The sequence below is a fragment of the Lepisma saccharinum genome, chromosome 28, assembly GCF_977018435.1.
Source record: "Lepisma saccharinum chromosome 28, izLepSacc3.1, whole genome shotgun sequence".
Classification (NCBI taxonomy): Eukaryota; Metazoa; Arthropoda; class Insecta; order Zygentoma; family Lepismatidae; genus Lepisma; species Lepisma saccharinum.
The window spans coordinates 20,379,280-20,451,368 of NC_139256.1; the positions used below are offsets into that span (position 1 = coordinate 20,379,280).

The 72,089-nt window shown below is 36.5% G+C and overlaps 5 long non-coding RNA genes and 2 pseudogenes across 5 annotated transcripts; 1 reads left to right on the forward strand and 6 right to left on the reverse strand.

The window, feature by feature from the left end:
* The first annotated feature begins 6,845 nt into the window (after nucleotides 1-6,845).
* Nucleotides 6,846-9,329, forward strand: LOC145980968 (uncharacterized). The gene is made up of 3 exons (XR_014440904.1): nucleotides 6,846-6,995; nucleotides 8,132-8,348; nucleotides 9,181-9,329. It is a non-coding gene; the product is annotated as an uncharacterized LOC145980968 (long non-coding RNA).
* Nucleotides 9,330-14,457: 5,128 nt separating this feature from the next.
* On the reverse strand, nucleotides 14,458-16,748 carry LOC145980949 (uncharacterized). Its single transcript, XR_014440899.1, has 2 exons — nucleotides 16,670-16,748; nucleotides 14,458-14,740 (listed from the first exon to the last, which is right to left on the reverse strand). It is a non-coding gene; the product is annotated as an uncharacterized LOC145980949 (long non-coding RNA).
* A 9,090-nt stretch (nucleotides 16,749-25,838) lies between these two features.
* LOC145980763 (uncharacterized) lies at nucleotides 25,839-28,101 on the reverse strand. Its single transcript, XR_014440883.1, has 3 exons — nucleotides 28,046-28,101; nucleotides 26,073-26,300; nucleotides 25,839-25,976 (listed from the first exon to the last, which is right to left on the reverse strand). It is a non-coding gene; the product is annotated as an uncharacterized LOC145980763 (long non-coding RNA).
* Nucleotides 28,102-33,302: 5,201 nt separating this feature from the next.
* LOC145980700 (uncharacterized) lies at nucleotides 33,303-35,362 on the reverse strand. Its single transcript, XR_014440871.1, has 3 exons — nucleotides 35,269-35,362; nucleotides 33,533-33,748; nucleotides 33,303-33,413 (listed from the first exon to the last, which is right to left on the reverse strand). It is a non-coding gene; the product is annotated as an uncharacterized LOC145980700 (long non-coding RNA).
* Nucleotides 35,363-36,879: 1,517 nt separating this feature from the next.
* Nucleotides 36,880-38,948, reverse strand: LOC145980837 (glucose dehydrogenase [FAD, quinone] pseudogene; annotated as a pseudogene).
* Nucleotides 38,949-51,276: 12,328 nt separating this feature from the next.
* On the reverse strand, nucleotides 51,277-53,193 carry LOC145980699 (uncharacterized). Its single transcript, XR_014440870.1, has 2 exons — nucleotides 53,155-53,193; nucleotides 51,277-51,552 (listed from the first exon to the last, which is right to left on the reverse strand). It is a non-coding gene; the product is annotated as an uncharacterized LOC145980699 (long non-coding RNA).
* Nucleotides 53,194-63,338: 10,145 nt separating this feature from the next.
* LOC145980838 (glucose dehydrogenase [FAD, quinone] pseudogene) lies at nucleotides 63,339-65,281 on the reverse strand (annotated as a pseudogene).
* Nucleotides 65,282-72,089: the final 6,808 nt, after the last annotated feature.

Genomic DNA, 72,089 nt, shown 5'->3' on the forward strand with positions numbered 1-72,089 from the left:
TACTTACAGCGACCAGTTTTGATTACTGAGACGATTATACCTGCTATTCGTTAGTGAGTTAAGCTTAATGAAGCTAAATAGGTTAGCTCAGATCAACTTTATGAAATGAAACGAAAATATAATATGAATTTAGAGTAAGCGTGGAGGTATATACTTAGGTAGTTTAGAGTTACATTTGGAAATGGGATGTTTCGTGGATATATGTTATTCTACTTTATTTTTCATATAATAGTTGTATATTTAGTTGAAGCAAATCCTAGGTGTTAATATTTTCTTGCGATGATCATACTGTATATTTAGGTACATCTACGTAGAAACAAAGTTTAATGTCATGCTGAATTTCGATTTTGTTGAAGATATTATTTTTTGTTTCAGATTCAACGAACTTACCCTTACCGATGTCACTAGAACTATTCTTGACGTGAACGATAAATAATTATTTCTGTTGTACGAAATGTGAAACATGTTTTTGGACAATTCTGTGTAAGAAAAACCTGTCTTTCAATAAATTTCTTCAAAAACGATAAATTGTGGTTCTTATTCTTTATACTAATTGATTTGCGACAGCTCTATCATGTTGATAGAGGTGAAAAAGATGGTCAATAATGGTATTTAAAAATAGTTTGTTTTTTTCGTTTTGGTCTGTAATTGTATTTTTAAAAAATGGCCAGTAATTACATTTTTTTTTGTTCATCATTGCAATTTGTGATGTTTTTGTTATTATGTTTAGGAGGTATATGACAACTTACCATTTCTTGTTTCGATTAATTTTCCTATAACTATTATTGTACGGACAAAGTAGCCTAGTCACCATGTTTTGTTACTAAGTCAACGTTGTTTGCAGTGCGTTCACCTTGATTTTTTAAATTACAAAATGAAAACATAATAAAGTAAGGTAAAGTTATCCATGCACTCTTACATCATGCCATGAGGCATAAATATTGGGATGGGGAGGTAGGGCCCCCCACACATTCTATCGATCTCGGCCATTTTGGAGATGTGATCAACACCACGCTCCGGTAGACTTTATCCTCAGGGTTGCCCCAGGAATCCATTTATTTGAGGCTGGGTGAGCCCCAGAACCGCTTTATGTTGGGACAAGGCCGGAAAAATCCCGACCTTAGATCATCCATCCTGGAAAACATATTAAATAATGAAAACTTTGCTCTATCTTCATAAAAATACCATTTTTGTGTTCAATAAAGGAGGTTCGTCATAACTGGATGTAAGGTTGTTGGATGCTGGATTCATTCATCTTCCTCTGACTTAATAGGTAGGGCTTTCCCCCTTTATGCTTCTTCTTCCCCGTAAATTATTCCTTCCAGTGTTTTTTTTTTTATTAGCGGGCAATTTTTCCTTAGCCAATGTCCCAAACAATTTATTTCCCTTTTCTTGATTTCTTCCACAAAACAGTTTTATGTCTTTCTTTGTCTGTTTCACACGCTCCATTCTTCGCCAAAGACACGTTTCTAAAGCTTATAGTCGCTTTTCCTCACTTATTCCTACGGTTAAGATTTCTGCGCCACACAACGCTACGCTCCACCAAAAAAAATTATTTTTTTTTCTTAGTCGTTTGTTCTGATAATATATATACAGTGTATATCATAATAGAGTAAACAATATAAAAAAAATAACTTCCATATTCCCAAATTTCGGCTAACTGCATACAGAACAGGACCTTTTTACACAGGCATCCAGTTATACAATACATTACCAAATAGTTACAAAAATTTTGAAGGAAGCACAGTCTTTAAAAGTAAGATGAACAAATTGCTATTGGAATATATATATATATACTCAGTTAAAGAAATTCAGGATTTAAATAACTTTATAAAATAAATTTAGATTGTATACGCTATATAATATTGTATTTTTACAACATTAGTCCATTTAAAGATATAATTTGTCATTGCATGGTTTTGCATTGTATTATTAATTTGTTATAATTATAAAACATACTGCCCAATTGATGTATAGATATACAGGGAGGGCGGAAAGTAACTCCCTATTTTTAATTTTGTATTTCTATTGAAGTTATGTACAGGATGACAATTAATGAACTATATGAAATAAAACCGTCATAATTTCTGAACGGTTCGCGTGATGACGTCCAAACTGCGTGGCTGGCCACAGGGCATGATGGGAATTCGTATGCGTATGCGCATGCAACGTGTTGATGTCGGCCATTTGCAAGTGAAAATGTCCTGGAGGAGTATTTTGGGGACCGCATTCTGGCTCTGGGGCACCCAGAGGCCACTGGAAGGGGGCTATGTTAAGAACAAAGTGTACAGAAATAACCCCAAAACCATTGCTGAGCTGAAAGCTGCCATACAGGAGGTCATCGACAGCATCGATGTTTCGACACTTCAGCGGGTCATGCAGAACTTTGCTGTTCGTCTGCCCCACATCATCGCCAGAGATGGCTGACATATCGAACATGTTATAACCTAAATCCGAATGTCCTGTAGTGCCGTTTACATGTGCAATACAGTTTGTGTACTACGTGGTTTGTCACTAATTTCCGTTTTATTTCATATAGTTCATTAATTGTCACCCTGTATATATTTCAATGAAAGTTATCTTGTTTTATAGACTAAAGTATGCCATTTGTTGCATATTTTTTCCACATCCTCTGAAGCCTTTAAAGTTCCTTTGAAGTGGCCTTGAAGATAGAGATGGCAGTACGTTTGAGCATTGAAGAGAGAGCCAAAATTGCATCAAGATTTGATAATTCGTTAATCGTCATAATAGCCATTATTGGTCAGAAATTGATCCCAAAGAGACAATTGAAAAAGTGCAGGGCAAGCCGAAAATGACAGTTTGGTGTGGATTAACTTCTTCTTGCATTATTGGACCCTATCTGTTGAGAGACACCACGAACGCTGAAAGATACCTGGAAATGTTAGATAAATTTGTATGGCCTACAATTTCTGAATGGGACGAGGCACATGAACTGTTATTTATGCAAGATGGAGCTCCCCCCCATTACGCCTTGACTGTTAGACAATGGCTTCATGAGCGCTTCGCAGGACGCTGGATAGGTCGCCGAGGTCCCACAGAATGGCCAGCGCGAAGTCCAGACCTCACCCCATGTGATTTTTTATAGGGGTGGGCTAAGGAAGAAGTGTATCGCAGCAAACCTCAAACTCTTGGTGAACTTGAGAACAAGATCCGTGAGGTCATAAGTGGTTTTCCTGCTGAGTTCTTGTGGAAGGTCGTAGCAAACGTACCTGTTCGTTTAAGACAGTGTTTAGAAAATACCGGAGCACACATTGAGTTGTAACTTGAGGGAAGATAATGGTATACAATAAACTACATGTGTACAAAAATGTAAGTTTCTACCTTCAATATCTTAGGAGGAAAAAAAGAATAAAAATAGGGAATTACTTTCCGCCCACTCTGTATATTATGTGCGATATCAACATGTATTTTATAATGTACATGCATGCACCAGTGCCCCTTAGGGGTACTTTCGGTGTGAATAGATCTCAATAAACTCAAAACAACTTCCTTCTGGGACCCTAGCGTCTCGATCGAGATACCCAAATGTAACCCTCCCGGTACCAAGCGTCTCGATCGAGACGGTGTGTCAAGGTCGTAGTTTTTACGTTATAACTTTTCTATTTTTGGCTAGAATTTCGATTTTTTTAATATTGTTCCTAACACATGTATTTAACAGAAATGTTTTTTTGCATTTTTTTTGTCTTCATGAAAATGGAGGGGAAAAGACGGGAAAAGGGACTTCTCTTTTGTGTCTCTTTTCAAGCTCAAATTTTTGCCGACAAAGGAAGACCGGCTTTGTTGTTCTAAAGCAATGCTTTTCACTCCCTTCCTCTTAACTGCATTCGAAGGAAGCTTGTTTATCAGTATCCGATGTCAAAATGAAAGTTTTTCGTGAGGGCGCAAACAGGGGGTGGGGGTGGGTGGAGGGGGAAGACTGGTTGTTGAATCTGCGTTGTGAATATGAAATTTCGAAGCGCGCTGAAGGAAACCTTTGTTTTTTTAGCACAAGTGTCCACAAGTTGCAACAGGGGTTACCCTGCATTGTCTAAAAATAGAATTTCAAGCAGCTGCAAGAATCGGCGCTCATTTTTCACTCCGTTCTAGCTTTTCGTCCGTGAATGTTGTGCGTAGGTGTCGTTTTGTGCCCAAGTGCGAGGACATTTTTTGGGTGAAGTGACAATTTTTTAAAATAATTTTTGGGGGTTTTCTCCCTTCCCCCTCCATATATACGCAAAATTTGCACAAATTTTGCATTTTGTGCATTTTGACATTTTTTCGGGGGGGGGGAAACACCATTTTTTTTAAGAAAAGTATTTTTGAGGGGATTTCCCCGCTTTCCCTGTCCATATGTACACCGAATGTGCATAAATTATATATCGTCTGAATTTGTGATTCATTCTGCGTACAATGGTATATCTTTCATATCTCTAGGGCATTTAGTTTCTGAGCTGTAGTCAATTCAATGTAACTCTGCATTTCGCTCAATTCCGAAGCTTGAGACAGTGGCGTACAAGCCTTTCGTTTCAGGGTTACAACTCGCGTTACATTGGTCATACGGCAATGATGCAAATAGTTTTCTGTTTCTTACATGCCAGCGATAATTTCTATGTGCATTTTGAACTTTTCATATCCTTTTTTTCAGGGGGGCAGGGGGGTGAGAAACCCAATTTTAAAAAAAAAGTATTTTCAGAGGATTTCCCCCTTTCCCCATCCATATATACGCCGAATGTGCATAAATTATATATCGTCTGAATCTGTGATTCATTCTGCGTACAACGGTATATCGTTCATATCTCCAGGGCAAATAGTCTCTGAGCTAAAGTCATTTCAAGGTACCGCTGCATTTTGAAGCTTGAATCAGTGGCGTGCCGACCATTACTTTTGGGGGTACAACTCAAGTTACATTGGTCATATGATAATAATGCAAATATTTTTGTGTTCCTTACATGTCAGCGATCATTTCCATGTGCATGTCGACACTGTCATGTTCTTTTTTCTTGAGGGGAGGGTGGGGGAACCAATTTTTTTCCCCCGAAATTTTGGAATTTTGAAAGTTAGCCCCTCCCCCCGCCACATATACGCCGAATTTGCTTAAATTTTATATAGTCTGAATCTATGGATCATTCAGCGTACAACGGTATATCACTCATCTCTCTAGGGCAATTAGCCTCCGATCTACACTCATTTAATTGAAACTCTACATTTTGCTCAAAATCGACTTGGGCAACAAGGGGGTTACATGTGAAAATGGCCTTCGGCACCAAAAGGTTAAGAACTTATTTCGACTAAACTATATAGAATACAACACTGATATTGTTGTGTATCAACCAGGAACACTTCAAGTTTCTATGAATGTCTACAACTGGCTACAAATTTTCAATGTGGCTACACTAGTTATGCGGCACACAACCCATCGAAATTCGTGTTTTTGCCACACATTTTCTAAGAACTCCTCGTCCACAAAAGCAAGGTGTTTCTTATTCTCTCCTTTAGCTGTTGCACATTCTGCGGCATAGGTGACACATAGATTTTGTCTTTCCCCAAACCCAAAATGCAGAAGTCCAGAGGTGTAAAGTTTGGGAACTTTAAGACACAGCCTGCTTTTTCTGCACCTGTGAAAGTATCCATTTTCTTTAACACTACACCAGCGGCACCATGGCAGTGTTTACAATAGTGTTGCGCATGAAAACAAAACTCGAAGATTTTCTCATTGTTACACAACAAATTTAATTGTTGTGTTTCAGATATTATTTTAAAAAAATAATAAATGAGATACTAAGTTGTTTACTTTATTATGATACACGATCTACAGGGTGTCATTTAATGGCGCCCACCGGCCACGGAAACGTACAGAGGACATCAAAACAAACAACTTTTCTCAGTAACATTTTTCTCGTTGGTACGTAGTTTCGGCGCTACAGTTGTTAAAAAAAGGCCCGTTTGCCGCCTGTAAGCTGGCAACTACACACCTGAATGCTGGCAACCACACACAACACTTGATTGCATCTGTGACGTCATTTCCTGAGGCGAAACAGTGCACGGCAGTGTTGCAAGGAACTCACACATTTTGGTAAAAATAACAGACTACCAACCGCATTATGATCTATAAAACGAAGATAGGATCACGTCCAGTAGACGTGAGGGAAACACAGCCTACCAGCCAGAGGATCAGGAGTCATCCCAGGGGAAGGGGGAAGTGAACCAACGATACAAAAAATGGTAGAAAAAACTATATAATTCTAATAACCTTGAGAAAAGCAACGTATTCAAAATAAAGTGGCAATATCGGATTTTGTCTCTTATCCTACATGTCAAATATAATCATCATCAACAATAACATTTATTGGACTTACAGTTTACATCTGGCTGTTTGCGCCCAGATACATGTCAAGGCAAATATTTGCAAATCTCGTTGCAAGGTTGGTATATCCAGGTTTGTATATCCATTTGTCCTGATACATGCGTTGTGGTGTTGATAGCGGAAGTATCCGAGGTTCATGTCGTTACATTACGGCTAAAACACGCACAAGCACAGGTTGTTAGGCTGTTACAACCTAATCATGAATCAGCAGGGAATATATTGCCATATTCACAGTAATGTTGTAAACTATTACATGTGTATCCAGTGCGTAGATAAACACAGTCGTCGGAGAGCTTGTTTTACTACTACTTATATTATTTTATTTTCAACCATTTTTGCCCCTTGACGCATAATGTCGTGAATATACATTACATTACGTGTTACTTACTTACCTTTGGAATTTTGAGTTAAGCTCCAGCGATTATTCGTCCTAATGCGTGATTTCTCCAACCGTTTAGTCTTTTGTAGTGGAAAGTGTCTGAATCCCTCTTTTCGGAAGTCATCAATTACTGCGGCTTTCTTGGCGTCAGCTTAACCTTGCAAAGAATTGTATATAAACCAAGGAAACACCTTCGATTGACAGGTCTACAAGCAAATAGGCAACCCCATCACAAGAAAAATGAAGTGCTTGGTAAGTATGGAATATACTAGGTATGACAAATTATCTGATAAGCTAACAATACAACAGGTAAGTGAATCTGAGTGAGGACTCTTATACATAAAGTGTTATAATTGGCTAATTCAGCATATATCTATGTCAGTTCCATCTCAAACGTTGAATTCATACACAAGCATGCCAATTTTTTACAAATTAATTTGGAAATTGCAAATCAGGTCGTTATGAGTTATTGCAATAAGTGTAAATACTGGTACAGAAAGCACAAGACAGGTTAAATTTACGTAAGGCACACTGAATTGGTTAAAATCCATATTCTCCCGTTTATTGTAAGAATTGCTTGAAGTACGTTCGAAACATTACTTCTATTACATATGTTGTATTGTGCAACGGAATTTTTAACATGAACACAAACGATGTAATGCTTTAGGATTGCAGTTGAAGAACAAGGATATAGGAGAGATGAACTAATATTAAATTACATTAGTGAATTGATTTACAGTATAAAATGCATTTAATAAGACAGATGAATACAGAAGTTACTTGAAGCAACTTATTGCTTACTTGGTCCCGTAAACATATTTCAATTTTCACTATATTTTGAATGTAGAACAATTCCTAGGTTGCTTATTAAATATACACATTATTGTTTGACATCAGCGGCTAGATATTTCTCATTATTGACTATGTATATTAGTTTGAAAACTATGTAATAGAAATATGTTTGCCAGTTTTCTTTATCTTATACTGTAGAACTGAATCAACGAAATTTTAGTAGGTACCTTTATTTGACATTTAAATTACGTAACTCTGACAAATTTATTTCAAGTCAAATGTTCCATATTAGTTAAGTAACCCATTTTTTATCATAGTTTCTTATATCTTTATCGGGAATTCATAAAATATATTCATAATTTTCTAAATACGTGCATGACTAATTTGATGTGATTTTATTTATTTTACGTGACTTTTCTGCCACTTTTGGCAGAGTAAGAAACGTATGAACTAAATTTTGGATATATTGCATAGATGTAGCAAGACACTCAAAATTTTAGTGAGACATTTGCAGCAAGATCTTAAATCTATCAACTTTTTATTACTAATTAATATTTTTTGTACTTGTTTGTGCATAACTGTACTTTCTCTTTTAGGCAATTTTCGTTCTCTTCGCCCTCTTGGCCGTTTCCCTCGCCCAGGAAACCGCCCCCAGAGATAAACGCTCTATTGGTCTAGGCTACGGTATGGGATACGGTGGATACGGTATGGGAGGAATCGGTTACGGTATTGGTGGATTAGGAGGAATTGGATACGGAGGTTACGGTTTGGGTTACGGACTTGGTGGAATGTACGGATAAACTTATAGAGATGGTAAGTAAAATTTGACTCTGTCTTTTAACACCATCAAGAGAGTAGAATTCACTGTAATTTGTATTTCTTCACGAATACTTAGTATATACTTTTAGATAGGTGAATTCGTGTTGTGGTATCGAAGATAGCGTTTTTATGCGTTTCGTAACAAGTCGAAGTAAAAAATTACACACTGTGTATATTGTAGTCGACTTTCCACGATGTAGCATTTTAAATTTTGTGTTCATGTTTTAAGTAGGGCATAAATATTAATAATTGTAAGCCTATATGCTAAGCTCAAGCTTTCACACATAAGGTAGCCTATCATTCATCTCAACATCATGAATAAATTAATGATGATCACAGATCATCATCTAGTATCTGTATTTGAACTACGGTTAATTTGTCAGCATATAATTGCTTATAATTGCTAGGTGAAAATTTTCCATGTTAAATATGGATTCTTTACTGTTATATGTTCTTACATACAGAGACCAGTGTTGATTACTAAGACGATTATACCTGCTATTCGTTAGTGAGTTAAGCTAAATGAATCTAAATAGGTTAGCTCAGATCAACTTTATGAAATAAAACGAAAATATAATATGAATTTAGAGTAAGCGTGCAGGTATATCCCTAGGTAGTTTAGAGTTACATTTGGAAATGGGATGTTTCGTGGATATATGTTATTCTACATCATTTTTCATAAAATAGTTGTATATTTAGTTGAAGCAAATCATAGGTGTTAATATTTCCTTGCGATGATCATATATTTAGGTACATCTAAGTAGACACAAAGTTTAATGTCATGCTGAATTTCGATTTTGTTGAAAGATATTATTTTTTGTTTCAGATTCAACGAACTTACCCTTACCGATGTGACTAGAACTATTCTTGACGTGAACGATAAATAATTATTTCTGTTGTACGATATGTGAAACATGTTTTTTGACAATTCTGTGTAAGAAAAACCTGTCTTTCAATAAATTTCTTCAAAAACGATACATTGTGGTTCTTATTCTTTGGACTAATTTATTTGCGACAGCTCTATCATGTTGATAGAGGTGAAAAAGATGGTCAGTAATGATATTAAAAAATAGTTTGTTTTTCCATTTTGGTCTGTAATTATATTTTTTAAAAAATGGCCAGTAATCACATTATTTTTTGTGTTCATCATTGCAATTTGTGATGTTTTTGTTATTGTGTTTAGGAGGTACATGACAACTTACCATTTCTTGTTTCGATTAATTTTCCTATAACTATTATTGTACGGACAAAGTAGCCTAGTCACCATGTTTTGTTACTAAGTCAACGTTGTTTGCAGTGCGTTCACCTTGATGTTTTAAATTACAAAATGAAAACATAATAAAGTAAGGTAAAGTTATCCATGCACTCTTACATCATGCCATGAGGCATAAATATTGGGATGGGGAGGTAGGGCCCCCCCACACATTCTATCGATCTCGGCCATTTTGGAGATGTGATCAACACCACGCTCCGGTAGACTTTATCCTCAGGGTTGCCCCAGGAATCCATTTATTTGAGGCTGGGTGAGCCCCAGAACCGCTTTATGTTGGGACAAGGCCGGAGAAATCCCGACCCTAGATCATCCATCCTGGGAAACATATACAATAATGAAAACTTTGCTCTATCTTCATAAAAATATCATTTTTGTGTTCAATACAATAGGTGCGCCATAACTGGATGTGGGGTTGTTGGATGCTGGATTCATTCATCCTCCTCTGACTTAATAGGCAGGGCTTTCCCCCTTTATGCTTCTTCTTCCCCGGTTATTTTTCCCGAAAATTTTTCCTTCCTGTGTTTTTTTTTATTAGTTGGCAATTCTTCCTTAGCCAATGTCCCAAACAATTTATTTTCCTTTTCTTGATGTCTTACAGCATTCCTCTTCTTTCACCAACTCTTTCCAAAACATTTTTATGTCTTACTTTGTCTGTTTCACACGCTCCATTCTTCGCCATAGACACGTTTCTAAAGCTTATAGTCGCTTTTCCTCACTTATTCCTAGGGTTTAGATTTCTACAGGGTGTCATTTAATGGCGCCCAAGGACCACGGAAACGTATAGAGGACATCAAAACAAACAACTTTTTTCAGTAACATTTTTCTCGTTGGTGCGTAGTTTCGGCGCTACAGTTGTTAAAAAAAAATCCCGTTTGCCGCCTGAATGCTGGCAACTTCACACCTGAACGCTGGCAACCACACACAACACTTGATAGCATCTGTGACTCCATTTTCTGCGGCGAAACAGTACACGGCAGTGTCGCAAGGAACACAAGTTTTGGTAAAAATAACAGACTACCAACCGCATTATGATCTGTAAAACGAAGATAGGATCGCGTCCAGTAGACAAAACATCTAGGGAAACACAGCCTACCAGCCAGAGGACCAGGAGTCATCCCAGGGGAATGGGGAAGTGAACCAACGATACGAAAAATGGTAGAAAAAACTATATAATTCTAATAACCTTGAGAAAAGCAACATATTCAAAATGAAGTGGCAATATCGGATTTTGTCTCTTATCCTACATGTCAAATATAATCATCATCAACAATAACATTTATTGGACTTACAGTTTACATCTGGCTGTTTACGCCCAGATACATGTCAAGTCAAATATTTGCAAATCTCATTGCAAGGTTGATATCTACAGGTTTGTATATCCATTTGTCCTGATACATGCGTTGTGGTGTTGATAGCGGAAGTATCCGAGGTTCATGTCGTTACATTACGGCTAAAACACCCACAAGCACAGGTTGTTAGGTTGTTACAACCTAATCATGAATCAGCAGGGAATATACTGCTATATTCACAGTAATGTTGTAAACTATTACATGTGTATCCGGTGCGTAGATAAACACAGTCGTCGGAGAGCTTGTTTTACTATTACTTATATCACTTCATTTTCAACCATTTTTACCCCTTGACGCATAATGTCGTGAATATACATTATATTACGTGTTACTTACTTACCTTTGGAATTTTGAGTTCTTTCACTTTTATTTTGTCAACTGTTCAGTGTATCACAGACGAGTATCAGAAGGACGAAGTTGATAGACTAAATTGTACGTGCCAACTTGGCAACGAGATTTGCAAATATTTGATATGTAAGCTGCGACAAAATTCAATATTACCACTTCCATTTGAGTTCCTTTTTTTCTACCATTTTTCGTATAGTTTGTTCACTTTCTGTTGGGTTACAGGACGTGTTTACTAGCTTTGTTTTACGGTACATAATGTGGCTATGTGGCTATGTCGTTTTTCACAGAATATGTGTGTTCCTGGCAACCCTGGAACGCATCGCTTCACATCAGGAAATGACGTCTCAAATGCAATCAAATGTTGTGTGTGGTTACCAGCATTCAGGCGGCAAAACGGGCTTTTTTGAACGAATGTAGCGCCGAAACTACGCACCAACGACAAAAATGTCACTGAGAAAAGTTGTTTGTTTTGATGTCCTCTGTACGTTTGCGTGGTCCGTGAGCGCCATTAAAATGACACCCTGTATATATTTTGAAATGCAAGTTTCGATTTTAAAATGTTATTTTATCGATAGTTTGTAATGAAACGTGTTTTTTTTAATGGTCAATGAAGTCAGTCAGAGACGGCGTCACACGACGAACAGCACGACCGAGAGATTTCCGGCTGGTCCTCTGATCGACTTGCAGTTTATGCAGTTTGCGACGTAGAGTACAAAGTTAAGACAGCTCAAAAGACAAGGTTAATCCACATTTAATTTATATAACCTATCTATGAATAATAATAGGAAAACCAGCACCTTCGTGTATCTAATTGAATCACATAGTAAATCAATTTTGATTTAAGTGAAATTTCAAAATAACGTACATTCTGATTGACTGAAGCTTTGAACGACACGAGACTGTTGGACAGAGGCTCGTTCTTCTCTCGACAGCAGATCAAAGATACAAACACAAGAAAAATGTGTGGCCTCCCCGATGGCGTAGTGGTAACGTCGTTTCCTCGCCTTGTAATCAAGGGGTCCCCGCACACAGTGATGTCCGTTGAACCATGGAACGGGCTCTCACTTAGAGTCAGTACGTGCGGTGTTGCTACGTTCCACGTACAGTGGGATCCATGAGTATTACCGTGCAAATTGTCCATGACTATTTCCATTAATTTCTCTCTTACATCGTATGTGTTTTTAAGAAATGGATTTTTATGTATGCTGGTGCAAAAGTTGTCAATAGCTTGTGTTGAATTCTTAATTTTTGAAGCTCTTATTGGGTCAAATAAAGTGCACGAACATGATGATGGACAATTTGCACGGTAATACTCATGGATCCCACTGTACATCTTCACTCCGTTGAATAAAAATCTGCATAAAATCTGTTTCGCAATGTGAATTGACAATGATAACGGATTTTAAAAACAGATGCATTGAGCTTCAAAACAGGAGTCGTTTTTTATTTATAAAATTTCAAAGAGAACGATGGCTTGCAAAACTAAAAACAAAAAACTATGAAAAGATAGGGCTACTCGACGTTTGCTCTCGAAAGCTTGGAATCTTTTCCACAACTCACTTGGTCGACAAAAAAATATCGAAAGCATACTTGAACAAAAATTTGGTTACCATATATTAACGCAGAATTGAATAAGATAAATTTCGATGTACGTCTACTGATTAATTTTAAATTGGAATCCAAACTCGAGTATCCATAATTTTTAATCCGACAGTAGCATTATTCACGGCTGAAACTCGCGAGCCAATTGTCTTTCGCCAACGTTTGTTGAACATCCCGGACGGACGCACCTGTATCAACTCCACTTTGGTTGTGCACGGATAATCTTTCGTTGTCCCGTGTAGAGATTAAGTGCATGGTCAGCTTCACCATTTAAAACATTCGTTAGGCGTGACGAAACTCTGTGGGCGTGAAGTTGCGAGATTTCGTGTTGCGTGAAATTGCTTACATAAGAAACCGTCGGACACTGTAATTTCGTCGTGTCCGCAGGTGACGAATGCCTGTATCGTGCAATTCAATTGCACAATAACTTTTCAGCGCTAATATGACGTGAATTTTACGATTTTAAAGTTAATTAAATCGCGTCGGATCGCATCGCTCCAAGCGATGCTTGTAACGAGTTGCGTGGAGCGAAAGATGGTCTCATGGGACTACCTGGAATCGTGTTTCTCATTCGCTTAAACACGGTTAGCTTTCTCCATTTCTTCTTATCTACAGTGATGACTCCAAAACAGAATTTAATGATGACAGGCAGAAATGAATCGAACGTGCACGAAAACCTTTTTGTTACATTATCCTCTGTTACAGTCACTTGAAATTCAATTGTTAATGATGCTGGGAAGCACACCTTGAACACGAATATTAGTATTCATGTAGTAGATACTTTGCTGACTATATTTTCTCAATGGTATTATCCCATTGTATTAATTTTAAGGTAATACAGTTGGGAGCTGGACTCCGTGACTGAGTGGTCACTGTAGTGCACCACAAAGCTAGATATCCCTTTCTAAGGCATGGGTGTATCATTGTGTTTGTCCCTTCATGAATTCCATCAGTCAGCCATTCACTCTATTCATCGCGATTAACGCAAAAGATAGAAAAGCGAGGTAAAACAACTGAAATATGAAGAAATACATGAATAGGAGTCACTCAACGCCTGTAGTTTAGTTTCTGGACTTAAGATTCCTTTGAGCTTCAGAAAGCCTTTGACGTTATTATATTGTTCTATTTGAGCTCTGTATTAACAGATACGACGAATGGTCAGTAACCGTGATAATATGATTGGAATATATATATGTAAAGTTACCTTATTCCAAATCAAATTAAAAACAAATAATCTCTCTATTAGCATTATTGTGTTTACAACATTTGTCACGATCTATCCACACAAACTGAAAAATAATGGGAGGAATGCTACTTTGATTAGTTTAATATCACAATAGTGATTTGTCAAATAATTTCCAAGCTTGTAACTATTTAATATCTTAAGTAATTAGCACAATAACGCATTTATTTCTGCAAAATATCTCTAATTTATCCCATACTGCATTCGGCAGTTCGTACAATTATGTGTGAACAAAATTACCATAAATCATAAGGATGGAATGTCAAATGCAACATAAAGATAAATATGTATTGATGCAAGAGTTTATTTCAGTTCTACATATTACTAATACCGGGATAGCTATGACTTAAACCATTTAACCGTAGAATCCACCAAGACCGTAGCCCAGACCGTAGCCTCCAAGACCATAGCCTCTGTAGCCGAGACCAAGACCAAGACCGTAGCCTCCGTAGCCAAGGCCGTAGCCCAGACCGTAGCCTCCCAAGCCATATCCCAATCCAATGGCTCGCTTCTCTCTGTTAGCTTCTTGGGCGAAAGAAACAGCCAAGAGAGCGAAGAGGGCGAGGAGAGCCTGAAAAGTAATTAACATATGAGGTTATTTTTTCGATCTGACTATTTAGGTGTAATATAGTTGTGATATATACAGTGTATACTTACTTATTGGAGTCCACAATGGAACTAAGGTACTTAACGTTTAAGAGAAAAGTTAAAGAAGTTTTGAAAAGATTCTCTCGGGCTATCGACTTGGTGAGTTGCGAAAAGATTCCAAGCTTTCGAGATCTAACGTCCATTTCATCTTCACTTCTACCTTGAAGGTGAGAGTGACGTTAGCACTCGAAAGATTAGAATCTTTTCCTTAACTCACCTGCTCGATAGCCAGAGAGAATCTTCGTCGCCAGGAAAGCTTCAAGACTTACTTTAAGAAGTTAATAAACGGAATTATACAGGGTGTATCTAAATTCCCATTACAAACTTTGAGGGCTTGTAGTGGGGACCAAAACGGTTATGTTTTGCATAGGAACTCATGTCCGGAAACGTACCGTTTCCCCGCTAGAAGCAAGACACCACCACAACACACGTTGAGCTCTTCCACTTCTGCTGCTTACTGTACGTTGTTTTTTCTATAGCTCCAGCGTCCACTTACAAGAAGGGCTCGATGTGGAGACCATTGACTTCAACACAAACACCATTCCTACGATTTGGGTGCAAGTGGATAGGTCGTGGTGGCGCAAATCCTTCGCCTGCACGTTCGCCGGATTTGACTCCGCTCGATTATTTCCTGTGGGGCCACATGAAGAGCCTAATTTACGAGATCCCGTTGTATTCAGCGGAAGATCTGCTGGCGCGGGTTGTAGCAGCGGCGGATGTTGGACTAGCAGGTGTTGGTGATCGTGTGTTCCAGAACATGATACGTAGGTACGGTGTTTGTGTTGAAGTCAATGATCGCCACATCGAGCCCTTCTTGTAAGTGGACGCTGCAGCGACACGAAACAACGTACAGTAAGCAGCAGAAGTGGGATAGTTCAACGTATGTTGTGGTGGTGTCTTGCTTCTAGCGGGGAAACGGTACGTTTCCGGACATGTTCCTATGCAAAACGTAACCGTCTTGGTCCCCACTACAAGCCCTCAAAGTCTGTAATGGGATTTTAGATACACCCTGTATATCAAACTAAAGTTTATTTTACTAATTTTCTTTATGCAAATAAACTTATTGAAATACACACTTTTCTGTTTCATAATCTGACAACGTTCCTGAGAAATTATTATGTAGTGTGTTTACATAAGAAACTGTTGCATAGCCAGACTTGTCTATTGCTAAAAGAAGCATAGTAGCTGCGTAAAGTTTTGGTTATTTGAAGGAGTAAAATAATGTCACTTTAAATTATATGAAAGCGAATCATTTTCTCTTGATATTATTTTGGGAAACAAAATTTGTAGTGCTCAAAACAGTTATTGGACGACTCTGATTCTGTATAAGCTGCATTACTTACTGCCTCATCTGTTTAGAACTGCCTAATCCTGTATATTGCTTATAGTAACGAGGTAGAACCAAATATTAATTACAATGTTATCTAGGTCAAATAATTAAAATTTGAATAGGAGTGCAAAATTATTCAACCACTATTTCAAAAAATAAATAATTCATACTGAATAATATTTGTACACGGGATGAATTGAAGAAAATGTTTGCAAATTCAGTTTGTGCTCAGATAAGCAACCGGGACTGGACCTACAGCTTAAAATAGGATCCGAATCATTATGAGCCTCCATCGAAAATCGAACATGGGGTTCATTGGTTGCAAAGGGATAGTCTCTTAGGTAATAAAGTGGTGAAATAAACAAGCAAAATAAATATTAGAATAGAGGGGGAAAAGATAATTTTCTTGAAAAATGCAGCTCATATGCTCTATAAATGAAACTTTAGCTATCAATTAATTATAACGTGCCATTCCAACAAGAATAAATACATGACAGGAACATGAGGTACAAATATACTTACCAAGACCTTCATGATTGTTGTAAATAGAGTATTCGACTGGAAACGAATAATAATTTTGTGAGAACTTCATCCATTTTTATACAGCTTGAACCGGACACTGCTGACGAGAAATAAATTGGGTAGAAACTTCATAGCCATTGATTTTCAGGATATCGGATAAAAATTTCACTTTAATGATGGTCAGTGTTGAAAGGGTAGGAAGAAGGAAACTGATAATGACGGAAATGTTGTTCGCAAATTACTTAATTTAGAACATATTACAAATTAGTATTTTCTAATTTCACCTTAAACTTGAATGTATTGTATGAGGTTTGATTTTGGAGCAGATAACATTACACCAATGAAATGAAAGCAGAATACTGTAATGTTGTTCAGTCCTTTGTCTGTATACCGAATTATCAATATCCTAGATGCTCATTAGATACAGACACTTACAACAAAAAAGAGACTAACGATGTTTAACGTTCTACTGAGAACAATGTTAACTTATGCGTGCGTTGTGTGGCATCACAGTGTCCCAACCTACCAAAGGCCACTACAAAGTATCCAGAACAAGGCACTAAGAATGATCTCTGGCGCAAATCGATACATGCCTAACATTCGAATAAGAGAAGCATTAGACCAAGAAACGTTATTTGAATTCATGCAACGCGAAAGGTTGAAATTGTGGGCACAGATTCACTTAATTAAGAAACAAATACAATATGCCAGTTTATAATGTAATCTAATGGAAAGGAAAATCAAGCAGTCTTATGTCTGGAAAGTACTTGGGTATGTGACAGTTTACCGAATCAAAAAATTTCAATTACTGTTAACACTGTGCGACAATGAAAATTGCCTCAGAACAAAAACATGTGATTCCTATGGAATTCAGTGCCCTGCTGACGATAGTGAAAACCGTTTTTCGCTATCACCTAAACTTTTCTCTGAAAACTCAATTTTATCAGCGCACGACTGCATGTTATTGTTGTCGCGGCACTTATCAGCACAGTCTGTTACTAAGGCTCGACAGTGCATAGGAGAGGAGGTGGAGAGAGAAGGGTTGAGGTATAGTAAGGTATAATGGAGTTACAGTTATTTGCATTAGTCAGTTGCTAGTGGGATCACGCAGTGTCTGTTCCTGCAGTGTGTGTCATGCAAAACCCCTAACGTGAAGAATACTGTTTGTGTGTGTTAGCGTGTTTCTTGTGTTCAGCGATGGCTAGGAAGTGTGTTAATTTACCAAACCTTTTCTGTTATGTGTGTGGTGAGTTTACGACGAAGTCCCAAAGACATCCCATTTCCCCGCTTGTCAAAAAGGCGGACGAGTTGTATTTTGAATCAAAGGTAGATGAGGGTAAGTGTTGGGCACCACAGAACTGTTGCTCACGTTACTCTTGCTATTTAAGAGGCTGGTTGCATGGAACCCACCCATCTATGCCATTTGCCGTACCACAGTTGTGGAGGAAACCTAGAGACCACATAACATATTACTTTTGTTTAATGAAACTAACTGGAATCTCAAGTAAATCAAAACACACAGTTTCATATCCAAATTTGGAATCTGCAGTGCGCCCAGTTCCGCATTTCGATTCTCTCCCAGTTCCAAAACCACCAAAGGAATGGACTCTGGAAGATGAAACAGACGATGGTAGTGACCAACCAATAGATCATGAAGATCTTGATTACACGCCATCTACATCACAGCCATTGTCACAGGCAGAATTGGCATGAACCCATTGTTCACAAAAACAGTGTGATGTTACCACCGCTCCATCTGAAATTGGGCTTCATGAAGAATTTTGTGAAAACAATGGACAAAGATGGCAGGGTATAAAATTTTTACTGTCCAAATTTCCTGCGATTAGTACTGCAAAAATTAAAGAAGGTATTTTCATTGGTTCTCAGATTCGTGACTTGATGAATGACAACCTTTGAAGAGTTGCTGAAAGATTCTGAGAAGGCAGCTTAGCTTGCCTTTAAAGATATATGCAACAATTTCTTGGGTAACGTCAGGCCTAACAATAACAGAGAACTGACAGAATACATGCTGGACTGTTACAAGGCTATGGGGTGCAACATTTCTTTCAAAATACACTTCCTGCATTCTCATTTGGATTTTTTCCCGCCTAATCTCGGAGATGTGAGTGACGAACATGGTGAGCGATTTCACCAAGATATCGCTGCCATGGAAAGACGATATAAGAGAAGATGGTCACCAAACCTTTTGGCAGATTACTGCTGGACACTCCTACAAGAAGTTTTACCATCCACCCACAAACGGAAAGTTTCCAGGACATGTTTCTAACTTATAAATACATTTCAAGCTTTTTGCAGATTTCTCGTACCTTTTCTATGTTTTGTAATACAAACAATTAATTTTGTTCCATGATCTGTATTTTATCCAGCTACAGGTTCCTCCTGTACTGTAATGGAGTCGTTTCCAAGTGTCGCGAAAGTTGCTACTTTGTTTTTCGTGAATTACAATATAATACTTACTATATGAAATATAGGCTAAGTGGTACATGTAGCATATCTTTTCCAGAAAAATTGGTACGTGATGGAACATTTCTGATTTCATTTTCGTAATCAGCGTACTTGATTTAGTAAATAACACCTTCTTTCATCTCGCGGCAAGACCCAAAGTTCAAATTTGTTGCACTGTGTAATTAAAAGTTTACTATATAAAACTCGTCATGTTTGGAGTAAATTAAATTAGGACTATTGCTCCTACTACCGGGTCCTAAGGCAATGTGTGGCAATAGAAATATAACTATACAATGCTTCAAGATTCCCATATCCAAGTAACATGACAGCCGTGTGAACAGGAATATAAGAGACAAGAATGAGAATTGCAACCAAGACATTGAGATAAGGCCACAATACGAACTAGAAGGCAGGGCAAAGTTGTCGAAACTTCGAAACAACACAACCCGCCATGATAAGTCTTGATCTTGATACTATTGTTTATACCTGTCTGTACAGATACTCTATCCGTTTGAAATCCTGTGGAAGTGTCAAACTATACACACATCCTAGACATTGATGTGTTGATGTGGATGCATGTCATCCAAGAAAGTTTGTGCCTAGGTAGATAAGTAATACTCTGAGGCAAGGTGGTTTGATTTAAATCTTCTTATTTAAAAAAAATAAATGACTGATTTAAATCACTTTAAAGAAATAATGAATAGAATAATGTATATAGAATTTGTAGACATGAGAATCAGTTTTGGTGAAAGTACATTAATCTCGCAATCATAGATTGGTGTTTATTAGGCTCTAGGAAAGGAAAGGAAACAAAATATATGTACTGATGGGTTAAACCTCATACGAAAGGACATGTATGTAAAGTGTAAATACACTTGTATTTCTCTTCATTTAAATTTCGGTAATTTTTATAGGTAAAAATAGCAAAAATTTTGGGTAGAATAATATACAAAATACTAATCATGTTAAACTGTAAATAATGTCATTATCATCAAGCTGTAAATGAACATGGCAGCTGATACTTTGCAAATTATCATTTAAAAAATCGCCAGAATTCAGATACAAGGACTATAAAAATATTTTAAGTTACAATTATATAGTACATCCAGAATGTTTTATTTTCTAACTAACCAACTAACTAACTCTCTAGCCTTCTTAAACCCGAAGGTTCATGGCTGCAGCAACACAGGCCTTCCATCTGTCTGTCCTGAGCAAGATCTATATACTCTTTTCCATCCCTACCAATTTCCTTGAGGTCCATCTCAACATTATTCCACCATCTTCGTCTTGGTCTTCCTACTGGTCTCTTACCATCAGGTTTCCCAACAAGAATTCTGTAAACTCCTCTTTCCTCTCCCATTGTTGCCACATGGCCTGCCCACCTAAGTCTTTTTGATTTAATCATTCCAATAATATCTGGACATGAATACAAATTATGTAGTTCTAAATTATGTAACCTTCTCCACTCACCTGTCTCCTCATCCCTTTTAGGTTCAAATATTTTCCTAAGGATCTTATTTTCAAATACTCTCAATTTATGTTCCTCTTTCAATGCAAGGGACCAAGTTTCACACCCATATATTACTACAGGCAAAAATTACTGTTTTATATATTTTAACTTTTAGTTTCTTAGATATTAAACGTGAAGACAAAAGTTTATGAAGAGAGAAGTAACATGCATTTACTGAATTAAGCCTACTTTTTATTTTCTCTTTAATATAATTTTCACATGTTAATATTACTCCTAAGTATTTGAATTTGGAAACTGGTTCAAACGAATTGTTATCAATAGGCTAATTACATTTTGATTATTATCAAACACTTGGTTTCGGCCTGTAAGCAAATATTTAGTTTTCTCCTTGTTAACTTCGAAACCTATCTCTTTAGCAGTTTTGAAAAATACTTTAGCATTATTCTTAATTGTATTTATATCATCCCCTAATAAGTCTACATCATCTGCATATGCTAACAACTGAGTCACACCATATATTAGTCCCTCTTTAGTTTCTTTTACCTTCCTAACAGTGTATTCTAACGCAAAATTAAAGAGCAATGGAGATAATGCATCTCCTTGTTTTAATCCATCATGAATTGTAAATTTGTCAGACATAGTAATACCCACACGAATTTTACTTTCTGTTTCACTGGTGCATATTTTTATCATACTAACAAGCTTCTTAGGTATTCCAAACTCTACTAATATATTATATAATTTATCTCTTTTGACCGAATCATATGCTTTTTTGAAATCAATGAATAGTTGATGGACATTTTGATTATATTCCCACTTTTTTCAAGTGTATGTCTGATGTGAAAAATTTGATCTGTTGTTGATCTGTTACGTTTAGCCTTTAGTCCGCCCACGTAACACAGATGTTACCAAAAAAGTATGTCCCTTGTAGAATCTGTAACACATATGTTACTAACAGGTTTAGGTACAATTATCGAGGGTTTGCCACACTTATATTTGTATATTGAGGTTGAAACACTGACAGTTCGTTCGGGAACATGTGTTTACGAAAATTCCAAATCCCCCCTTTTTTCTCGGTATATGTCACGTGTTTGGGCTCACCCAAACACGTGTTGGCTCGACACTTGACAGACACAATGCATGCTTGGTATTTACGATGCTGTTTTCCTCCAAGCTTCCAACGCTGTGATTTAGTACTGATAAGGCACACATTCTTCTTTGTGTTTAGACCTGGTGATCCAGCTGAAGTAGTGGCGGGGGGGGGGGGTAGGTCAAGGAGAAAGGGGATTGGATGAGGTTTGGCGGTGTCAGCTTTCTGTCGCCTCTATGTTAGAAGTCCAATGAAGCTTGACGATAGTCAGAGGCCAGAAGCATGAGTCTATCCAGAAGTAGAGACAAAACAAACGATTGCAAAGGCTCCCTTCCCTCCTCTGTTAGGAAAGGCCTCAAAATAAACAGTTCGTATCATATAACAGCTCATCGATTTCCATACGTTTTGCCTTATTATTCAAATTGCATTGCACCCACGAACATGAATCAAGTTTTATTCGGTTTCGGAAGGTCCATTCTTTAAAAAAAGCAAAAGTTCCGGTTTTCTCCCCAAAGTAGCTGGAGTAGAGGGGGCAAACTCCACACTTTCATGCTTTTTTCATTGAAATTCGGGGGATGCAGCCCCCGCCCGTAACCCCACCGCAGTTGGGGCATCCAAATTTTACATGGTTGCATGCACTTATGTTCTGCCTGCAAAACAAAAGTTATCCGAAGTAGATTGGTCCCATAGTGTCAGAGTTATTACGATTTTTCTCCATTATCTATACGAATTCAAATTTCCCGCTCAAAGCCTCGGCGACACTGGGCTTACTTTCGTCAGACCAAGGGGCGTACTAAGGGTTAAGTCCACATTGATAATCACCTATAATTTCATTAGCATATGGGGTTAGTCTTGCTAAAAGAATGTTAGATAATATTTTATATGTTGTTGAGAGTAGAGAAATTCCACGGTAATTATTGCAGTTCATTTTATCACTTTTTTAAAACACAGGAACAATTATGGATTCTTTCCACTGTTGAGGGGTTTCTTCTTTATTCCATATTAAACAAATTAATTTATGAATTTACCATATTAACGAATTCCCACCATATTTAATTAACTCAGCTGGTATTAAATCAATTCCAAGTGCTTTGTTATTCTTTAGCCTTTTCCCTTTTAATAGCATCTTTGACTTCAGTCAAGTTAGGTTCTGAAACTAAAGGTTCTGCTGTGTGTACTTCATCTACTTCTGATTTATCTCCTACATGACCATTTAAAAGGTCATTAAAGTAGTTCTTCCATCTATTTAGAATATCGCTTGGGTCAGACAAAAAATTGCCATTTTTAAATTTTCTCAAGTTTACTTTAGGTTGCCACCCCTTGCTAAATTCATTTACAAAATGTTTTATTTTCACTGGAAGAAATGTCACTGAAATTGTTATAGTTTCATTAACACACACAACAAACATTTTCATAATAGGTTCATATACCTACACAGTATGAGAAACAGAGAAATGTATATTTACATATACTTTTTTATTTGCTTTAATCAAACTGTTGGAATATTTTACAGGGCCGTTTACCAGAAAAAGCCTTTCATTATAAATATATATATATATATATATATATATATGTACGGTGTCAAAAATATACAAGCAATTTTAAGCGTGTTTTCTTTAATCGATTTAAATAAAGATCATCAAAATGATTTTTTACATAAAAATCGTAATTTTTGTCCACCCTGCTCTGAGGATGAGAAATGATGATTTGAATATAGCGTTTGTGTTAAAAACGTGGATATTTTTCAACATTTTAGACACTCTGAAACCAATATGCCGCATTAATAAACGAGCGTGTTGTGTGGTTGATCCACGTTTCCGCCAGCAAGGGTTCCGGGTTGGGGTCCCGTCCCGAGAATGTGTGTTCCTTGTGTCCCTTCGTCAACTTCATCTAATCGTCCCAGTTGGCTACAATTGGCAGAAAGCGAAGCAGAATAAGATTTTTTTTAACAAATATATAACCTAACAATTGAAGTTTCAAAGTACCGTGCGAAAATGTAAGCGATTTGTAAAGAGCTGTACTGTGAGATGAGCAAGTAACACGCGGCAGTATTTTCAATAATTTTACTGTTGCATTCAACGTGCATTTAAGGAATGTTTTTTTTTTTTTTTTGTACGTTTGCTAGTGCAGAGGTAGTCAGTCACCAGTTTGCATGGCGTCTTGTTTGAATTATTGAAACTCCCATTACGTAAAATAAAGCAATGAGCATGGCGATGGAGTTTTTATTTTGCGATACTTATGCATTCCACTTTACAACATATCTTTGACATTATGGAGTTTCATCTTTTACAATGATGTGCTTTCCTTTTTATTCTTCCGATAAGATACTTTGTATGGACATCTGAAATAAATTTTATGTTACTGCTCATTATTGAACGACCTATCCAATGAAGAATTTAATTGGTACTACGTTGATAAATAAAGCTTTAATTTAACATTATTATAATATTCACCGTCAACGTGCAGTGTTAAAATGACGCATGCAATTCGAAATATTGACGAACACGATTAAATTATGTCACAGGAGGGCACTTTCCTACATGAAGAATAGTGGTATTATAAAGTTAACAGTTTTATCGAAAAAAATTCCGATATATGGGTAAACTTACATTGAATTATTTTTCTAACAACTTAATTTTAAAAGAACATAATCTATAATTGCCGTTTTGTGGAAATTTGTGACAACCTCCAATCCTAGTCACACTATTATTCATGAACATTAAGAATGCCTTATGTTGTACATAAGTAGGCGAATAGTTCACACAGCACTTAGCACGTAAATGATTTATCGAACATTTGAATACAGATTGAATTATTAATTTTATTTATCGTTGCATAATAAGTAGAAAAGCGTTAATGAATATCATTGATTAGGCCTTGTACGGACATGTTAAACCAACTGATCACAAACTGAACTATCCAATCAGGATAATATTTGCAATATTGTGTAGAGTGTTTGTGAAGAATTGTTGTTCATCTCGGTAGGGAGAAACAATATTTTTAAAGGTAGAGTTTGTGTAAATTTCTCGTCTTCCTGTAATGACTGTAGAAGTTGAATGCATCTATGAAACACTACGGAAATATTCTTTATATGCGCCAGTGTTGCATTACCCATATAGAAAAAATATCAGACAAGAACTGAACACACTAAATCTAGTACGAAACTGCGCATTTCCTGATTTCGGGTGTTTTTTTCTTTATAAGCAATAAACCCATTTTTGGCTTCAGATAAATTGAAATTGTAATTATTCTCCTATTTTGCTTGCTGGAATTATAATCAATAAATGAATTAATGAGTTAATTTTGAGGTGTGTGTGTGTGGGAGAGGGGGGGGGGGGGGTGCGTCGACACATATGGCCATTTTGCAACTTTCAAAGTATACGGGGAAATACCTAAATATCTAAAACCTAAGAGTAAGGGATGTAAAAAGCCCTCTTATGAGGGTTGAAGTGCAAGGTTTTCAAAGAGACCTGCACAGGACTCACACAACACATTAAAAAGGTAAGAAGACACTATAAACTTCCCTACAGACAGTGTAAAAGGCCAACGCTTCTCAAAAAGCTTAAAACATGGTAAAAACGCTGTCATCGTCTCCCAAAATGGATAAACAGTTGGGAAGGTTAAAAGTTTGTCTGAGGAAATTGAAATCGGCACATTCGACCTTATCAGACAAACTTTTAACCTTCCCAACTGTGTATAACATTACATACACGACATATTGGAGGGTTTAACAAAATTTTATTATCGAGTATTACAAAAATAACTCCTTTCTTTTGTCCTACAATGAAATAAACAGTGCAACTTTAAAAGGAAAGGCGGGGTGTGGTCCCTCGCGACGTCTTTTTCAAGAGGGACCGAGTAGATGGCCAATTGCTTTAAGGGTTGATTTTTGATCTTGCCACCAAAGAAGTATCTAAGTTCGAGTTCCGCTCTGGCCATGGGTGCTCTTTGTGAGATCGTAGCGATTAGCTTGAAGTGGTAGAAAGCGACTTAAAATAGCAAAAATACAAAGTTTTCAAGGCAAACTTGTTATTGACTGAAATCGACTTGCATTCTCCTTCCACACAGGCTTTTGCAGGAAAACTAACATTGAAGTACTTATTGCATTACGTACCAGGACTTAATACAATAAAAAACATTAATGCTTGATGGTAGTATTTATTGATTCATTTTAACAGTGAAGTACAGTGAAGGTAGACTTATTCTTGATATACAGGAAGCATAGAGTATCTTCGTTGAGACAATATTTGATAGAAGAAATAACACAGTATCAATATTTCCTGAAACGAAACAGAAGTATAAAATTAATATCTTACGATTGCAGTTACTACATAATGATTCAATAACAAAAAGTTAAAGTAAAACAGATTACTTACTAGTTGAAGACTTTAACCGTAGAATCCGCCAAGACCGTATCCCAGACCGTAGCCTCCAAGACCATAGCCTCCGATGCCGTAGCCGAGACCAAGACCGTAGCCTCCGTAGCCAAGTCCGTAGCCCAGACCGTAGCCTCCCAAGCCATATCCCAATCCAATGGCTCGCTTCTCTCTGTTAGCTTCTTGGGCGAAAGAAACAGCCAAGAGAGCGAAGAGGGCGAGGAGAGCCTGCAAATAAAATATGATATAGAGCTTTTTGTTCTATTGTTTGTAAGAAACAACATTCTTACTGTGAGTTATTTGGCTATGTGAAAAAGTTTTTGTACATAAAATAAAGAACATATGCTATGGTATGTTGTATATTCTCTGAAAGTTTAAAATATTTCACCTCATTTAATTTCTTGGTGGAAGTTTTTCTTGTTTTTAACATAAATCTGCACTCACAAGGAAAGTGTAATATTCTCATCATAATTTAATCACTTTAGGTCCTCTATCTACTGCGGTACGTATGCTGTATAGCTATGTTTGACATAACACTATTTCTAATTTTATGCAACACGAAACACAAACCTATTTTACACAAGAAAAACCTAGATTAGAAATTTTAAAAAAAATCTCTCTTCTGCAGACTTCCCACACAATATAATGACACAATATATTAATTTATTCTCCTCGGAATATGCCTTTCGGTCTTCCATCAGAAGAAATGCTCGTAAATAACATCAAATAATGCCATCTTTTACTTATTTTTTGTTAATTTGTTAATCATTCCTGTGCTCGTTATTTTGTTGCTGTTTTGATTGTAATTTCAGTGTAAAATAGCCATCTGTGTTGTATCTGAAATTTACTCAATAAATAGATATTCAGAGGAAATTGGGGATTATTCATTGCGTTTCCCAGTATAGATAGTGTTTAGGTTCAAGTTACTTCCTTCTAGAATATTCCTATTGGGCACAGATTAACTTACTTTATATTTAAAAACAATAAACGTCTAATAGTTGAATTTTCGAATCTTGTTAAAGTTTGATGAAAATTATAATGTCTCTTCTGAGTGAATCAATGGTTTCTAGAAACTTCTTTTTAGAGTTTTCGATGTTTGTTTCTCACTATTTTCAATTTCATTAAAAAAGGATAGCAATCCTGTCCGATTACAGACGTTGGCACAAACTGACTTGGAAGAAAGTGAAGCTACCTTTCTACAAGACTGCGTAAAGAACACACCAGAAGCAAAATTATGTATGGGCACTCAATGTGTATTTGGTTTTCATCTCAATGATATAAGTGCAGTGTAGCATAGAATATAATGTTTAAATATATACATTTACCATAGAACCTTTTATGTTTGAAAGAGTAAGAAAATATATAATATTGTACGTATAGTAGGGGTGTTTCACTCCTAGGTTCGGCAGTAAAATAATAATTAAGGAAATTCTATTTATTCTTGAAAGATCAAGCCTATTCAAGTATGTTATACTACTGGAGTTTGATCTTCGTACAATAAAGAGTATTTCCATAATAAATCATTTTCTTAGTCAATCTGGAAGTGAAACCCATAGATATCATATTGTTATTAAGTTTCCAACGGATGACTGCGCTTACACAACTATTCTTGGAATACTTTCGTTTTATTTACTTGAAAATAACTTAGTCTTACATGTCAATTAGACCTGAATTTAGGATACTAGTTACTTGGACCACTTCGCCATATTTTAAGGCAATACTAAATAGAAATGCTAATTTGAAAATGTCATTTGTTAGGAGTTTTATGAAACTGTAAAAATTACACCTTCTCGTGTCACATGGTCCAACTAAATTTGTGTTCTGGGTAAGACCAGACATTTCAGTTCATAAATTAGAGCTTGGTCCCAGATAAAATCTTCTTCAGCAAAATGTGTGTAAATTTCTCTCTTCGATGAATGAAGAAGTAGTACTACAAAACAGATATGAAAATAATTAAATTTTTAAGCACTTACCAAGACCTTCATGTTGTTCGTTAAGTTCGTTGCTTTCAGAAAAACAATGTATGTGATGAGCATCATACGCCTTTTATACTAATGCTAATTACGCCAGAGAGTGAAATTTTAATTTCCAGGATGTTTTAAAAAAACGTTTTCTCTTTTCATTACTTCCAAATATAGAAAAAGTTTCAGACAGAGAGAGCTTTTGCAGATCCATAAATATTGAAGTATCAGAATACAGGATGTGAGCTTTTGATTGTGAAAATCATTGAGTTGTAGGATAATTACTATATTTTTACGACAGGAATCATGCTCACTGAAGATAGCATGCATTAGGTTAATAATTACTTAATGAAGACCATCCTCTTTTACTTAACGATATGTGCAAAGGCTGTGTTATTCTGACGAGTAGTAGATTTAACGATAAAGTTTAGCAACGGTGTCCATTCCTCCCAAAGGCTAATGGTGCGTCGTCCAAGATCATGTCATAATCGCTACAAAGTATTTAATTACGATAGTGTGTCTATTTCTATCCTATTGTCGACCTCCGTGCCGGAGTGGGTATTACAGGCGCTACGTGCCAGGAGTCGCGGGTTCGAATCCAGGAATGGGCATGGGTGTTCTTTGTGAGTGTCCCTTCATGTCATAACACATTCTCATCTCATTGGAAAAAGTGGCAGAAAAGCGAAGTAATGTAAACCAAATCAATCAAACTACTATCTTATTACTGAAAGTCACTTTTTAAGGTTTACTGAACACTTTATTTGATCTCCCCACCCCTAAATTGTTCCTTTTCTTCATCTAACGAATTAAATATTGTCCACCTAGTGGCAAAAGTGACTTGGAATCAGCTAATTAATTACTAAGGAAATATATTCTTGTTCCTCCCTTCACCCTGCTTGATCACACATAGTCAAGGTGTAAATTTCTTTTACATATATTTTAGAAAAATATAGGCATGTTGAATTTTATATTATTTTAAGGGATTCTGACGCGGAGTATGCAATTAATCCCCTCTGTGGGCACCACTGCTTTTTAGGCTTATTTTAGTTGACCAGATTTAATAATAGAAATAGATGTAGTGAAATTGAGTTGTCTTATAAGTTTCACTAATATTTTCTTATCTGAAAATTCCTGTGTGCGGACACACACACACACGTATATGTATGATGTTAAGGAGGGAAATTGAAAGTAAGTCTACATCTATATTTGCATTTGTTTAAAAATTTCACAACCGTGGCAGATATTTAATAGGACGTTGTACTTAAAAACAGTGACAAATCAATGTTGTTACCACACACAGATTGAATAAATGAGACTGAAACATCTGTGTGAAAACTTTGACACACACACATATTTTATTTACTTGAGAAATCCTGAATACAAATCAGATTAATGCTAATAATTAATGTTCATTATATTATACAAAAGCTGAAAGTTACGTATTTCAAATATTTATTCTCATAGACTCTTTATATTATTGAAATGTTACTTTAAACTGAGATATACTTAGTATTAAACTCATGTTCTCAGTGTTTCCATAAAAAAAATCCATCTTTTTTTACATGATATAATATGTATATCGGTCCACATCAGTGACGGACATAAGGTCCCCGCAAAAAAAATGTCAGCTGATCCTTATTCAGGGTGGCTACTCACCAGGAATAACTTGAATTCCTGGAATTATGCGTGAATTCTACTTGAATTTTTCTTTGTAGACGTGAAAAATTACAACTTTTTTAATCCAAATCCTATTCACATTTTATGCAAATAAAAATTATTTTCGTAAAATATTCTTACTCGCTTCGCTCGCAATTCCTGCTTTTCTTAGTCTTATCAAGTTTATAACCATAGCTAGGGGGCGGTGGGATTCGGCCCTGGGCGCCGAACTATCTAAATGAAAAAAGTTGTAAAATTGATTGATTGATTTGTGGTTTTAAGTCCACTTTATGTACAGAAAGGCTAATCGGGACTGGACCTACAGTTTAAAGTGGGATCAGAACTACTGTGCCATGTGTTGAAAAAATAATTGAAATCGTTTGTTCGAACACAAATGCTTTAGCACCAACTTCTACCCCCCTTTTGCATAATTTACGAGTATAATAACGTCTTTGATACTACTACTACTAATACTACTACTACTAATAATAATAATAATAATAACAACAACAACAATGTTGGTCCCGGCGGGTTCGAATCCTGGCTTGGACATGGATGTTTGTGACTGTCAATTCATCAATTTCATCATATCACACATCCCCATCTTCGCAAATTAGCCAAACGTGGTACAAGAAGCGAAGTAAAATAAACAAATCAATAATGATAATCATTATTATTAACACTATTTTATTAGTAGTAGTATTAGTACGTTTATCCTGGCACTTTCTCCCCGCCCGCTCAGACAGAAATTCGTGGTTGCGCCTCTGTAAATAGAAACTCAGCACCTGAAATTAAATATTTTAATTATATTACGTATACCATTTAATTGAATTATAATTTTTGGATGTTGGAATCACCTAGACCCTTTATATTATTGCGTGTGGGTGTTGAGAGGCGGTAATATGTAAGGGTGAAATAGAGAAAACATCTGCTTGATTTTTTGGAGAGTTCGCCTTGAAAACCGGGAATTATACTCGAATTTGATCATGGTCCTAGAGTAGCCACCCTGTTATTGTATAATTTACCGTTGAATTCAAGGGTGCCAAGATTTTTCTTCCAAAATTTGATTTATTTATTTCTAAGACGTGAATGAAGTGCAGTATTGCAAACAAAAATCGGATATTTTCTGCTGTTTCACTTAGAAGTAAACAAAATGTATTTTCAATCAATCAGATTGGTGAATTTCATCATGTGACTAGTGACGGCACCAGAAATAAAAATGAATAGTTAGGGTTAGTCACATTTAGTATACACCATTCAAAAATACACATTTGCGGCAAATGAGCATTTATTTATCTAGTTTTTCTTCCTTTTTTCTGGAAAGAATTCTAGGGAGCATATCAGTTAACCCAAGGTATGGCCGCCTGCCCCTTCCTGTAGGGCCCCCACTGCGTGTGAGCTACAAAAACTGTCGTTCTTTCTTCTTTCATCAATGTTTTGACGTGGACCGAAGGGTCGGTGATGTTTTAGGCTTTGTATAGTGGAAAGTACTGTTTGCTGCTTCCAAATACGTTAAAAATAAATGCATATTTCAATAGGACAGGTGACACCTTATAAAAATTGGATCCCATAATATGACCTAAAGAACCATAAAAGGAGTAAAGTCATAGTTTTAAAATTTAAAAATTGTTATTTTTTTATCTCAATATTTCAGCATACCTAGTCCTGATCTTTAATATTGTTTTACTTCATCCTACAGAAATATACCATTTAGAGGAGGCTATGAAGAAACTTTGATTTCTTCTTGACCCTACAGTTATCATGCTAATGAAAATGGTAAACGAAGAACAGTAAGCACTAAATCCTTAGTTGAAAGGCTAAAAACCTACTGAAACTGGTTTAGGTGAGAAATTATGACCAGTTTTGAAGAAACCGTGAAGTTGCGTTTATTTCAAAATAGGACTTATGATCTTGATGTTTAATAGAATACAAGCTATACACATATCCCACTATAGTCGCACATCTAAAGTTTCAACTAAAATTAAGACATTTACTGAAGACAATCAATATCAAAAGTATTAAAAAATTGATTCGGAAATAGTAAATTTAGTTTTAGAAGCAAAAACTTCACTGTAAATATTGGAAATAAAAAAAAAAATAGTTCAGGAGATGATACGTATCTCCATTCTCAAATCCGATAGCTTCCATTACACTTGATATAGAACTAAAGTGGAGTGTGCATGATACATCATTTGGTTAAATTAAAGAAAGAAGTCATACAGAATACACCCAATACTTTTCTGACTGATGCATGGTATGTTTCAGTTTGAAACACAAACATGCATAAAGAACATAAGGTGACACTTAGGCCGTAATTAAAAAAGAAGGATATTTTTGGTTCTTAAAGCAAAATGCAAATCAATGAACGAATGCACTTAACATACAACAGAATGGAGTTTGTTTATACAGCACCAGCATGCCATCATGTCATCATCAGTGTGTTTTGAGTAAAATATGTTGTTCTCTTAATTAACGAGGAGAATGAGTTTTATATGCAGACGTGAAAAATACGACTTTCTAGGCAAAGTAATTTACTAGCTGGAATACAACAGGATATTCTACCCTTCCTCATTCCCTGCAGTCGGTGTTTGTGCAAAAGTATTCTCTAGAATTGATTTCTCCATTAGAAAGAAAATTAGATTAATCAAACTCTGTGAATGTATTGAGAATGTACCTCCTTAGGAAATATAAAAATTAAACAAAATCAGTGATACTAACTTTTTTGAAAAAATGTTCAAAATTTAGAAATTTTAAAGTTTTACTCCTGGTAGTGTTTTTCCAATGTTACATCTGACTTAGAAGCAGAGATAATAAACATATAAGTGTTTTTTTAAAGAACTGTAGTTTTAAGACTGCCGGAAATCGGAAGCAAGTGCATTTTTTTTTCGAAAAAAAAATTGCTGAGGAGACATAAGGGAAGAAATGCTGCAAATCTGGTCAAAATTGGAGGGTGTGGTGATCAATTGAAAATTTGCAGGTGTTTTAGTATGGAATGATACGTATACACAATTATAAATATGGTTTTTCAGAGAATCATGTCACCTACGATAAAAGGAACCTGATGTTCTACCAGCGACAATTGGATTGATGACGACTTGCTGAAGGCCCTTGACGTAATAAGCAAGAACTTATGAGATAATCAACGAATTCTTATTCACGAATTCCAGATAATAATTACACATAAACCATAGTGTTGAAAACAGTTTAAAAAAACTGTTTGTAATTGGATGACATCTTTCTTATCTCAGAATCCTGACTTGTCCATCTCTCCCGTTGAGCACGGTCTATATGGAGGCCATTACTATATTTTTTATAATCATTAACAAACTTCTTTGTATGTCTCTCTTATACTGATAAAAAATGGAGCCATAGTATTGAGGCGACATATAACAACAATACACAATATAATATTTACTGTATTAATGATCGTTATTATGTATCGCCAGAATACGGAAGGTATTATGTTACCGTTTTTTAATCAATACGACTGTCAATATCGCCACTGTCGTGCTATATATTCTATTCATCACTTAATTCGTAGAGAGGATCGACCAATGCCTAGGAGAATATTTATTGACAAATGTTATAAAATGTTTAAAATAATAAGAATATATGATTTTGCTAATTTATTTTACATTACTATCCATTATTTACAAGTAAATAATTGAAGAACGTCGACAGTTTCATCCTATGTTTGAGTAAGCTGTTCTGTAGGCAACGTTTCCTGAAAAAAGAGAAAAATGCGTTAAAATTGACATATGGTGATTTTCATAAATTAGTGCACAATGTATTGAATTCTTCTGAGAGAACATAGTTAGAGTCTACATGCAAGAGTATGCTTACCATTGAAGAAACTTAACCGTAGAATCCGCCAAGACCGTAGCCTCCAAGACCATAGCCTCCGATGCCGTAGCCGAGACCAAGACCGTAGCCTCCGTAGCCAAGGCCGTAGCCCAGACCGTAGCCTCCCAGGCCATATCCCAATCCAATGGCTCGCTTCTCTCTGTTAGCTTCTTGGGCGAAAGAAACAGCCACAAGAGCGAAAAGAACGAGGATTGCCTGTAAAGCAAAAATATGATTTTTGTTTCTTTGCGCCACCACATTCTAATTTCGCAAGTGTACTCTTTCAATAATCTACAATTGTAATTCTTGATATGTGAGATATTGCGTTAGAATCTGTGTAGCGAATCATGTGTATATTATGCATTCCATAAACAATTATTTTTCATTGTATTGAAGTGATTTAATAATTATTAGTGTTATGTTATCCGTAATATCAAAAGAGCAGTGCAAAATGAACTGTGGGCAAGCTTTAAGAGCCATAGTAATGGAGACTGTAACACTACAATTCGAAGTATTTGTACAGTTTAAAATAACTTATTGCATTTGGGAAAAATTCAATGTAACACTTCGAATATTAGTTGTAAACATTGAGTATGTTTTTTAATTATGTATTCTGGGCTACTTCATATTGATCACGTAGGGTTATATTCTTTAAATAGAAGTGGAAAAGTTTCAATGTTAATGGTACTTTGATTCAACGAATGAAACTAGAATGCACATTAAAACAAAATGTATTGATTGTATTGATTTTACCCATTCATAGTCGTTACAACAGACAACTACGGAGTACTTCAGTGCAAGTTTATAAACAATAAGTCAATTGCAAGGTTATACATTCAGAAAAAAAACCATTGTAGCTGTAGTACATTTATGCCAATTTTAATTGCTTTGTTTTTTTACTTTTAATTCCTAATATGTACTTCGTAGTAATGACATGGGTGTGGCATTGTATTGTCGCATATTTCATTAATTCATCATTCGTCTAACGTCACCATTAACCTGGAGACGATACGGTTAGAAGATAGAGCTAGAGAAGCGACGTAAAATAGCCAAGACAGAAATGAATATGTATTTTGTGTCCTTAACAGAAAAAATTAAAACGTTAAAAATTAACTTACCAAGACAAAACATGCTCTCTAGATGTCACGCTAGTTCGAGTATGATAAAATCCATACTCATGTATCAGAAATTTACTCAAACCATCTCGTGCATCTAGGGCCCGTATCCACATTCATCTGAACTTTCCACAGTGTAGCATCCAGTTGAATTAGCATATTTAGTTGAGCTGTTATAGTTACATTAGAAAATAGACATACCTAACCTACTCACGCATGCATCGACAAGCAGAAATATACATGTGAATAGGTTAGGCAGTTTATGTTTAGTTTATTTCTGCTGTCAGATCCATAACTTAGTAGGTTAGGCAGGTCAGGTTTGTTGCTGTTCGCATGCATGGCCGAGATGCTATAGCTGTGTCTCTAGCCGTTTGTCTCATTTTCACTTCACAACATATAGTAACCATGGTTATAACATATACATTAGCGGAACATAAAATCATGGATCATTCAATATATATTATCTTAAGAAACAAAGACTACTGGAATTGTAATCTTGTAATCGAATAGACATCATATTTTTACATGCAACTTTGATGGTTTATTACTTCATCATTGCCCCTTAATATGATTTAATATTCTACTATTAAAGGTTCACAGTATTTGAAAGTGTATACTTACCAAAACCTTCATGATGCTTCTGTGTTGGTGCAGAGCTAACTGATAGTCGTGATGAACATCGAACACTTTATATACTTAGTGCAACTGAGGAAATGTGAATCTTCCAGGATGATTCTAGCACTTTCCCTTACACATTATCAAGTTGTGGAAGTTCATTAGCAGTAGACCTTCAATGATTAAAAATAATCAAAATGTAATTTGTACTAATTTTGGAAAGTGAAAAGATTTTTTCTTCGCTTGGGTAGTTGCTCAATTGCCGAGTTCCTAATTTTTTAAACCTGATGAATTTGTGCGTGGTTTTGTAATGCAAGTGAAGTTCTGACCTTTGTTTCTGTGACTCACTTGAAGGTTTTGGTAAATCGGAAGTTGTAATTTCAAAGATATTGTTATCTAGAAATAATGCAGTGGGGCACAGAAAATACATTGTAATTAAATCTGAAAAATTAACAAAATATATTAGAGAGGACGTTCAACACTCTAAAAGTTGGGATAAAAATGTCTCATTACCTTGCTTCATCGAATTTGCTCATAACTTAACTTATTCGTAATTTAGCAACAACTCATTTTACAATTTGTGCCTCAGTTATGTGCTACTAGAAACCAGTTATAAGAATAGAAATAAGCTCTTTGTAACTCATGTTACAAGCCCATCGAAGTGTAGGACAAAAGTTCAGTTACATTAAATTAAATAACCTTACCTAACTGATATTTCTAATAAGATTAACCATTTATTGTTACTTGACGCCACCAGTACATAGTATTCATGTTGCACATCATACCAGTTCCTGTTTGATATTAATGTTCTATGTGAGACAAACTTTATTCAGATTCAATTTTTTTGTGGTTTCAGAAAAGGATTTCATTTGCACGTTTTGGCATGTTATGTGCCTTATTCTTCCGAGAGGTTTCCACTGTCCACAATAATTTACAAATATATGGTAATCTTAAATTAATTCTAAACTTAGTGGTCAAACAGTTCTTTGAGAGTTAAGACCTACCATTCCGACTAGAAAAACACTACCTTAGTGGGATGCATAAGTATTACATGACACGTTGTCCACCACCATGTTTATTCTATTTTATTGTACTCCGTGAGATCTTCGTAAATTGAAACATATTGTCAAACAAGCTGGCGACAAACTCTGTACCAGTATACATAAAATCCCAGTATTTATAAATCCACATAGGGATCAAGAGAAAATGTAATGAAAATAGTCATAGACGATTTGCCGAGCATCCCACTGCACACAAGGTTACAGAAATGAAACATAAGCGTTGTTATTTTGTTTCCCAGATCTTAATTATTTTAAACTATAAATTAAATATGTTCGTTCTCATCAATTAACTGTGAAATTATGACTGAACATTTGTTTGTTACGAATGTCAAATGTTTACAATATACCACATTATTTACACTTTAGTATAGTGAAGCACTGCTTCTAATGAACACTGGTGTCTTGTGTAGTAGTTATTACGGTTCCTTTAGGAGCATTAAGAGTGTCGTTAGTCATCAATTTTATGAACGGCCATAATTAAATTGGTAGTTCAACTTTAAGAACCTTGTGAGATGCATTATTGTAGAATATGCTCTCTGCCTTCGATGAACACGGATTTTTTTTGTAAGATTGATTTCATTAACCCGTCGCCTATTTGTGCCATTAAGTTAACAGCGAAAGTGGAAGGAAACCGCGTTGGAAGTTAAAGGGAACGTCTGTAGCATTCGTTTAGGATAACATCTCACGAAGGGAGCCTTGGAAAACTTAATGGTAAACTTCTCTGGCTGGACAACCCAACAACTGAACACTAAGTCAATTCTTGTTCTGATGGCTTGGATTTCACTCAAGTTAATGAAGTGGAATCCATTCCTCTTTTATCATGTCCGATCCCTTTTCACCAATCATCAACACCGGAGCATTCGTATGGCCACTGATCGCAAGAGGGATTATAGAAGCGTCGATAATTCTCAACCCTTTAACGCCATTTATTTTTAGTCTAGGGTCCACAACAGAGGTACTATCCCCAGGGGGACCCATCTTGCAAGTACCCACTGGATGATAAAAGGACAATGTGTAGTGACGAATTATACACAGCCAATACTGTTGAGATCCAAATGTAAGGTCTTCACATCCAGGGAGTGTCTCAGTTACCAACTGGGCTCCAATTTTCTGTAAGGACCTGGACTTAGCTAGCTGAAGAGCAAAATCAATTGCTTCCAGCAAGATGCTCACATCTTCAGGGTCGTCTAGGTAGTTAGCATGTATTAAGGGAGGATCGTAAGGATTCTTTGATCGTAGGCGAATTGTACCCCGGCTACGGGGATGCAGGACTATTGGTCTAACTATGATGCGGTTGTAGTAGCATAAAGGTTCTCTCGGCGTTGCACCCTCTGACGTGTTAACGACAATAGTTTCCACGCTGGGGTCGAACCTAAGCTCTATGTCGGGGAAACCTGGTACTTTTGAATATGTTGACTGGAGGAAAGCGACAATACTTGAAGGTCCTGTTGCTGATAAAGGTCCTTTCCTGTGTTGCTTGTACTCCTCCAAGTCCCTCGTTCTTGTTTCTGCAGATACGGGAAACGAGGCGGTGCGGGTGAGAGAGAACACAACGCCACCTGTTGACACGTGATCTTGCAAGTTGTCTCCTACTCTGAGGTCCTGGACGACTGGTATTCCGAGGCCTTGAAGATGGTCCTTAGGACCAACACCAGAAAGCATAAGGATTTGCGGAGTGTTGATGGAGCCTGCTGATAATATGACTTCTTTCCGTGCCCTTGTGACGTACGTCTTACCATCTTTAGTGTATTCCACACCGTACGCCTTCCTGGTCGTATCGTCAACGAGTATTCTAGTAACTAGAGAGTTCTTAGAAACATGGAGATTGTCACGTCCTCTGATTGGTCCAATGAAAGCTTTGTTGGTGCTGTACCGTTCACCGTTTGAGGATGTAGTTTGGGATCTCATGACACCATTTTCCGTCTCCCCATTCACATCTATACTTGGTAGCCCCAGAATCTCTTGAATACTTTCCATTAGAGCCTTTACATTATCATCTGCATATGGGAAACGTTCGATTGGTTGATACCCTCCTATCGAGTGGTAAGGCGACGCTGCAATGTCGGGATCCTTGTTGTCTTCAGACTTGAGAAAGTACGGTAGAACCTCCTCATAGCTCCATCCACTGTTTCCGAGACAGGACCACGTATCATAATCCTTCTTGTTACCACGTGTGTAGATCATATTGTTTATCGCGCCTGTTCCTCCCATGACCTTCCCACGAAGCCAAGGACAAGTCATGTTGCCTCTGGACAAACATGCAGTGGCCTGGAACTCACTTCTGTAATTCCAGTCCAGGTCTCCGTTCGGAAGAAACCTCATAACTCCTGGAATCTGAGCCACTGGAGGCTCCTCTCCTCCAGCTTCCAGAAGCAGCACCTTCCAGTCTGGAACTTCCGTCAGCCTGTTGGCAACCACACAACCTGCAGTCCCAGCGCCAACCACTATGAAGTCGTATTCTTTGTCGACGAACTTCACACTCTCAACTGATTTTTTCTGGAAGCTCATGTCCAGGCTTTGGATAATTTCCAGGAAGATCATCATGGTCGAGACGCAGCAGGAAGGGACGTGTGTGCTTGTGTCGCATTTTGTGAGTGCACGAAAGATGGCAGGTGTAGCTTCCATTGTCCAATAACTGAAAGGCCAGAATAAACTAATTATATTCAAAATTAATAACAATTTCATAATGAGTAGTTGCGTGAGCTTTCTTTACTAACAAACTGAATAGTACACTGAAAGTACCTGTGTATTTTCAGTGATAAAAAGTACCAACGCTCTCTGTCTAGCTTTCCTATTCTTTTTTGTCTTACAATATTACCTAGGTATTATACAATAATTTGTAGAATGAAATTTCTGGTAGAAAGTATTACTCAAGGTAGAACAGCATATTAATAAATATTGAAGAGTGTTTGCATGATAATTTCTGTCAGTTTATTTTCATCTAGGTTTTGTGATTTTTTTTCATACTAAGCACTGATATTTATTTGTGTAGCTAGGTCTTTTTTTAAAAAGCAATTGCATCCTTTGGTATATTGAAGAACTAAAAATTATTGAAAACCAAACATTAGGAAATTATTATATCGCACTCTCTTGAGTTCTGGAAACAAATTGTATTGGGCTAAAATAAACAACTCAATACTCAAACACAATTAGTAAGAATTATACAGTTCGTAAATTATTTTTGGTTTGATAAGTATATTTATTAACTACAACATCGTATAAAGCGTATTAACAATTTGTATCTGAACCTTATTAAGGAAAATCCACATGAAAACTATCAAAATTATTTTCTCAAGTTCAATTTAATCTTGTTTATAGATCAGGCTTCTTGAGCTATTACAGCATAGTATAACATATATCGATTAGCTCACATACTTATCAATGGGAATGAATAATCGATACGGTATACTCTGTCCCGGAAATCTCTGGAGCTAGGCCGCACATAATGCTAGAGAAGGGGAGAAAGCGAGTGGGCGGAGCGAAGCAGTACACGCTGCTGCAAAGGCTGGTAACTGGATCGTTTTTCACCTCCACGCAAACCTGTTCCCTCACTCTTGTCCATTGCGCAGAGACTTGCATTCTTTCGCTCGCTGCAGAGATTCCCGGGACAAAGGATACAGGGTGTCGCAAAACTCTTTCAACAACGCTTCGGTGCTGGTAGATGTAAAAAAAACAAGTAACTTTTCCCTTTTACCTCGAAAGCGCTTAGTTTCTGCGCTATAAGCGCTTAAAATCTATCCTGTACGTATGCAACCCAACACAGCAAACGCTTGCTGTGACATAACTACCAGGGCAGGGTTGCCACTAGCGTTCCTCGTTAAGAGAGACGACTTGAAAACAACAACTTTGGAGTCTTGCCTGAGCAAAATCCAAAACATTAATGTTACTTGCGATGTTGTAAGAAGCATTGACAGTGTTTATAAACTGACCAAGACAAACAATGGGCAGAATGAAATTCAAGATTACTCATTCTAAAATATCTCCATAATTGATTGATTGATTTGGTTTATTTTAATCCGATTTTCTGCCACCTTTGGCTAATCGCGAAGATGAGGATGATATGATGTAATAACAAATGACACCAATATCCAGGCCAGGATTTAAACCCAAGGCACCTGACGCCGTAGCGAGCTGTGCTAACCACATCACCACGGAGTGTTTCGTGTATCGTGCAATATCAACAATTGCAAGGGACACGTGAGATAGGGTAAATCCACGAACGAACAAATGTAAACATGATGTGTTTGCTGCCTCGTTTCGAACATGCAGACTGCAATGTTATTACAATTTATTTGAAAATTATTTGCAATACTAGGAACATGCGAATTTAAAACTCTCTTTCTCTTTTTCTCTTTCCACTCAAAGTGGTTCATCTTGAATGCTCTATTAAAGAAGTTGTAGGATGAAATTAATATGGCATTGAACGGAATTACATTGACTTCGGTACAAACTGCATGTACTAGTTTGTTCCGCACTTAACGATATCGCTTGATTTTGGTACATCAAGGGAAATTCTCGTAATTTACACTATTTTCATGTGTGGGAATTAGTTTTCTCATTTTGTGTCTTTGCTTCCCATTCTTATCATCGAACGTGAAAGAACTAATCAAAAGGAAACCATTGATTACACGTCATAAATTGTACATTTCTATCATTCATTGTAGCAACTTGATATCGACATCGAAATGTAAGAGTAACATTTTCGGAAGACACCAAAATGTTAACTTTTATTTCACCCTAGAAACCACGTTTTGTAGCAAACGAGCGGGATTTTGACATCTAGATGATTTTCCAGGATAATTCTTATGAATTTCTATTCTTCTCATTGTACGTCATTTTCACGTCCTATCTCACGTGTCCCTTGCAATTGTTGATATTGCATGATACACGAAACACTCCGTGGTGATGTGGTTAGCACAGTTCGCTACGACGCCAGGTGCCTTGGGTTTAAATCCTTGCCTGGATATTGTTGTCATTTGTTATTTCATCATATCATCCTCATCTTCGCGAATTATGGATATATTTTAGAATGAGTAATCTTGAATTTCAGTCTGCCCATTATTTGTCTTGGTCAGTTTATAAATACTGTCAGTGATTCTTACAACATCGCAAATAACATTAATGTTTTGGATTTCGCTCAGGCAAGACTCCCAAGTTGTTGTTTTCAAGTCGTCTCTCTTAACGAGGAACGCTAGTGGCAATCCTGCCACGCGCCCCTGGTAGTTATGTCACAGGAAGTGTTTGCTGTGTTGGGTTGCATGCGTACAGGATAGATTTTAAGCGCTTATAGCGCAGAAACTAGGCGCTTTCTAGGTAAACTTTATAGGGAAATGTTACTTGTTTTTATGATATCTACCAGCACCCAAGCGTTGTTGAAAGAATTTTGCGACACCCTGTATAGTTAGTTGTAGCATATCGTGATTACATCCCGTAATCGAATTTCTAACTTATGTCAGAGAAGATTTAAAATGAAACAATTATTTTGTGAAGTTCAATATTAAGTGATCTTGGTTATAGACCGGGCTTCTTGAGTTATTGTAGTTTAGTACAGTATTTATTGTATCGATTAACTCACTTGTTTGTGATTAGGATATTAATCGATATCGTAGCTAGTTACTGCATATTGCGATTACATCCCATAATCGAAGTTCTAACTTACAGAAAATTTAAAATTAAAATATATATTTTGAAAAAACAGAATTCCCATTTTGTCGAGAACTTCAATGTAACTGATTATTTTATCCTGGATTTTTGCGTACAGTAGTAGCATTAGCTTAAAAAATATGTAATACAATATGGTGAAATATGCAGCTAAATAAGTAAAATGGCGCGCATATGCAATTTGCAGAAAGTGCAAATCTTATTTACACATTCCTAGTTATGTTTCTGTCATGAGCGGGAAAAAAGTTATTAATCTAATAAGTTGATTTTACAAGAGAAGTAAAAACATTAGGTTAGGTTAAAGGTGAGAGATAACCTATTTACCAGTTATGCGGGTCACTTCAATGGTCCAGAAAATTGACAAAACTCATTGTGCCAGGAGAAATTTATAATTTTTGATGAAGCAAAGTGAAGTTTGAGAAACACCGAATGAATGCAGTGAGTTGCGATTAAAATTTTATATAATTACGAACATCCACATATTTATTATATTTATTAACAGGGAACGGATTTATATTTAGTTATTTTCACCAAATATGGAGTTAAATATGGACTTACAATTTTAAAAATGTACCTTTTTAATAATATGAGATTACACGAGCTACATAAAATACAATACGCTTACATTGACATTAATTGCAAAACACCACAAAATGTGTTGTCATTTTCTGTTTCCAGAACAATGATTAACAAAATTTTGTTGTAATTGTTTGAACGTGAATATTCTTCTGTTTTCTCTTAAGAAGGATTTATATTGATTAAAACTGCGTTCAATATCGCAGGAAATAATGGGAGTGTATTTCAAATTTGTCAGTTATTCGCAAGAAATTCAACCAACTCTTTTGGTAAAACGGGGACATGTAGTTATTGCACGAATATGGAGTATATGTTGAGAAATGTTCTGAAATCTTGAAATAATATGTGAAAATTATTTAAAATATGAGCTAAAACCTAATATATGTAAAAATATGGAAAATAGAAACTGAATATTTCGAGTCCACATGGCATGATGCGCAAAGATAATACAAAATATAACTGATTTCAGCTTCATACATAAATAAGTATTTACATATGAATCTGTTCCCAGCTTATTAACAATACAACAACGTTTTTATTTTACAAAACCAAAGGAGGGAATTATTTTACGGTGCTTGTGACGAAGCCTATGTTCTAGAATCTTATTCTGGATATGGAATTAAAAACTTTTCGATCTACTTGTTGTTCCCCCAACACAGTCGGCATTTGAAAATTTCCATTTCAATGTGTTCTTGAACTGCAATACTTTCTACGTTACACGTTCCAAAATTGTCATGAGTCTTTAAGAGTAAAGGAGACAAGTTTTTTGCAGCCCCTCTGCGTTGCATTGTGCTGTGAAGACACATGGGGGATGGGTGGCTTATACATTCTCGATCTACGTCATACTCGGGCTACTTATGTATTCCCTTGATTACAGGCTTCGTGCTCTACAGGGATGATTTATGCAGGAAATTGCGGGAAATAATCTACCACCTCAGGAATTGAAAACACGTCTCGTGTATTTAGAACAATCCTCAAATATGTAATTTTATTTAAAACCGTTACGAATTCGTGCAATCGAGTGAACTATGTAGAATAAACGGTAAATGTCTGTTATATTGGAGACACATTTCTTCATTTTTACAGAAGAAACTACTTACGGAAATGAGTTTCTGTAGTATTTTGAAAGTTCTTGGAGGTATTTTCTCACCGTAGAATGCTGCACAACAAGAAATAAGCACTTTTCATATAATAAACTTGTATTTTGTGCAAAGCGACAACATTATGCCGTTGTTTCCATTATGTACCTGCAGATGGCGCGAGCGTCGAAAGTCATGCGGTCTCGCCAGTGTTTCCAAACGTGCCTTTTTTTTTTTTTTACCAGAATTATATTTTTTAATTTCTTTTAACTATGCTTACCTAACCTAACCCAACCTAACCTAACCTTGCCGGAAATGGTTCGTGGGCTATCGTGAATGGTTTTTGGGGCTATCGTGAATGGTTTTCGGGGCTATCGTGAATGGTTTTTGGGGCTATCCGTCAATGGTTTGTGGGGCTATCGGGAATGGTTTTTGGGGCTATCCGTCAATGGTTTTTGATGACATAATGAACACGAAAGTAGGTATTTTTCGGTTAAGAAGGTTGAAACACTGCATACCCACTCCAAATCGACAAAATACAAGCACGACGCGCGATGATCCACAGCTGTGCGTGCCAAATTGTATGTTCCGCAACGGAAGAAAGGACCCAAAAGAATTACTCGTAATCGAAGTTATTTTCGTGTAAAAACCATAATGGCACCTTCAACTATGTTCCGCAATACACAATTGGTAAGTACGAACCATTTTAAAGTGAAAATATGCGATATAAATGTGTCTCCGATATAACAGACAATTACCGAATAAACAAATATGAGACTGCGAATAGTATTATGCGCTGACCTTTTATACATTCCTGTAACTAACTACGCTGAAAAGACAGCGTATTACAGAAAATTCCGGATTCTAGTAATAACTTACCACTTAAGATATGCTTTTACAAAGCTCCTTATCCAAGATCACCTAGCCACACGTTATTTACACCATGGGAAGAACAAAACTGGACATGTGTTGCGATAAGCGATGACCTAGAGAAGTCAATGACCTCAGGACATTATTGTTCACGCTTTATGTTTTCAAGATTAAATCACGTTCGTAAATACCATGCATTGCGTTTATGAAAGATATTTTTCTTTGCGTAATGTGTCATGTTGAGCACACGTTCCCAACGGGAACACAGTTGGGTGCAGCCAACCCCGGTCTGTAGCTAAGTAGTATTTCAATTGTTTATTTTTTCGCTCGTGACGTATCGTGGGAACTAACTAACTAACGAACTCTCTAGCCTTCTTAAACCCGAAGGTTCATGGCTGCAGCAACACAGGCCTTCCATCTGTCCCTATCTTGAGCAAGATCTATATACTCTTTTTCCATCCCTACCAATTTCCTTTAGGTCCATCTCAACGTTGTCCCTCCATCTTCGTCTTGGCCTTCCTACAGGTCTCTTACCATCAGGTTTCCCAACAAGAATCCTGTAAACTCCTCTTTCCTCTCCCATTCGTGCCACATGGCCTGCCCACCTAAGTCTTCTTGATTTAATCATTCTAATAATATCTGGACATGAATACAAATTATGTAGTTCTAAATTATGTAACCTTCTCCACTCACCTGTCTCCTCATCCCTTTTTGGTCCAAATATTTTCCTAAGGATCTTATTTTCAAATACTCTCAATTTATGTTCCTCTTTCAATGTAAGGGACCAAGTTTCACACCCATATAATAGTACAGGCAAAATTACTGTTTTGTATATTTTAACTTTTAGTTTCTTAGATATTAAACGAGAAGACAAAAGTTTATGAAGAGAGAAGTAACATGCATTTCCTGAATTAAGCCTACTTTTTATTTCCTCTTTGATATAATTTTCATTTGTTAATATTACTCCTAAGTATTTGAATTTGGAAACTGGTTCAAACGAGTTGTTATCAATAATTTGATTTTGATTATTACCTAACACTTAGGTATGAAACCAACACTTGGTTTCGGCCTGTAAGCATATATTTAGTTTTCTCTTTGTTAACTTCCAAACCTATCTCTTTAGTAGTTTTGAAAAATATTTTAGCATTATTCTTAATTGTATTTATATCATCCCCTAATAAGTCTACATCATCTGCATATGCTAACAACTGAGTCACACCGTATCGTGGGAACAAATCTTCAAATCTCACATACGAGAAGTGTATAATGCTGCGTAAATGAAGATTCATGAATGAAAAAGTTCATTGTGTGCTAATTGTTCGTAACGAACATTGTAATTGAAGTTGAAATTTGACAAATTTTGCTTCGCATGATTAATTTGCTTGGCATTTGACACTGAAAATTGTGAATATTTGTAGTGATGCATTTTGTGGGAACGCTTTGTATTTCACAGCATGTATGGATTATTCAACTACAGACAGAAGAGAAATGCACAATGCCGTCGTGCACTCTACTTTATAAAAAAATCACACTTTTCTTGTTTCTAACCATCAGACAATTATCTGATACGAAATGTAGGACCACGCTTTTGCATTGAAGCATGTATTTCTACATATCTGTGAATTTACCTACAAGATGCGAAAGAACAGTGTTGCAATATGCACGTATAAAGAACAACAAACACAGATGCTCGAAACAACTGTGAGAAACAAGGAAATAGCAAAGAGTTCATTCACGTACTTAATGTTAATGGAAAGAAGGAATATTTTCACCAGACCTGATAATTTTTTTCAGATTCAGCATGGACTTAACGTTGCTGGAATTTAAACATAGCTACTGACAAAAATGGATTTAGGGAGAATGGCAGACGTTCAAAATCGTTTGAAAAAAACTGTTCCTATTTTGGATTGGGTTAGAATACGCACACTTTTTTTAAAAAAATATTGTGTTCTTTCCCTGTCCGATCTGTCACTCAAATCTTTGCAGATGTATATCTTGTAACATATTAGATTTCAATATATTCTTAGTTCTAGAAGAAGACTACTGTACGTGTAAAATATTGAAATGTTACTAAATTAAATAATTTAAGGCTTATACGAAATATTATTTGTTAATCTGTTACATTTTAGCAGTTGTACATTCAAGAGGTATTCAAAATGATAATTCACAATAACTGCAATTTTTTAATTATTTATTTATTTTATTCTTGACTTGCTCGGAAGCTAATATACAGTAGTTGTTTTTAATACGTTAATGTAAATGGATGTATTGTATTCGAATGAAAAGTTTCGATGGCTTTGATACGTTATCTTTGAATAAAGATGTCCTGAATTCGATTCAAAGGTTTATATCCTAATTTAAGCTGTAAGTCGAATACCGATTAACTATCGAAGAAAAAAGGCAAGCTTAAAAGCGGAAGAAGTTGTTATTAAAAAATTACGGAATCAATTGGGAAGTGACTAAGTTCATTTATATGCTTTATTTAAAATGTATTTAATGCACAATGATCTTGTTAATATTTTTAGAATAGACTCATCATACAAAACGTCAAAAGAACACTAATAAATCGACTTTGTTGGCGTCAGGCTTAGCCTTAAGTGCTTCTCTAAATTAAATTATCACCTATTTTCTCCCCATAACAGTTATTAACTTTGTCAAAAGCTGTCCGGAAATCTTACTTATTAGCCGATAGAGATTTGTTTGAAATTAGAGATGGTAAGGAGATGAAAGAAATGTTTTTTTCCTGCCCCATCTCTAATTTTGGGACTAGTTGCGTTGATCTTTTTCAACTTGAGGCGAAAATGAGACCAAACCATTCGAGAGTTTTTGAGACGAGATCGAAGAGAGTCCGTCTCTCTCCCTCGTAGCTAAGTTAGGGAAATGCTGTTCGCATTTCCTGTGAACACATGTTTATGGACATAATAGAAGGTGAACAAGTCTTATTTAAAGAAGGCGTTTCTTGACCCTGTATTCGATTTTAAAACCATCTTAGGCGCTAGGACGTTTAGATTCCGCCACTGGTGTACACAGAGGGGAACTGATGGGGCTACAGTCCCTTCCGAAATTTTGATTGATTGATTTCGTTTATTTTACTTCGCTTTTCTGTCGCTTTTATCTAATTGCGAAGATATAGATGAGTCATGATATGATGAAATTGATGAATGGACACTCACAAACAACCATGCCTAGGACCCTGGTGTCGTAGCGCGATGTGCTAACCACTTCGCCAAGGCGGCTTGCTCCAAAATTTTGAGACAATTAAAGAAAAACAAAGTGATAAATGCAAAGTCCCCTTAAAATGACACCAGATAACCAACCATTCTTGTCTTTGAACAACTTTTAAAATGAAATATTTTATTGTTGTATCCTGCCTCCTAGAATTACACCTTTACAATTCCAGCCCTTCCGATTTATATAGCTAGCATCTTTACGCTTGCAAGCACAAATTCACTGGTCACCAAGGAGACGAATCCTTTGGAATATTACTGTACGAAATGTTTGTTGTTTGTACTCGTATCTTTGGATCTCAACGGTAGAAACTAGTAATATTATAACGAACCATAATAACAAAACAGCCTAGTGTATTTATAACCACAATACAACTTTTCTCATGTGTAAAAACTGCTTATGAATCGTTGATATTGAACATGCTGCTTCAATACTGTAAAAATTAAATCAACTTTCGTAATTCAGGTGAATCAAAATTTTGATAGTCTTATATGTCGAAAGAAAGAAATTAAACGCTCCTTTATGAGATAACTGAAAATGAGTAAAAACATTAGTAATATATTTTTCCTCAGTTGAAAGATTGAGTTCTAAGGCATCATTCTATTTTGAGAAATGATGAGGTTTTAATTTCACAATTACGTAATGTTATAATTTTTCACGATTCAATAAATATTGATCGTTTAAAAATGGATTGTACTTACTAATCATGATACAAATCATTCATAAATTATCACGTAATTATTTCTACCAGTTTTGACTAAAATAAACACACACTTAAATTTTTCGAATTAAGTGAATCATAAGATATTTCATGAAAATATCATGTTATGCGATACAATTAAAGTGACGAAGATAATCAGAATCTGCAAAATACAAATAGGAAAAAAAAAAACGCTACCGGATTCGATCTTACAACCTTCAGACTGCTAAGAAAAAACTATACCAATGGACTAAGGTGCCACGACAAGATACGCGAGTTATGAATCGATTATATACTTTGTATTGTGGTTTAGGTTTGAACTAGGAATCAGAATATACTGCTTTAACAACTTATAATTGCTTTTCAGTTTAAAAACTTGCCTTTGCACGTTATTTTGTTTAACGTGTAACACTAATTGCGTAAAAAAAATGTCATAAAACATTCATTCTACAGATCTGAAATGCTGAAGCATGGCCTCGGATTGCACACTAGATACATAGCTTGCATTTCTATCTGAAAATAAGCAATTTCAACCCGCTTGAAGTGAAAACTTCTAAAGATTTTTAGTAATTACGAACCATAAATGAACTGTAACATGAAGATATAAGCATTTCTGTGCTCCATTTCAAGTTTTCACTTTGTGCTCTTTTTTGATATGTGGATAACGCAACACTTTTATGTGAACTTTTGGGGGTTAGATTCACTTGATCCCACGATTCGTCACCAGATCGCATGCACTTTGAGTAAACAAACCTTATAATAATAACCTTGGTTGGGTGTGCTGATACAATTCGTTCGGAATTCCCTAATACGATACCATGAATTGCTACTGTCATTATTTACTAAATTTACATTGTTACGTTAACAGCAATGATGCAGATTATCATCATTAAAATAGATCAATATTCTGATTTGTAACCAACACAAGCAAGCAATGTATTCAAGCGATCCCATTCACAGTGCAATCAGAATCAACAATAATGGATTATATTTGCATGTACAGTACAACGTGAAGATATTCCGTTTTAATTGTACAGTTAGTGGAAGTGTGTATAAGCTTGACTACCTTTTGAAGAGTAGGATTATCGTCGTGTAATAGTGACAAATTGCCCATCAGCACGTTTCTTCACTTGTTGTTTATGCAGTGCAGGGTTCAACAAGTGAAGGGAAAATGTCAACAAAGCAAAGGGCAAGGACGTACGATTCATTCTTCAAGAAATACCCACTCGATGTAATAGCAGTGGATAATTTGCCTACTATCTACCAGTTGTACATCTTGTTGCCGTCAGCAAAATAGCCACGTGCAAGTTGAATACCCTTGTATATATCAATATGTCTTTCGGTGAATGCATACGGTAAACAACGTAACAATAATATATCGTAAAGTCACGTACGAAATATGCAGCATATTTCTTTCAAACTCCATGCAGCTAGAAGCTTTCTATAATTTGTCAATTTCTTCACAAAATAGTGAAAAATCAACGTACAAGTTTAACTGTTTGATGGGGGAAGGGGTGAACTCTGGTATATAATTGTCTACAGGAAATGCTTCTGCTTGCAAATAATCTACAAATGACATATTTTTCGGGGGACGAGAATAGGGTACATTATTGCTGTTATTATTTACAATTATTAGAAGAAAACGTTGAAATAATATAAACCTTTAAATGCAAATATTTCGAAAACAACTCTGTTTCTTGTCTACGCATTTTAAATAAGAAATATGCAAAGAGAATCCATGCTCTGTAGTAGAATTTCTCTCCCAATCAACTTCTTGCATTACTTTAATTAAATTATTATTTTTTAGTGTAGTATTATTCTTTCTTAGGTAGTATGAAATCGATGTAAACGAAATAACGTGATCTGTGAGATATCCTTTTGGATGATTCCGATGAAAGTTGTTCCGCAGAAACGTTCAGTGAATCTATGGACGAGCTGGGACGGGAAATAATCAATGACGAAGCTCCCAAGTCACGTGCATTTGTTTAAAGTGACTTCATTCCTGCATTGGACAGAGAATAGTCAGATGTGTTGTCAGGGAATGTACGGAACACGTTTGAAAGTGCGAAACTACATTTGTTGGTGCTGTTGCCGTCCATGATTAATTATGCGTGCACGGTTATTAACTGAAGGACATTTTTGGATTTGCGAAGGTGAAGCTAAAGTTCTATGGGGTGATTACATACCTAAATTTGCAATTACTTGAATTTTTCTATGAATGAAAACACAATAAAATCACTTTTTGATTGAAACTTTTATCGCAATATTCCATAACTGTTATTTTTTGTTAATGTGGCAAATTCAATGTTGCCAAGCACAAAAACGTTATACAATTTAACATAGATAGGAAACAAACGTTATTTAACAGCAACTTAAACATTTGAAGTAAAATACATAATTATAATTGTACATTTAAAAATGAACATAAGAACGAAAAATGAACTTGCGCTGTAATAGATTTGGCGTTTTAAGTTCACTTTATGCACAATAAGGCTAATTGGGACTGGATATACAGTTTAAAGTGGGATCCGAACCACTGTGTGTCTCCACCAGGTATCGAACCCGGGACCCCTTGATTACAAGGCGACGACGGGGAGGCTCACGCGCTGTAATGGAGAACAGTCACATGCTTCATGCATAAGTTTACATGCGACGAATCTAATATTACAAATGCAACTTATTGTATTATATTTGGAGAGGGAGTCCTTCCTGGCAAAATGAAAACTAATCTATGTTAAAAGAGGTACTTTTAGGAGGAGGGTACCTTTTGTTTTAAATCCACCCTGTGAATGTTGTTCGTACAATATTTTCAAGATCATATGGAATAAAGTACATAAAATTATTGATGCAACAATTTATTTCAATTCTACATGTTTCTAAATACAGATATAATCATGATTTAACCGTAGAATCCGCCAAGACCGTATCCCAGACCGTAGCCTCCAAGACCATAGCCTCCGATGCCATAGCCGAGACCAAGACCGTAGCCTCCGTAGCCAAGACCGTAGCCCAGACCGTAGCCTCCCAAGCCATATCCCAATCCAATGGCTCGCTTCTCTCTGTTAGCTTCTTGGGCGAAAGAAACAGCCAAGAGAGCGAAGAGGGCGAGCAGAGCCTGAAAAGAAATAGGTTTCATACATTTTAATTTTATATCATGCTAGCTCATTGTGTCATACTAATAATTTGATTTTGGTAGAGGATTATGTTATTCTGTAAGCCATTTGACACCACCATGAGGTGGGTTCTATGAAAATGCATTTTATTCTGCTCTACAGGGTGGTCAGAAAGTCGTTTTATATATATATATATATAACAAAGAAAACTTAGCATTTGAAGTTGTAAAATATCTTAAAGTAGAACTCGCTTAGACAGGGTTATCAGCACAGTGAAATAGGCTTTGCCCACCTTTCTGTCCATCCGAATAAGTTACAAGATTAATTCTCAGTACATGCACACAGATACACTAATGGATAGAAAATTAAGATATATATAGAATGACATACATAAATACTAGAAAGTGATCCAGAAACAGGGGAAGTTAGAAGTTTGGAAAGAGAGTGAGAAACAAAGGGAAGGAAACATGGAGAGCAAAGGATGAAGGAAGATATAAATAAAGAAACATGAAAAGAGAGATTGAGAAGTATAAGGGAACATGGAAGGAAGGAGACAGAACGAGAGAAAGAGTTACAGAGAAAGAGAAGGGAAAGGTAGAAAGAAACATGTAAGGAAACAGTTGGAAATAATGAAAGAGAAAGAAATACAGATAGAGAAGTGGATGATGAAATAGAAAGAGGAAGAAGGAAAGAGTGAAAAATGTAGTTACAAAAAGAAATAAGGAAACCTAGGAAGATAGAAAGAGAAACAGGGCAAGTAAGAAGTAAATAAAATTATGATGAAACAGATCGAAGGAAAGAAAGAAAGAAAGATAGAGAAAATTGATAAAGAAATATAAAAAGAAGAAGGGAAGATAGCCTACAGAGAGAAAGAGATCCTCAAATCACCTGAACTGAGCCAACTCCTTTCTTGAGATACTCCAAGTTTTCTTATGATTCTTCCCTATCAAGATACGAGCATGTAAACATATTGTGATAGAACATTCTGTTATGTTTCATGATGCAAAAAGTGAATTGTGTGTCTTGATAGAATTTCTTGCATACAGGTGATGAATTTGTAATAATATCAAAGTTTTGTTCGAATTCTTCTTGTATGCTCAGTAAGGTAATCGGTAAAGAACCTATCGAAAACAAAATGGTCTACGCTATCAGGAAGGCCTAATGAAGCGTTCCGTATTATTTGTTCTTCATCTAATAAAAATTCAAAACAATAAGTGATATGCTAATTTCATTGAATTTAATGCTGTTGTTTTTTAAGAATCCAGTTAAATTTTACTACCAGATTAGGCCATAATGAAGATTTTTAATTGGAACATTCCCTTCCATATTTCCCCTTTCCGTAATACATTCCATCATGGACGAAGAAGGTAAGGCCGCTTCGTAATAGAATAAGCAAAGATTACAAGATTCTATATCCCTTGGAGGCATATAACAGTCACACGGATACCACTTCAAATCCTCCCCATTAACCGGTATGTTCCTAAAATGAACTTAATTTTCTCGAAACTTTGCTGGAGAAGATTAGTGTGTACAGAATGGTGTTACGTGCTCTTGCATATTTTTGAAAATATCTTCCTTTCAATAAAGATTTTGTCGTTACTTACCAAAACCTTCATGGTTATTTAATGCAGTGGTACACTTTGCTTCAGTGATGTTGGTTACACTGTAATGCTGGCTTTATATACTTCATATCTTGGCTTTTACTTGCCGGGAAAGTAGAAAAAATCATGCTTTGCCGGAAACTCTGAATAGATTTCTCTTTTTCTCACGGTCAAGTGTTAAAAATTGTCAATATTTCTTTTCCGTTAATGAACTGTTTTAAGCCAATAAGAGAGGATGTGCATTTCGTAACTATAATTATCCTAATAACCATTTCAGTGTTCTCCCATATTAAGAGGAAGAGAGAAAGGAGCCTATATTGTGGCTCTTGTATGATTCTCATATATAGTGATTAGATTACATTTGAGTGGCTGATCTGACGTACAGTGGGATCCACTAGTATTGCTCGGCAAATTGTCCACAACTATTTTCATTATTTTTTCTCTTACGTCCTATGTGTTTTTAAGCGATGGATTTTATGTACGCTGGTGCAGAAGTTGTTTTAAGTTTTCTTTGAATCCTTGAAGCTCTTATTGGGTCAAATGAAAAGCACGAACATGGTGATGGACAATTTGCATGGTAATACTTATGGATTTCACTGTATATGCAATGTTTTCTCTAACAACTACAACAGTACATAAGCTGGGTCAACGCTATGTCTGTTATTACTTCTACGACCACTTATTTGTATGTTTTGACCATTATTTGAACATGTATAGTTAGACAGTAATTTTTCTTTCTATGTTCTATCCATGAATATTACCGTGCAAATTGTCCATGACTATTTTCATTAATTTTTCTCATATATCCAATATGTTTTTAAGCGATGGATTTTTATGTATAATGGTGAAGAAGTTGTTTTGAGTTTTCTTTTAATTCTTGAAGCTCTTATTGCGTCAAATATAGTGCACGATCAAAGTGATGGACAATTTGCACGGTACTACTCACTACTCATGGATCCCACTGTACCCATACTTCACAGTTCTGATTAGTATACTTAGGTTACAATAATTGACAGTGATTCAACTGGGGGCAAAGATAGCTTATTTCCCCTTGTAGATAGTGTGGGGCAAAAGTGGCAAAAAGGGGGGGAGCTCTCGCCTCCTCCAATCGCCGCCACTGGTTATTGTTTTTGTTTTTATTCATTTTTATTATTGTAAGAATACAATATAATTATCTAATCCAATCTAATCTTTGAAACAAATAAGATCTTACGTAAGTTAGATGAAAATGATTTAGAGAGAACAAAATTATGCTACTAAAAGGTATTTACAATTGTAGCATGTTTTCTACATTTACTACTCCAGTTCTAACGAACTAACTAACTCTCTAGCCCTCTTAAACCCGAAGGTTCATGGCTACAGCAACACAGGCTTTCCATCTTTCCCTATCTTGAGCAAGTTCTATATACTCTTTTCCATCCCTACCGATTTCCCTTAGGTCCATCTCAACGTTGTCCCTCCATCTTCGTCTTGGCCTTCCTACAGGTCTCTTACCATCAGCTTTCCCAACAAGAATCCTGTAAACTCCTCTTTCCTCTCCCATTCGTGCCACATGGCCTGCCCACCTAAGTCTTCTTGATTTAATTATTCTAATAATATCTGGACATGAATACAAATTATGTAGTTCTAAATTATGTAACCTTCTCCACTCACCTGTCTCCTCATCCCTTTTAGGTCCAAATATTTTCCTAAGGATCTTATTTTCAAGTACGCTCAATTTATGTTCCTCTTTCAATGTAAGTGACCAAGTTTCACATCCATATAATACTACAGGCAAAATTACTGTTTTGTATATTTTAGCTTTCAGTTTCTTAGATGTTAAACAAGAAGACAAACGTTTATGAAGAGAGAAGTAACATGCATTTCCTGAATTAAGCCAGCTTTTTATTTCCTCTTTAATATAATTTTCATTTGTTAATATTACTCCTAAGTATTTGAATTTGGAAACTGGTTCAAACAAGTTGTTATCAATAATTAGATTTTCATTATCACGTAACACTTGGTTTCGGCCTGTAAGCATATATTTAATTTTCTCTTTGTTAACTTCCAAACCTATCTCTTTAGCAGTTTTGAAAAATATTTTAGCATTATTCTTAATTGTATTCACATCATCCCCCAGTAAGTCTACATCATCTGCATATGCTAACAACTGAGTCACACCATTTAATTTTAGTCCTTCTTTAGTTTCTTTTACCTTCCTAACAGCATATTCTAAGGCAAAATTAAAGATCAATGGAGATAATGCATCTCCTTGTTTTAACCCATCATGAATAGTAAATTTGTCAGACATATTAATACCCACAAGAATTTTACTTTCTGTTTTACTGGTGCATATTTTTATCATACTAACAAGCTTCTTAGGTATTCCAAACTCTACTAATATATTATATAATTTATCTCTTTTGACCGAATCATATGCTTTTTTGAAATCAATGAATAGCTGATGGACATTTTGATTATATTCCCACTTTTTTTCAAGTGTCTGTCTGATGTGAAAAATTTGATCTGTAGTTCATCTGTTACGTTTACATTGATAATCACCTATAATTTCATTAGAATATGGGGTTAGTCTTGTTAAAAGAATGTTAGATAATATTGTTGAGAGTAGAGAAATTCCACGGTAATTATTGCAATTCATTTTATCACCTTTTTTAAACACAAGGAACAATTATGGATTCTTTCCACTGTTGAGGGATTTCTTCTTTATTCCATATTAAACAAATTAATTTATGAATTTGACATATTAACGAATTTCCACCATATTTAATTAACTCAGCTGGTATTAAATCAATGCCAGGTGCTTTGTTATTCTTTAGCCTTTTAATAGCATCTTTAACTTCAGTCAAGTTAGGTTCTGGAACTAAAGTTTCTGCTGTGTGTACTTCATTTACTTCTGATTTATCTCCTACATGGACATTTAAAAGGTCATTAAAGTAGTTCTTCCATCTATTTAGAATATCGCTTGGGTCAGCTGGAAAATCACCGTCTTTATCTTTTATCAAGTTTACTTTAGGTTGCCACCCCTTTCTAAACTCATTTACACCTTTATATAAATCTCTGATATTTTTATTTTTGCTGTTTGTTTCAATTTCGTTAATTTTGCTTTTCAAGTAATCTCTTTTTTACTTCTAAACGTGCGGTTAACTTCTCGCTTTATTCTATTATAATTGCTTAGATTTGTATCATCAGAGTTATTTAACCACCTAAGTCTAGCCTGATTTCTTATTTCTATTAGATTATGACATTCATTATCAAACCGTGGCTTACTTTTTCTCGGTTTATGGTATCCTATTCTTTCTTTAGCTGCTGATTCTATTGCATTACGTATGTGCTTCCAATTTTTATTTACGCCTGTTTCATTTATATTTTCATCATCATTTAAATCCTGCAAAACATCAAATCTATTTGACAGATTAATTTGGTAATCTTTCTTAATTCTTTCATCAGCAAATTTTCCTGTATTAAATTTTATAACTTTTAGATTTTGTTGCTTATGATTTATCACTGAGAGTCTTTCTCTTAATTTAGCAATTACTAAATAATGGTCACTGGGACAGTCAACACCTCTATGTGTACGAACGTCAATTATACTAGTATGCCTTCTCTTATCAATGAGAATATGATCTATCTGATTATGAGTTTTACCATCTGGAGAAGACCAGGTATATTTATGGATATCTTTATGTTTAAAAGTGGTACTTTTCACAATTAAATTCTTTGAGGTTTCAAAAGTAATCAATCTTATACCATTATCATTACTTAATTCATGAAGGCTTTCTTTAGCAATCGTGGGTTTAAATGTCTCTTCTTTGCCAATCTGTGCATTACAGTCACCTAACAGAATTTTCATATCATACTGAGAAAATTTATGAAAGACCTGTTCTAACTCTGTATAAAAATCATCTTTAGTATTATCATCTTTATCTTCCGTTGGTGCATGTATGTTTATTAAAATAATTTTACACCACCTACCCTGTAAAACTGCATATGATATCCTATCATTAATAAATTCTACTGTTTTAAGAGCCGAGATAATTCTATTATTTATGAAAAAGCCTGTTCCAAAATTATGATTTTCAGTACCACCATAGAAAAAAGTATAATTTTTAGTTTTACAATTCCCTTCTTTTGGCCACCAAACTTCCTGGACAGCTACTACATCTAATTTATACTTAACTATCTCATTAAGTGTACACTGAAATGCCCCAGGCCGGTAAAGGCTCAGAACAACTACTCCAGTTGTTTTTTAATTTATTTCACTTCTTTACTCCAGTGTTTGGAAGTAACTAGTTAAAAGTAACGGTTACTTTTTTGAAGAACTGTAACTAACTAGTTACTTTTAAAATCAAGAAACAGTAACTGTAACAGAGTTACTTTTTTCAATGCAAGTAACGTTTCAACAGTTACTTTACGATACTAAAATTGCTAACTTGGATAATTGTAACGTGGAAGAAGAGCTAATTTTGCTACTCTAAAGATTTTCGTCGGATCACGTAAGTAGGATGACCATACGTCCCGCTTTGACTGGGACAGTCCCGTTTAGGAGACGTGTCCCGGTCGTCCCATCCATATTTTAAAAATCCTCAATATGTCCCGTTTTATAAAAATCTAGAAGTTAGCACGAAAATTACACCTTGATTTGAGATTATTTCATGCTAAAAATTGTCGATAGAATTTTTAAACTAGTGTAATAGAAACACTGTTTCAAGTTATCCATAGTTATCTCGCTTCGCGGATTTTGTTTTGTGTGGGTTCCGTTATTTCTAGAGCAGTGAATAAGTATGACCTATACAAGAAGCGTACATGTAGTTTCAATCCGGCCCTGCACGATGAATTAAATTACTGCGTCTCGAGAGAAAATCAAAAGACAATTCCTTATGGATTAGTGAATTCTAATATATGTTTTAGTTCAGAAGACAAAACAAAACCCTTCGATCAGTGGCAATTTGCAAGAGGAATCGTAACACAACTACAAAATGTCTTGAAAGATAATAAAAATAAGGCGTGCTTGTCCGATAAATGGGTGCAGATTTTTTGGTAAGTTAGAAGTGGACCACATAAAGTATGACGTTCTTGTGAATATCATGGGAATTGTTGCACTTACCTAGTACAGTTACGGACAATTTTGGATTGTAACGATTCACTTGAAAGCCAAATGCATCCTCACAATTCAGAAGTGTCCGTGACTGTACATCCACTCCCGTTGAGCGTGTTTGCTCAATCCTGAACTACAGGGTGGCTCAATAAGTCACTTAACACCCTCAGTACAAGGCCACTGCGGCATGGAATGTGAAAATGGCGATGACCAATCATTGCCTGGCCAAGGGGGAACCACATTGACGCCACCCACACGGTCGGCGGCCATCTTGATGTCCGCCATCTTGAATTCAACTTCAGAATTTTAAATGGGAAGGGGGTCGTGCGACATATCAAAATGGGCTAGAATTTCACGAGAAATGCAATGGTGAAGGTTTTTTCGTCGTATCTTTCACCAGTAAAACGTTATGACTGAATTCTTGTACCAATTAGCTCCTTTTCGAGGTGTTAGAAAAATGCCTTAAAATTTGTTTAGCGCATCGGTAATGCATCGAGATCAAAGTGACGTCTAGGGAGAGAAGTTCGCATGCCATTGCACAAGATTTTAATCGGATACATCCATGAAGAGCTGCGCATTATGAATGGTTGTCGCGAACAATTTGCAGTGTGACGCTTCCATTGAATTAAAAGTCCTTCACAGTGACAAGGCTAATGTTTATGTTCAAAAGGAAGTTTATAAACAGAATATTCGATGCTTTTTATCTCTGCATTACCATTGCATTTCTCGTGAAATTCTAGCCCATTTTGATATGTCGCACGACCCCCTTCCCATTTAAAATTCTGAAGTTGAATTCAAGATGGCGGACATCAAGATGGCTGCCGACCGTGTGGGTGGCGTCAATGTGTTTCCCCCTTGGCCTGATAACGATTGGTCATCACCATTTCCATGGTGCGCGCTGCAGTGGCTTTGTACTGAAGGTGTTAAGTGACTTATTGAGCCACCCTCTATATTTGAACGAATGAAAAATCTTGCTTACATGTTTCAACAACGAAGTCTATCTTGTTGGTAGGAGTTAACATTACATAGAGTTGGTGGTGTGAGTTGGGGAGAACAGTTCTAGCATTCATCAACTTTAGCGTAGGCCTAACATCAAAGGCTGATCATTGAGCTCACAATTATTCTTTTTATAATGGGAGATCATATTTTATTTGTTGTTTAATTGAGTATAACCAATGACGTATTATATGTTTTGGGGGGTTCGATCATTACCTTCTCTATCTGAAAGCCTAATGGCTTGCTCTGGTCACGTGACTAAGCGTCAGCAACTGGAGGCGAGATAGCCGCCATGTTCGATTTGCTTCTTGGGAATCAATGTTGGACCTTTTTAGTGAATATGGAATTGTAATGAAAATTTAAGAACTGTATTCAAGTTTACATGACGTGTAAATATGCGTAAATGTACAAAAGGTATTGTGTAAGTGTTGTGTGCTCAATTGCAGAGGTAATTATGATGAAAAAGGTAAGAGTAACGTTGACAATTCTTCAAGATGTTGCTGAAAATGAGAAATTTTTTAGCGCAATTCCATGTGATTCGGTCCCTACGAAAAAATACAAGTTAAGTAACAAATGTTTTATACTCATAAATAAATATCAGAAATAGTTCAAGATTATATTAGATGCGTATTCCGGACACATGAAATCTCTACATCAAAAGATTTCATGTATCCGAAATAGGCATCTAATATAATCTTAGATTCGGTCAAGTTTTATCATTTGTCAACAATTGTTTAAGGAATATCAAATAATTTACCCTGAATTACAACGTTAAGATTAATGTTAAGATGCCTTGTTGCTTATGATTCCAAAATAAGTTGTTTCAAGATTTAATCAACGTTTAAAATATTACGGTTATGTCTACCAAAGCAGTTTGTTAGTTAAAATGTTATGCAAGCATTCGATAACATATTCATATAATTTACACAAATTTTCAGTTTAGAAAAATGCTTAATGAGAGAAAGCTATACAACTGATCCAAATTGATACATGTGTTCACTGACATTCTTATTTTACCACGCTTTTATGCTTCTTTAGGCTAATCGGAGGCGAACGAATGGAAGATATGTTATGCATTCAAATACAAGGGTACTATGTGTAACAAGAACTTCGATGAAATATTCGAGTGTAAAATTATCCAAGAATACATTACTTATGTTTCAAACACAAATGTTTTTTACACAAAAAGCATTTTATTACCTAGTTATGTTAATATGAACTACAAATGTAGTAAATTTTATAAAATTGTTTCAAGTGAACTGTTATTTTATTTTTGTTTTTTTTGAAGCTTCGATGTTCGTAATTTTGATTATTAAATCATTGATAATGTTTATTGTTTCATAATTCACTAACATTCTTCACGATTTTTTACCAGAGTGTAAACACAGCGTGAGGAAATATTCCAAATGTTTATTTTCCAAATGAACGCTAAGATCGAAATATTAATCTGCTTTCTTTTTTTAACTCTTAAGTTATGGTCACAGATCTTACTAACGACAATGAAAAGATTCAATTTGCTTATTATCTTTCGTTCAATAAAGTCAAAACGATTGATATTACAATGTGCAAGTGATTTAGGTTTAGTCCTTATTCACAGAAATGTAACATTGCCCTTGTACAAATTTCTTTCACATTTGTTGAAAGGTTATATAAATTAAGTTTTTGCATTGAGATTGTATAGCTATACAGAATATCTGCATTATCTGGTTGATTAATTTAGGGTAAAGTTAAATAAAATTTAATTTGATTAAGTATATTGGCAAGTTTACGGTCAACCTAACATGCGGGGTTTTGATTTAATCCATTGATTTTTACATACAAATGTTCATGCAAAAGCTGTAACGAGTTTTACTGTACCTGACAAATATGCCGGATAATATTTTCTGAAGAAATACAATGTTTATTTTTTCCGCGCAACTCTGTCTTTGTGCTATGGTAGGAATTTTTGTGGTGGTCATAGTGACTTCCTGAATTAAAATGTTGGTGTAAATATTCAATATTCTACACAAAAACGTTAAGACGATCGCCTCCAGATGATGACGTCTTGACTGAGCGCTGCGGCCTGAACCTCAAGATGGTCTTGGTTCGATACGGAAGCGTTAACAAAACTTTGTCTCTTTCTGTTTTCCTTGAGGTCCACACATTTAACTTAATTTTCATTAATTAATGTTAAAATCGTTAAGTCAGATTTTGTTTTATGTAAACTGGTTACATGAATATTTTCAAGCATTACTCGTATTAGTACAAAAGTATTTTGATAAATTTGATCTTATTGTGGGAATTTATGAATAACTTCTTAATTCTTTATCGACAGTTATTAATGCACTCAGTTTAAGTTTAACTTGAATTGATGAACAGTTTCAAGTAATTTTTGTGTACTAAATAAGGGTAGAAGAAATCAAATACATCATCATCATCACTATTCTTTGTCTACCGAACCACAACACCTACCCAAAGACAATTATTCGTCAATGTAATGTACTGTGCTGACGTAGCAACATTATAAAAAATAACACGCCACCCACAGTTCAACATATTGTGATGTTTTTCGAACTCTCTTCAAGGAGTCGCTAATTCCAGTTAGCCTTTTCTATTATATGCCATTGACTGTTTCATTACCTTAAAATTTCGGATTGTACTATTCTTGTCACTTCTTAACATAGTACTTATGAATTGTTCATCCTGTATTCATATTATTGCGTGGTTTCAGAAATGGCAACTGGAATAATTTTAGGGAGCACACCGGATGTAATTTGGATTCAGTGGTTCAGGGTTCATTGTCTTTCACAAATCCATGGGAACACAATCTACCCCGTACTTCCTTGTTCCTGTACCACTGCTCAACATATTGGGAATATGGTTTCGAAATATTTTATTTGTGGGAAAAGCTAATTACCGATAGCTCCTTCCTTTAACATGTCACTGACCGTATTTATGCTTTAATATTTCGCACTATACAGTTAGGTTAACTCTATTTGTAGTATATCATAACGTACAATGCTTATGAAAGAGTACTATACCTGTACTAGCAAAACTTGGTGAAATAATGTAAATACAAAAACATTTAGTGTACATTGTTTTAGTGCTATCTCAGAAAAAAATATCGGTATTCTCTGGTATAGCTCTGGTATTTTTTTATGAACAATATTGGTTCTGGAAGTCGACCAGCAAATAATAGTTTTGATACTGCCTTATCATTTTTTTAATATGCACATAAACAACATGTGTTATTAGAGATTTCATGTTATTTACTTCCAGCAGAAACATGTAAAATGTGAAGAATTTCTTCAACATGAATTTTTGTATTTTACGCACTCGTATACATGCATACAGATACATAAAACTTCATTCTTTTCCCTGAATGATAACACATGTATTCATTTTATTCATCTGTGTATTTTGTATTTTTATGTCATTTCCGTCTCTCTTACAGTTGATCGGTACATAGGGTGAATTCATGAACTGGAAGAGGAATGAATCTAAACATTTTTTGCAGTACGTTACGTTATTTTATGCTTCTGGTGTACTGCACATTCATAGACAATGATGGTGTCAATTAAGACAATATATTCAGACTGGAGAGCTCGAACGCCGATGCTATGTTTTGCGATATAGCTTTCATTATTTTCTACAAGGATTGCGTTTTCCATATTTTCTTGATGCATTTGGTCCTAATAACTGTCAAGACTTAACTTTTCTCAGCTTTGGTTAACCAAACCGATATATTCAGTCCATATCCATCTTTTATCACCAACATAGAAAAAATTGTATATAAGTAATGCTTTTGTGAAACACATCTGTTTACCTTAGAACTGTCTTGACTTGTTTATGTTTATATTTATATTTTGTTTATTTTACTTTATCTTGTTTCGTGTGTTCATTTTAACACTAGTGTACTGTCTTACTGTTGTTTCTTTCCGGTTTAAAATTACTTCTGCTGTACTGGAAATTTCAATAAATAAATAAATAAATAAACCATATAATAGCAATGATTACCGTTACAAATTGCAGGACACAGTTGAAAATGCAAATACAATGCTCAACGAATTGTTAAAATAAATGATATTTATGTGGCAAGAAAGTTGGGGCTGAGCTACTTTAGGTTTGCTGTGAAATGCAATTCATATTTTTACTTCTAAAGATATTTCGTAGTCTGCAAAAAAGAGTCTGGAAGGGCTTGGAAATGGTGTTGAGAAAATTACTGGACTGACTTTTCGGCCAGTCCTGCTTTATCATATCCGATCCCTTTTCGGCAATCATGATTGTCGGCCCATTGGTGTGACCGCTGATTGCAAAAGGGATTATGGAAGCGTCGACAACTCTCAGTCCCTTGATTCCTTTAACTCGTAGTTTTGGATCTACAACAGCTGTGTTGTCTCCAGAAGGTCCCATTTTGCAAGTTCCCACTGGATGAAAGAAGGAGTAGGTGTAGTGCCTGATGATACACAACCAGTATTCCTGTGATCCGAACACATGACCTTCGCACCCAGGAAGCGTTTCGGTTACCAACCGGGCTCTGATTTGCCGAAAGGACTTTGAGTGTGAGAGATTTGTAGCAACTTGAATTCCTTTTAGTAAGGTATCCACATCATACTTATCGTCCAGGTAGTTGGCAAAGATCAGCGGATGGTCTGACGGATTGATGGAGCGAAGTCGGATTCTTCCTCGGCTGCGGGGGTGAAGAACTATTGGCCTGACGATGATGCGATCGTAGTAGCATAGTGGTTCCTTTGGTTTGGCCCCCACGAACGTGTCGGCAACGTTACTCTGCAAGTTGGGATCGAACCTGAGTTCTATGTCTGGAAAGTCTGATGGTTCCGAACTGGATGACTGCAGAAAGGCAAGCACACTTCCAGGTCCCGTAGCTGATAAGGGTCCTCTCCTGTGTTCGTGGTATTCTTCCAAGTCCCCCTCGCGCTTTTGTGGTGACACAGGATACGATGCAGTGTCGCTGAGAGAAAACACAACGCCACCTGTTGTCACGTGGTCTTGCAAGTTGTCCCCCACTCTGAGGTCCCGGACGACTGGTATCCCGAGGTCTTGAAGATGTTCCTTAGGTCCAACACCAGAAAGCATGAGGATTTGCGGAGTGTTGATGGAGCCTGCTGATAATATGACTTCCTTCCGTGCCCTCGGTATGTACGTCTTACCATCTTTAGTATATTCCACACCGTAAGCCTTCTTGGTCTTATCGTCGATGAGCACTCTAGTTACGAGAGAGTTCTTAGATACATGGAGATTGTCACGTTCTCTGATTGGTCTAATGAAAGCTCTGTTGGTACTGTATCGTTCGCCGTGTGAGTATGTGGTTTGGGATCTCATGACACCAATCTGTGTTTCCCCATTCACATCAACCCTGGGAATCCCCAGTTCTTCTTGCACTGCTTTCATTATGGCACGAACATTGTCATCTGCGTATGGAAATTGTTGTACTGGCTGGTATCCTCCTGTCGAGTGGTAAGGCGACGCTGCAATGTCTGGATCTTGGTTGTCTTCAGACTTGAGAAAGTACGGCTGAACTTCCCGATAACTCCACCCATCGTTACCTAATTCCGACCACATGTCGTAGTCCCTCTTGTTTCCTCTTGTGTACACCATATTGTTGACGGCGCTGGTGCCACCCATTACTTTTCCCCGAGGCACCATACATGTACTGTTACCTCTGGACAAACACGCATTGGCCTGGAACTCGGTCCTGTATTGCCAGTCCAGTTCTCCATTAAGCAAGAACTTCATAGCCGCTGGAATTGCAGTCGATGGAGGCTCCTCCCCTCCAGCTTCCAGCAGCAGCACCTTCCAGCCCGATACTTCAGTCAGCCTGTTGGCAACCACGCAACCTGCGGACCCAGCACCGACCACTATGAAGTCGTGTTCTTCATCTGAAGACTTGGTGTTCTTAACGGAAGTTTCTTGTGACTCGGCGATTAGATTTTTTATTATTCTCATGAAGATTAGCAGCGTAGATGCATAGCAGAATTGTAGATTGGAATTTGGGTCACACTGTGTGAATCCGTTGTAGACTCTTGTGCTCAGATCCATTTAATAGCTACCTGCGAAGGAGTAAGCAAAACTGTATAAGTCATCTTAGTAGCTGTAGAAAAGTAACCAAGTGATCAAGTCGAATATAGTACCTGCAAGAAAAGCAAGCAAAATATTGTTAAGTCCACTTTTATCCATATGCAAAGGCAACCAAAAGGTAATTAAGCTAAATTAGTGGTAGTAGCTAAAAAAAGTAAGCAAATGGCGCTCAAGACGTTTACAAACAATGAAGTCATTGGCGACTTGTAATCACACATTCGCGATTATCTCGAAAACGGACCGTTTGTAGGCCCATGTTTACTGAGACTTTTTTGCTTCTATTACCTGGCAGTCAATACAGTGTTGGTCCACCCTTAGCCTTAATGACAGCGTTCACTCTCACAGGCATACTTTCAATCAGGTGCCGGAAGGTTTCCTGAGGAATGGCAGCCCGTTCCTCGCAGAGCGCAAAAATTAGAAGAGGTATTGATGTGGATCGGTGTGGTCTAGCACGAAGTCGGAATTCCAAAACATCCCAGAGATGTTCTATGGGATTCAAATCAGGACTCTGCGCACACCAGTCCATGAGTGGGACGTTGTTGTCAAACAACTCCCCCACAAGCCCTGCAGTATGGACGGTGCTCGGTCGTGTTGAAAGACACAATGGTCATCCCCGAACTGGTCTTCGATGGTAAGCAGTATGAAAGCTGTTAAAATGTCAACGTAAGCTTGTGCCGTGACATTGCCATGTAAAGCAACAAAGGGCCAAGCCCCCACCAGGAGAAACATGACCACACTGTAACCCCGCCACCTCCGAATTTCACTGTCGGCACTATACAGGCTGGTAGATGTCGTTCACCAGGCATTCACCACACCCACACCCTACCATCGGATCGCCACATTGTGTACTGTGATTCATCATTCCACACAACGGTTTTCCACTGTTCTATGGTCCAATTTCGACGCTCCTTGCACCACACGAGGCGGCGTTTGGCATTTGTCTGTGTGATGTTTGACTTATGGGCAGCTGCTCAGCCATGGAAACCAAGTTGCCGCACCTTGCGCCAAACAGTAATGGTGCTTGTAGTAGATCCTGATGCAGTTCGGAATTCCTGTGTGATGGTGGCGATGGATGATTGACGATAATACTGTACGACCCTCTTCAACACTCGATGGTCTCTGGAGGTCAACATGGGAGGTTGGCCTGCACGCTTTTGGGTTGTATACATCCCTTCACCATAACATTGGAAACAGTGGACAGAGGAATGTTTAGGAGGGTGGAAATCTCACACACAGACTTCCTACACAAGTGGCACCCAACCAACTGACCACGTTGAAAGTCTGCGAGTTCCTCAGAACATCCCATACTGCTGTCTCACACTGTCTGCAGACTACTGAGTTCGCTGACTTTGTGTTCTACGCAGTAGATGGCAGTACTGTGTCGCCCTCTATGATAAACACACGTTTCGCGGTGTGTGCCGATACTTTTGATCACATAGAGTATATACGAGGCTTGTCCAGAAAGTAAAGATACAAACACATTTGCACGTTAGGAGAAAAATGTGTACCAAAGTTGGCAACACTGGCAGTAACCGTGATCCATAGGACGAGGATTGGGAGTGAGTCTTCAGTGCTGCGCTGAGTCTTGTGCAAAGAACACGCGTTGGAAATGGCAGCGGCGATACCGAATCCCGCCAAGTGCGAAGTGCGCGCCGTGACCAGGTTTTTGCGAGAAATTATGACTGTGTACGGGAACGCAATGAATCGTCAAAATGTGGCGAAATGGTGACGTACCTTCGCAGAAGGTCGAAGTGATGTTCATGATGAAGAGAGAAGTGGGAGGCCGTCCGTGATCACTGACGAACTTCGCAATCGTATTGAAGCAGAGGTGCGTGCGAGTAGGCGGGTGACAATTCGAGAATGGTGTGTGTTTCCTGACAGTTCGAAAACCACTATTCATGAAGTTGTGAGTGGGTTAGGGTACAGAAAGTTATGTGCATGCTGAGTCCAAAAAACATTTGACTGACGTACGCAAAATCAAACGACTGGGATATGCACTGGACTTTCTTACTAGCTACGCAGAAGAGGGAGATGCATTCCTGGACTCCAGTGTGACAGGGGATGAAACATGGGTTTTCCACCATACGTCAGAATCCAAGCAGCAGTCACTGTAGTGGCGCCATACCCATTCTCCAAAATACAAAAAATTCAAAACGTCAATTTCAACCCGTAAGCTGATGGCAACAGTTTTCTGGGATCGCCACGGCATCCTGCTGGTGGAATTCATGCCGCCTGGAAGAACGATTAATGCTGAAACCTACTGCCAGACTTTGAAACATCTTCGACGTGCAATTCAAAACAAACGGAGAGGCATGTTGGCAAGTGGAATCCGCTTCATTCATGACAATGCCCACTCCCATGCAGCGAATGTCACCAAGGATCTGCTTGCACAGTTTCAATGGGAGATCCTTCACCATTCGCCATACAGCCCCGACCTTGCACCCAGCGACTACCACCTGTTCCAGTACCTCAAGAAAAATCTTGGTGGAAAACACTTTGCCGATGACGATGAAGTCAGGGAAGAAGTCACAACTTGGTTCCAGATGCAGGCGGTGGATTTCTACGATTCAGGGATACAAAAACTTGTTCCGCGTCTGAACTAATGTTTGGACAATGGCGGCACTTGTGTGTAGCATGTAGCAATAACCTCTGTATCAGTGTATCAAGTGTAACTTTAGTTGCGAGCAATACATTTATTTTATATCTTATTTTTGGTTTGTATCGGTACTTTCCGGACAAGCCTCGTGTGTGTGTGTGTGTGTGTGTGTGTGTGTATACAAACACATATATGGATGGCAAGATAGAGAGAATGAAGAATGGAAGATAGAAGAAAAACAGTGCGGCGACCAGATCTACAAAATGGATAAAAAACGGAACTCATTGCAAGCTGACAATACATCTAAGAACATTTGCCGTTATTATTATTATTATTATTATTATTATTATTATTATTATTATTATTATTTGTATTTCATGGCTGTCAGCAAAAATGTCTAGTTTTATTAAAATGAACTACACTCTGTCCCCGAACGAAAAGGAGTCCTTCCTAAGAGTAGTGACTCGAGGGGACTTGACCAATAAACGCGAGAAAGGGTTTATATGTAGGGTGCAATGCGTCGTCAGTTATCAGTAGTTGGCATTCGCGTGCTATGTGTTTCTCAGATTGATGTCGAGGGAGAGAGACAGAGGCAGACGTATTTGGGATGTTACAACCCAGAAATGTCCATGACTGTAAATCGTATGGATTAAAATGATTCTCCCATGATTGGAATTATATTCAGTTTTATTCACGCTACCAAAACACTATTCAAAACCATCTAAATACACGAAACCTATATCACTAGTGACTTTCAAAGTAGACAAATGATTTCATCGTCAAGTTTAAACAGGACATATAATAACAGATGTTAAATACACAAATACGGGAACATCTATTTTAGTTACTTACTTGGAGAAACTTGCACACAAAATCGTCCGTATAAACGTAGACGCTTTGAACCTTGCCTTGTACTTGCATGCTCATTGTTTTATAAACTTTCAAGTAACTGTCATTTTATTTTACGCACTTTCGTTAGCCATTTCCTGGAGAAGATCAGGACTTTCGAAAATAAGCTACTATAAGGGTAATAATAATTACATTTGTCTATATTGTGCCATGTTTTCAAGGAAAAGCAGTTATTTTTGATAATACTTCCTGCCTGTTAAAGCTTTCATTGAGAAAAAAAGGCAGTCAAGCAAGGAGTTAATGATCATCAAAGTAGTGAACATTTTGCGTCATGTTGATTTCACTTCGTAGAAGCTATTAATTTTAATATTCTGTGTTAGTCTACCTTGAGTCTAACCGAGAACTACGGACACACTTTAAAGAAGTTTTCAAAACCTATGATATCACATTGCATTTTCGTAAACACGAAATTTCCAGCAAAATAATGTAGCCTATTTATGGTACAAAAGCCACGAAGAGACTTTTGATCGTTTTTTATTTAAAATACTGTCATAGATCCATTTTAAAACAGAAGTGAGTTGTATACCCCTTTGTTCTTATCTCAGGCTCGGATTACATTGCAAGATTTCAATTGGGCTGTACAACAATCTGCCTTCCAGAACACAATTAAACGATGGCTATTAACCTGCATAACTGGACCTTTCCAAAGTTTGTGGTACGTATTAAGTCAGTACTTATGAAAAAGCTCTGGATAATAAATGAGAAAGTTAACAAACTATTAATTACTTGTCTATTAAGGATATAATATAACTCAAAAAATCTCACTGAGAATATTACAGAAATTATGATATTAAATTATACAAACAGGAGTAACAGTCAACAATTAATAAGAAATGCATTAATTTCATTACAAGTGGCCACCTCTCCTGTTAGACATGTTAACTTATTTATTGGTCTAAATCAATAACCACCTTTTGTCCTATTGGCATTTACAGAAATTAATTCTTAACTAACACACAGAGGTCGAAATTTTTCACAGGGCTATAGTTGTCAACCTCATTTCATGCTTACCACTTAAGAGAGCGGTGGAGTTTGGCGAAGGTCGCCGTGAAAGCGCTTAAATTTCACATGGGCTTTTTTGCATTTTGTTGAATATAACGTTTTAGGACAAAAATTTGCCGGAAAACACGAAGTAGATGTGAACTTACTTTATGAAACTTTGAGTACATGACACATTTACGCAATTTCAGTTCGATAAATGTGCACAAATTGCATTATTTTTTTTTTCAATTTCCCATAAGGAAATACGTAAATAAGCACAGAATGGTTATACGATTTGTGGGTAGCACCAACGAAAATGGCCATTATGATGCATACTAACGTAATGCTCAATCCTTTTATGACTAAGCTAGGGAGGGCTCAGGGGGGGCCACTCCGCGACTTGCACGTTATTGGCTAGAGCTTGTGACGTCACCAAGCGGACACGAGCGGTTGAAAGCTATGCGTAGAATGTAGCAGATGGCCCATGAAACGCTGTGTTTTCATGCATCTTTTGATATTATACACCAAAGCTGTTAATTTGATTTGACAGCAAGAGATCAAATACGCGATAGAAGAATACATTTATTCCAAAACAATGCATAGTTTATTTTTTGCGTGATATCTTGTCCCTGCAGGCTGTAGTCCACTGCCGGCTTTTCTTTCCAGCTAACCTATTGCATTTATTTTAAATGTCTCATTCTAAGGAAAGTTCTTGTCCGGGCATATTCTGATATGTCTTTTTACTGAATGTCCTGGAATTTCCCTTTAATATTTTTACGCTACTTTTAACATTCTCCAGTTGATCGCCACGATGAGGATAAATTTGTTTTTGTTATTTATCGTCTTCTTCCACTTTTGGCTAATCGCGACGAACAGGATGAGTGATGATTAGTTTAAATTGATGAAGGGACACTCGTAGCAGGCACGTATCCAAGGGGGAGCTTAGGGGGCTCGAACCCCCCAAAAAGTTTTCTGTTTACAATAGATAAAATGAGGTATTTGGTTTCTTGTGGTCGGAAATAAAATAATGTGACGATAATTTAAGGAGAGGAATAATTATCGAGTCAAGCACGTATCCAAGGTGGGAATCAGGGGTCTCCAGCACCCCATTCAGGAAATTACGCTACATAAAATTACGTTCATGGCTTCTTAAATAATGTGATGATAATTTGAGATAAATAATTTTCGAGCCAAGACACAGAATGTTCTAGAACCCTGTTATTGTTAATAGTGCGCACCCAAGGTGGGATCAGGGGGCTGGAGCCCCCCTTAATTTTTTCAGTTTACACTACATAATTTTTTTTTTTTTTTTTTTGGATTTGATTTATTTTATTTTACTTCGCGTTTTGTTCCTCTTAGCTAATTTACGAAGATGGGAATGAGTGATGAAATGATGAAAATGATAAATGGACATTCACACACAACCATGGCCGAGTGGGATTCGAACCCGAGACCCTTGGCGTCGCAGCGCGATGTGCTAACCACTCAGCCACAGGGTCCGGCAAAATTAGGTTCTTGTTTTCTAAAATAGTGTGCCGATAATATATAAGGAGAGAAATACTTACCAAGGCAACACGGAGAATGTTCTATAACCCTGTTGTTGATAATATTGCATTAAAACTTTTCTTGCGCTTTCGGTGTTGTCGCAACACTATGCAAAGACTTGTCAGCATTTGGAAGCTGTAAACGTAGCGCCACACGTAGGACGATTCATTATAATTTTTTAATCTCTGGAAAGCGCGAGAGGGAACGTTCTTGAATAAGAGAAGGAGTCGAACTACTGGCAACATTAACGAATCGTTTTATCTGTGGAACGTTCTAGAATATAATGAGGTTAAAATACGCGGCTTCAATTTCCAAGTTGATCTGTACAACAGAATCGGTTAATGAGTATTCAAAGGTAAGTATGACAGTTCATACTGTCGATTAGTGTACAGTCAGTGTCCATTGGTGGCTTTATAAGATCTAGTGATTCGAAGATGAAAAGGACTAAATACCGTAAAGTAACGAAGTCTACTACTAGTTCCAGTTCGGGTCCAAACCAGAAGACATTAACGACAGCGGAATTTCCGGAGCCTCAGTGTAGTGCTAGTTCGGGTCGAGGGCTGAAGAGATCGAAGGTCTCTCTCTAAAGTGAATATTTAATCAGTAACGGGTATTGGAGCGGTTAATTAAAAAAGAAATAAGCTGCACAGATCAACTGAAAATCAAAGTTTTGAGTGATGAGTTAGTTGTGCCCGGACCAAATTTTCCCAGAATTTTAGAAGAGGAGGGTTATGCATA